The following is a 70,776-nucleotide window of genomic DNA, read 5'->3' as shown; positions in this document are numbered from 1 at the left end:
CACACAACGTTGTGTCAGGCCATGTTGGGGCGCATTGGTGGGCCTTGGCTGGACACCGGGCGGCCGTGATCCCGCGTCGCCGGCCTCGTACGTGTGACTAGCGTCCCTTCATCGTCCACCTTCAGAAGCTCTCTCCAGACGTCTGTCGCCATTCACCGCCCTCTGCCGGCCCCGTACAGGAGCGGCACTGTCCCTCCGCCATCCACGTGCTGGAGCACTGGAGCTACAAGCTATCCAAGAGCTCATGTCTGAAGTGTCAACCTTTCCAAGAGCTCATGTGTTGCATAAGCTACACTTTGTTGTCTAGCTGTTTGTTTTCTGAAACCGTGGAAGAATTCAACTAGCTTTTCTCATGTTTTGATGTGTTGCATGAAACTGTTGAAGGGGAAACAGTTTCAGTTAAGGAACTTGTTTTATGCTGGATATGGGCATGGAATTTTTCTTTGAGAAAACGAGCATAGATTTATTTGACCTGCCCATTTATGTTAGTTGGTAATTATAAAGTTAGTGGTTTTGGTTTATCATGTATACTCTTAACCATGCACTGAACCTTCTGAAAAAAAGGACAGAGCTAAAAGAACCTATTTGTGTTTTCTCAAAGTTCTTATACAGTAAGCTAGTTTAGCAGCCTTTGATGATTTTGGTGCAGCACTCATGTTCCAGGGCACTCTTCTTGTGACCATAGGTCTTGGAATGGGCAATTTCAATATGTACAACGATAGGAAATCAACAAATATTTCATGTATCATTCATTCAAGTATTCTGTGTACAATCACATTGATTCCTGTACATGTACATTGGTTTAGCCGAATCAATGCGCAATTACAAATCTGTACATCCAGCAGATCATATAACCATTGATTCAGCTACTAAGAATTGATCCAGAAAACACAGCTTCAGCCAAACTTTCCTGAAACAACATATCTATCTTCAGAAAAGACAGCTTCAGCCAATACAAGTTCAGAAAACACAGCTTAAGCCAGGAAACCAGCAGAGCTTCGTCGTCTCTTGGGGTCAGCAACGCGCGGGGGGGACATCGCCGTGGCCGGCCGGTCGCCTGGGGCCAGCGCCACCGTAGGTAGCGTCTGCTGCTGCCGCCAGCGGGTGGTTAGCGCCGTGTCGCTGCGGCTAGCCGTGCAGTCGCTTCGTGGTGCCCCAGTTGGTTGGCGTTGTGCGCTGAGGGAGCGGTGCGCCGGCGACCCAGTTGGTCGCCGTCGGTACCCTCGTCGGTTGGGATGGAATCAGACGGGGGCATTGGGGATTTGGGGATTCTTCTTTCACCCAGTTGCCCAATCGTTAGTTACCTGGCATCTAAGGAAATACGGGGGGGTTTGTGTAAAATCGCGTTTAAGTTGTTGGTGTAACTCGCAGTTCAGGTTTTCAACTGGGCCGTGAAATTCCGATCCAACGGTTCTCGACCGGAGTTTTCAGGTTTTCAACTGATGGCTGTTTTCACCTGATATTTCGTCAAAAAATTAAGCACGGTAAATGTTAGTTGTTGAAACTGATTCAGTGGATCTAATTGTTTGGTAATTGTGAGAAAAGAATAGTTTGTGTACGTTTTGTGAGGTAGTCTTAGAAACAAAATGTTGATATCTTTATAAGTACTGGTAGGTAAATGTGTGTCTTCAAATTTCATGGTCTAGCGGTGCGGACGTAATCACAATTCGTTGGATAAAATCCACAAATTAATTCACACTGATACTTTCATTTAACAAATGTGAAGTATAGATCGAGGTGATATCTTCTTTTTTTTCAAAACATTGTACAAGAAAAGAAAAAAGAAAACTCGGTGTGATCTTTTGGGCATCCTTTTTGATTGAGGAATCCAACCAAGTCACAAACCGAGGAGCTAGCCCTGGTTTAAATCTATGCCTCAAAAGGAAGAGATCATGAACAAAGGTGGCACGCCAAGAACGGAAAGACGGAGAAGTGCCGACAAAAATTATCTCATTGCGTTGCTTCCAGACGTGCCAACAAGCAAAATCAGCAACCTCAGTCAGGAAAGGATGCCCAAAAGATCGCGCCGTCCTTTGCACCACCACATCAATGGACGGCCCAGAGCACCAACCAATTTACAGGAAAGCCCAAGTCCTCGGGCTGAAAAAACAAGGCAGGTGCAGAGCGATGCGTGATGAGCCTATAAAAGTAGAGCTCGGGTTTGTCTAGCACAACCGCAGGAAAAATTCGATAGCAATTTTAAGAGCAGCGGCGTGCGTCTGTTCTGACAAGGTGCTATCGATTGGGGCTGAGGATTTTCAGTGGAGCAGTCAGATCGTCGTGCTCGGGCGGTCAGATCGGCGCAGAGACGGCTGCAGAAGGCATCACCACGGAAAGTACAGGCGCGAGCTCGGAGGAGCTGCAGGCCGATTCTGAAGAGAGCTGCATCGACTGTAGTAAGTCTTCGAGGTGACCAAGCTCAACAAAAGCCTGTTGAGATAGCGGCAATTAAAAAGAGCACGAACAGCCGAAGTCATCACCACATCCTCCACCGATAAGAAACGGTCGATGACAAACGAGATCAATCCTCCTTGAGCACACGACCATTCCATTTATCGGACCAGAAGAGCACCCAACGTCCGGAGCCAACAGTCACCGAAGCAATGGCAAGGAAAGTGTCAGCAAGCTTTAAAATATCCTTCCACCAAAAAACCCACATAACTCGCAGCATCCTCTCTTCTTCCACGCTGCGCCACCGGCTCCCACGCGAAAATCTTCGCCGCTGCTGGCCTCCGTCGCCCAATATTGTGCCAGCCCCACTTGACCTCCCTCTCTGTACCCAAACTCGCTGCCTCCTTTCTTCTCCCATGTGTGAAGGAGTATGTTTCCAGAAAAATTAATATTGCTAGCATGAGCACCAAAAAGGTTGGTTATCAATTGGGAGTCCCATTATTTGGTTCCTGGGAATCATATGTCTCTACTCGAGCTGGGTATCTAAAGAAGTTGGGCTGTATGATGAGGTGGAGCACCAAGGAGTACTCCATATGGAGCTAGTAGGGAGACCCATTTACCGCGGACTGGTTTGTTTGGGTGGACAAACGCACGCTGCAACGCAACGACCTATTTCGGCCACCATCCGCTATTCTGTGCGTCGCGACCTATTTTCTATCCAAATTTGCTTCATGTTTGGGTCGGAACAAACATCACTGTGCTTTTTCTCCCTTTGTTTCTTTGCGTACTAGACAGACCCAAACGGACGGACGCGGCACAAATGGTCCAGTTCTATCTGGCTCACAGCCCAAACGGACCAAAACAGATTCTTTTGGCCACGGATTTGGCGCCACACCACTGACCGGCCAATTCGGCAATTCCCCAGTACGGCCAGGCCAAACCTAGGTAGCTCACTGCATCAAAGATTCTTCCAGGCGCCACGCCACTGACAGGCGCCTCCACGTTCCAGGAGCAGCAAGCTTCAGGCGCCGCCGCCGTGCCGATAGAACATAGCAGGAGGTGAGGAGCAGCACTAGCAACGAGAGTTCAAAGGAGACCACGCCATCGTTGGGCAGAGCAGGACGCTTCCAATTTTGCTCACTTTGAAGCTTCAAGCCTAATCGTAAGGTGCGACTTTGGGAGAATTGACATCATTAGCTGTTGCTTTACATTGATTAATAATTATTCAGATCAACGAGTGGTTCAGACTGTGCATAAGATGTTTGTAGAGTACTTCCTTTCCTTTGTCCAAAAATAAATGTATCTATTCATTCGACAAAAAGAGTAATTAAAAAAAATTAGTCATCCCACCTAAACAAAAATCCTGGCTACACCACTGTCGACGGGTGCGGTGCTTATCGCGCGTCGGTTTGTTAGGCCGGTGGATGGGCCACTTTCAGTGCCGCTGCTCAAAGGGGTTGCATGCACGTTGACGCGCGTCCTGTGCGCTGTCCGTTGAGTGTTCTGGAGTGTGTGTGTGCGCGCATTGGCGACCAACAGGTTGGGTGTCTTCTGGGGTGTGTGCGCGCTGGTTGTTGGCTGTTGGGTTTCTTAGGTTCCGGCTCCTTCTTCTGACCGCTATTTATAGGCATGTTGCCTGCGGTGCTGTGGACCTGTGGTGTACGTGGCATCGGGGTTTTGGTTTCTTCAGCGCATTGTCTGCCTGACTGCTGGCATGTCGTCTGTTGGCTCCGCAAAGGTTGTGGGCTGTCTGTTCGCGTGCTGCCCCCAAGTTCCGACACTTTTCTTCTGCGCACATCCGCCACGCCACCGAGCAAGCCGCCAGCCCGCCATACCCCTCCAGCAAGCCACGGGGCACCATGCGTTGTCCCCGTATCCCCGCGGGTCGCCATGCGCTGCTGCTCCCGCCTCGCAGCGCAGCTTTCCCGCGCGCCTGCGACCGTGTGTCTCCCCCGTCGGCCCCTGATCCCACACGTCTCTTCTGCCGCTCCCTACTCCCCTGCCGCCGCTCACCTCCTTCATATAGGCGGCGTCCGGCTGCGACGCGAGGCATGGGATGGCCGGCTCCGACGATCGATCGAGTTCCAGAGGTCAGCGAATGGTAGAGGAAGGCCCAGCGTGGCATGGGATGGCCGGCTCCGACGATCGAGTTGCTCGATTTGGTCGAGGACGAAGTGACGGCGGCACCATGGCTTCGGGCGCCGGGCAAGCAACTTAAAGTCGGCTTCCATTTCGGCAAGGCTCAAGGACAAAGCCAAATCCATTGGTTTTTCCTACTGTCATTTTAGTAATATTCGCATGTGATAAGAAGGCGATGCATGAGGTTTTTCCTACTGTCAGTTTAGTATCCATACATCCGTATGTATACAAGCGCAAACCAAGGACATCGATCAGTGCGACATCGCACGCACGCCTCTAACAGACACGTTGCTTACTGCAGACCAGGTGAAACGACACGTCGATGGGCTGATGGGCATGCACCTGCTTGACGACTCGTTGAATAAAGTGACAATGCAATAGATTTATATTACTTCCGCGCTTCTTACTTCAGCTAAAGAGAAAAAAAACACTACCAACGCCAGCAGCTCGCCCCCTCCTAAAGTCCCCCCAAACGTCATATGGGGACGCCGGCGTCGAAAAACCCACCCAACCACCTTCCTAAATCCAAAAAAAAGCAAGCGCGGCCCATCAATTTATCCAGCGTCCCCGGTCCGTACCCAACTCCCGGGGGGCTATCGAGGGCGCTGGATGAAGCCGAAAAGCAAGGCAGGCCACTCTTGTCCGTGACACAAACCAAAAGTCCCTCCAAATTTTCGCCGGCCTCTCCCTTTTCCCTCCTGTCCCCCCGCCTCACCGTCTACTCCCGCCATTTCCTCCCTTTCTCCACAGACGCCGCTGCCACTACCGAAGAAGAATACCCCGCCTCACATCACGGCGGTCGCACCGGCGTTGAAGAAATCGAGGGTGGAGCACCGCCAGAGATGATTGCCAACACCGGGAAATTGGGAGAGGAAAGCGAAGGAGAGGGCTGCTGCCATGGCCCAGCAACTGGAGGCGGAAAGGGCCTCGACTGTGGCGCAGAGGGCCGCGAACATGGCGGCGCCTCCTCCTTCCGCCGGCCAGTACTACAGCAGGAGCCAAGGGTCACCGTCTAACATGTCGCTGGCTTCTCCCGCAATGCTCCATGATAATCATGGGAATGCGATACCGACCCTCTCGAGGTTCTCGTCGGACTACCCTGACACCGATCGTCTCGGCAGCTTCAACCCCAACACCTTCGCCACGGATCCTCTTCGTGGCTTCAACCCCAACACCTTCGTCAGGTCACCTGTGGCTATGCGTCATGGTCCGCTCTCCTACGGTGGGGCCTACGGCGAGGCTCCATCAACAGTCGGCTTCCAGTAGTTCCCCGACAGCACCAGCCATGCCGCCCCAAACCCATTCAGCGAAATGTCACAATGCAAGTCCATCGTGGCTGCATGATGAACGACGGCTCCCAGCACATCGTCTACACCTAGAATGAAGAAGAATTCGAGGCCTATGCCGGCGAGGAGGCCGGCAAGGGATGGGGAGAGGAGACCACAAGCCCACGGTGGCTGACCCGAAGGGGAAGAAGAAGGCGGCGGTTGAGGCACAGAAGAAGGTCGGCGAGGGATGGGGAGAGGAGACCACGATCCCACCGTGGCCGACCCGAAGGGGAAGAAGAAGGCGGCGGCCGAGGCGAAGAAGAAGGCCGATGGAGGAGGCCGAGGACCCAAGTGGAGTTCCAAAGAGGACGAGTGCCATGCCGGAGCTTGTAAGGTGGTGAGCATGGATCCCTTCATCGGTGTGTATAAAAAATGCTGATACGTATTGCAAGCGGGTGAAGGCGGCGTATGATGAGCGCCGTCTTGTGGATCCGGAGTTCAAGATGTTGGTCCATGATCGCAATGAGTCCGGCATGTCGGATTGTTGGGGCATGATCCAACAAGCGTGCAACAAATGGCATGGCATTCAAGAAGAGGTCCGCCGGCACCCCTAGAGTGGTAGCAACATCGCCGAACAAGTAAGTCGGCGTCCTTTTACATTTTGTGTCGCTGTGGCATACTAGATTTTCCGTCGTCTTGTAGATGGTCACCATGTTCACCGCCTACCGAGAGGACAACGACGATGTCGTCTTCAAGTTCATCCACGTCTTTGCAAGAATTGGGATGTGCAACAAGTGGACGGAGCCACGGAATGCTCTCCCCAAGTTCAAGGACGCCTACTACAACCCAAAAGCCACGGCGTCGGTGAACGGCGGCGACGATGGAGTACACATGGTGGCGAAGGACTATGAGAAGGGAGCTAGAGTACAAGAATTGTGGAGAAGTCGATGGCTAAAGGGAAAATTTCTTAGAAATAGAATCCTCAAAATTTCCTATTAAATTCCTTCGAGTCAAAGAGGAGTTTTCTTCTACACAAAACCAGCTCTCTACCTAATGGTATGTTGATAACAACTGACTCACACATGCATGCCCTAGACCCTGACTCATAGATTCTCTCGTCGAATATGGTAACTCACTCCTACATGATGAAACCGGGGCCCTTAGGCCAAAAAAAAGAGGACAACCCAAACAGGCCCACCTGACTGCTTGAGACGCCTGTCGGTGGTAGGCATCGTTAACTCGCTCAATCAGCCATCGTCGCCCCCCACCACTCCAGTGCTCCACGTGGGCGACAAGAATCCAGTACTACTTGAAGTGATAATCAATTGATGGTAAGATTTTATTGAATTGATTTAGCAAATTTGTAGCTTCGAATATATTCTAATTACTAATTGTTTCATAAAATTGTGGTTTGTAATCTTCGGAAAGAGCTAAAGTAGTTTGACAATTGTTTAGGTTGAGAAGAAATCGCCAGATGACATTGATATCGATGACATTGATACAGCAAATGTTAGAAGAAGTTTTAAGTTAACAATAATATAAATTATTTGATATGAGTATTGTTTTTTGATTCAATATATTTATCATTGTCTCGACGTTTATATCTATGGCCGACCGGATTCTCGTTTTACCACAGCCCCCAAAAATCTCAGGACAGGCCCTATCCAACGGCCACATCGACATCTTGTCTCCTTGTCGCATTAAACGACAGGCATATCTCCTGCATGTTGCAACTTCACCGACTTCTACATGCAAACGCAAATAAACATGCAGATACAGAATCAAGATTAAAGCTAACAGTTTTTGTGTCTCTTCATTTTGAGATCATGATGCTAAAGTTTCTAGTTCTACAACAAATGGTCTAGATTTGCTCAATTCATCTTCGATGTTCTGTTCATCGTTTGCAGTAGTTTGTATAGCTAGTTTAATTTATGTTCTTGCGATCATGATTTATCTACTATTTTTATTACCTAATCTCATGATAAATTGCCCATATTTTCAACGGTGTCAACGTCGTGTCTGTCTCTGCCAAGAGCGCAGCGAGACGATGCAAGGTCAAAAAGATGCGACTGCCTACTGCCTACGTCGGGGAGCGTGCCGATACGATATACTCCATCCGTCCCATATAACTTGACAAAATATCACATGTATTTAGACGTATTTTAGTATATAAATACATATCTATGTTTAGACAACTTTGACTGACGTAATATGGGATGGAAGGAGTACCGGCTGCGCGCAGAAGGGCACCGACGAGACGAAGACACAAGTCATGGCCGGGCCGAGCACCGATATTGTAGTCTCCATCGACAAGCCATGGGATGATGGCAGCGAAAATAGGTGTGTTGACGACAGCTCTGCCAGGCAGTAAGACGAGAGCTATACATGCTCTCTTGCATTTAATGATTTTTACTGCAGCCAGCCACAACATCTTTGACATATTCATCCAGCCAGCATAAACGGATTAACTAATCCAGCCATCCCATGCCAGCTAATTAGATGGTGTATAATTAGTTATAGCCCAACACACACATATATATTCATGGCTGCATCCAGGCATAGAATATGTTACTGTTCCGATCAATTGCATGCACAGATCACAGAGATTAGGCTTTGCACTGATGACTGGTGTGTTGTGTGTGTTTGTCGATTAATGATTACACATGCTGTATTGATTTGTAAAAAAATCTCATCAAACAAAAAACTTGGAACAGTAAGTATGCCCAAGAAGGAAAAGGATAGTTCCTCCAACATTAAACCAGAGAGTAATTGAGTACGCTTAATGATTATTATAACTTTGCCACTAACAGAAGGAAATATCAACATGAGAACCATAAAGAAACAATACGTACAATAGATTGTCCACTCATATGCTATTGGATACATTCAGTTTTGTTTAAAAAACAATACTAGAAACTTTTGCCCTTGCACTACAAACTCCATCCCTTCAATGTAGCTAGTTATCATGAGATGACTAGCTACGTGGGAAGATCAGTCCTGAAGGTTTTTCTTATTTTGATTGCTATGGTGACTCATATGACCACCATAGGCCTGAGGCGAGTTGAATGTAGCATTACAAAACCTGCATATGTGGCCTGACCTCATGGGTTCTTGCATGACATCACCAGCAAAACTTACATTTTGGCCATCTATTAGGGTCGCATCTTCTCTTTATTGACTTGGGAATGTAGCGAATGGACGGGTACGAACACCATAAAGATCTTCATTGTAAAGCGCCCCATGTTGTATGTGTTGTGTATATATAGTATTTGAACCAAATGGATAATGGTTTAGAGGAGAAGAAACATAGCCCAATGGTGAGGTTACCCCGGTGAATAGCCTTGTTGGGTTCTCAAATATCGGTCCATCATCCAACCCTCCAATTGTATTAAGGTGGGCATGGACAGTAGCAATGGGATCTCCTTAGAGTAGGGATGTGATTGATGGAGACTCCATGGAAAAAATCTGCATTTGCTGAGATGGGTTGATGTAGTTCTGGATTGGGGTTGTAAGAAATTCTTGCTGTGAGAATATTTCTTGATTCCTTTGAGAGCTTTCCATGATAGTTGGTTCTGATGCAAGAGATACATGACAAGTATTTTTATGGGGTAACACCGGAGTTTGTGCTGATGGAACATTTGTTTGGTGTTGTAGGTTGGGCTGATTTTTGGGTGGCATAGGTACTCCTAATACATTGGTGGTAGGTGGAGTGTTTCTCATCGAATTAGAATACGGTGGCGGCTGGAAAGTAGGGGATACAAACTCATCCAACATTGGCATGGCCATTGTGCCTCTCAGTGCTTCATGCAAGGGGGAAATATTGGACTCACTTTCACTAAACATGGCATAATTGTGGTAGAAACCATTTGGATCCATGGCTCCTAGATTGAGGATTCCTAATGGAAAGTTATCCAAAACAGATGAATCATTTGCTAGGATGATGTAAACTACTATTGATGGTTGGATTTTCCTTGGTATTAGAGCTATTTTCTCTGAAAGAATAGCGGCACTATTTATAGGGATATGAAATTATGAACATGCTTGGCCTCATGCAATCATTAATTACGACCTAATCTAGAAGATTTGACATTTATTCACTACATTCATACAATATAATAATAAATGAGTAATCAATTTGTTTAATAAATAATGTAATCTTGCATGATATCGCCATGGAAAATCCAATATTACCACTGTTTGGCATAAATGTTGGCAACCTCTTATATTTCTATGGGTTTTTTTTAAACGCTCTATGAACAAAAAGCTATTGCCCAGCATAGTATGGTGTCCCCGTACTATCTATACCCTTCATTTCCCTTCACCGCATCCAGATTGGTGCTAAATTTTTTTGCATAGCCCCCTCTGACATTGTGTTTTTTGATGTCCTGCAAGTGCACAAGGCTTGTTGAAGCACATTTTCACGAAAGTAATTATACTTGTTTTTATATTGTCCTAACAAAGAGCAGAGGCGACTGCTATTGTGACTGTCTTGGTCGCACTTGAGGTGTCACATGTATCGAGTGAATTGACTATTGTGGCATCTGCAAGAACTGTGCATGTTGAATGGAAAGCGACTGAGGATTAAAAGCGCTAGAACTTAAAGTAAAAAAGAGATTAGCAAACATAAAGTAAACCGGGGACTTAAACGGTATTTCCTATAAAGAGAAGTTGGGGCGGAGAGGTTCAGGTCATGCTAATAAGTGAATGTGCCTTTTTTGCCTTATATTGAACGTTCGGTAGGCGAGTCGCCATTGAATAGCCAAGTTCCTCCTGTCAAAATCGGTTAACTCTATTGGTCCGCCTTCCATTACCATATATCATCAATGGTCCACCCATTAAGGTGGTAAGACCGGTTCAATGCTATGGGCATTGTGGCTTCTCGTTCCCTTCTTAGGTGTTTCCCCTCGTTATCCGTATGGGGAGCCAGGAGCCTGAGGGTTACCAAACTGGACGGGAGGGGAAGCAGAAGACCCTCGTCTCACTACTGCCCGCCCTCCCCGACCACGACGCCGTAGAGCAGATCGACAACTTCGTCTAGCACGAGCTGCTTCGGTAGGATTTGGGAAAAAAATCAAGTTGGGAAGAAGAGTAAGAACCCTAGAAATTATAGGTGAGAAAGGAGATGACGGGGACAAACCTCCGGTGATAATTCCAGCCTCACGACTTGACGAGGAGCGGGGAGGTCAGGAGAGGCGGCGGCAGGACCGGCGGCAGCAGTTGGACTCGTTGGAGTCGCCACGACTTGCTGCAGACTCTTGGCGTCGCCCAAGGATTCATCGGCCGCCACGGAGTCGTCGCAGGCGCGGGTTTGACGGCTGGACGACGGGGCACCGGGGTCGAGCTTCGTTTCCTCCCCTTGCGTGAGAGCTCGGTGCGTCAACGGCTCAAGTGGAAACAACGCGACCCCCCCCCCCCCCTCCTTGTGTCTCAAAAATCAGCTCGAACGAGGTGTATTTAGGGTTTTATCTGGATTTACACTTCTCAAAATCGGATCGACAAGTTGATTGATGAGTATAAAAACTTGCCTGGTAAATTACACAGGTTTTCATGTAAAATCTCAGCCTACCGGCTACCAAACGAGGCCTTGCTACAACCTAAATCACTCCTCATGTCACGCAGAGGCAAATGATTTTAGTCTTCGCATCTATTAGAAGTAGCAGTTTGGGGAAGAAGATAGAGTAGCAGAAGGAAGGGGAATACAATGTCCTTGTTCATCGATGCCTCACCCATCGGCAGCTACCAGCTAATTAACAGTGCCTCTTCTATGTTCACGGGCCGACACTTCTCGTTTCTGGCCCATTAGCTTCGGCCTTGTGTTGAGGGCCCGTGGACCTCTGGATGCCCTGCTGCCTGCATCTCCTCTGAACAGGTATCGTAGCAGTCCCCTCCCCTTGAGAGTCTGCTTGTCCCCAAGCAGGTGCAGCAGGAAACCGACGACGCAAAGAAGCTTCAGATTCCCATGTAAGCAGCGCAGCTGGTAAACCAGTCCAAGACACTTGCACCTGACGGATGAAGGATCCCCCTTTGCGAATAGTTCTGGTGTCGACCATTGCAGCAGGCTGCACTATGAACGATTCATCAGTAATGAAATTGAAATTAAGGTCAGAGGACACCACCTGATCTGGAGGCACAAATTTCTTCAATTGCGAGACATGTAGGACAGGATGAATTTGACTGCTAGCAGGGAGTTTCAACTTGTATGCCACCTTCCCCACACGCTCCAGAATTTCATATGGCCCGAAGAATTTGAAGGACAACTTGTGATTGGAGCGTTTGGCAACAGAAATTTGTCCATACGGCTGCAGCTTCATGTACACGAGATCACCCACGGCAAATTCTCATTCAGAACGGTGTTTGTCCTCCTAATCTTTCATGCGTTGTTGAGCTCGCAAGAGATGTTGCTGCAGCAATCCTACAGTTGCTTGACGATCTTGCAACCACCCCGCCAAGTCTGTAGGTGTGGAACTCTGCAGATTGGTAACACCTAAATGACGTGGCTTGTAGCCATACAATATTTCAAAAGGAGTCTTGCCCAAAGCGGAATGAAAATTGGTATTATACCAATATTCAGCCAATGGTAACCACTGTGCCCATTTCTTTGGAGAATCATGAACAGAACATCGCAACAAGGTCGCCAAGCATTGATTCAATTTCTCTGTCTGCCCATCAGTTTGGGGGTGATTTGCAGAGCTCATATTCATCTTGGTGTCGGATAAACGGAACATCTCTTGCCAGATTTTACTTGTAAAAATGGGATCCCAGTCTGAAATAATAATTGTAGGCAAACCATAGAGGCGATAAATATTGTCCACAAACTTCTGTGCAATTGTCAAAGTAGTATAGGGATGTGAGAGGGGGATAAAATGACCATACTTGCTGAACTTATCAATAACCACAAGGATGCAGTCGAAAGAGTTAGACTTCGGCAATCCCTCGACAAAATCTAGACTTATGATGCTCCATGCTTCAGTTGGGATAGGCAAAGGGTTAAGCAAACCAAGAAGACGAATATGTTCAGACTTAGCTTGTTGACAAATGGTGCACTGCTGGACATATTGTTTGATGTGGGACTTCATACCAGGCCAAGCAAATAATGATTTGATGCGATGATAAGTGGCAGAAAATCCAAAGTGACCCCCTACTCCACTGTCATGCAGAGAAAGTAAAATAGCTTTATGTGCTTCGGTATTGTTACCTAGCCAGATGCGATCCTTGTACCTTATGAGACCCTGGTGAAGAGAATATCCTTGAGAATAGGGGCTATGAATACTGAGTTCTTGCAACAGGGAGCGAGCTTTCTCATCTGTGTTATAGCCATCTGTAATAGATTCAAGCCAACGTGGGACACAAAGAAATTGAGAATAGTTCATTTTGGGACGTCTGGCGAGAGAGAGCATCGGCCGCTGTGTTGTCTTTGCCTTTTCGATAAACCAATTTATATTGAAGACCCATTAACTTGACAAAAGCTTTCTGCTGCATTTCACTAGTGAGTTTCTGGTCAGAAAGGTGAATTAGACTTTTGTGATCAGTGATGATTGTGAATGGTGCATGCTGGAGGTAGGCTCTCCATTTGTCTACAGCGAGAAGAATGGCAAGACACTCCTTCTTGTATGTGGACATCGTCTGTGCAGTGGGTCCCAGAGCATGACTCAGATATGCCACTGGATGGCCTTTTTACATCAAGACCGCACCAATTCCACGCTTACAGGCATCCGTTTCAACCGTAAAATGGTAGTTTAAAATCGGGGAGTGCCAGCACTGGAGCATTGAGCATCAATTCTTTTAAATGGTCAAAAGCTTCCTGCTCCGTATGTGTCCATTTGAATATAGTATCTTTCTTAAGCAAATCTGAGAGGACCCGACCGACTGATCAGGCTATACCATGGAATGAACTTGCGGTAATACCCTGTCAAACCAAGGAAGCCTCGGACTTCTTTCGCATTACAAGGTGGTGGCCAATCTTGTACAGCTTGAACCTTACTGGGATCTGTAGCCACGCCTTGGGAACTTATAATATGGCCTAAGTACTCCAACTATTTTCGAGCAAAGGAGCACTTGCTACGCTTCACATACAGTTGGTGTTGTTGAAGTAGGTCAAAAACATGAGTCAGATGCTTGATATGGTCTTGAAGAGTAGCACTATACACCAAAATATCATCCATGAAGACTAGAACACATTTTCTGATTAATGGGGCAAAAATAGTGTTCATGGCAGCCTGAAAAGTAGCCGGTGCATTAGTGAGGCCGAAGGGCATAACTTTAAACTCATATAACCCTTGGTGTGTCTTGAATGCTGTTTTATGCTCATCAGGTGGAACCAGTCGGATCTGGTGATAGCCTGACCACAAATCCAACTTTGTAAACCACTGGGATCCTGCCAATTCAACAAGAAGCTCATCGAAAATGGGTATGGGATATTTGTTCTTCAATGTAATATTGTTCAGGTGACGGTAATCAACAGAAAACCGCCATGTGCCATTTTTTTTCTTCACGAGAAGCACCGGTGATGAAAAAGGGCTTGTACTTTCTTGGATAATGTCACGGCTGAGCATATCTTTGACTTGGGACTCAATCTCATTTTTTCTGAAATGGAGCATAGCGATATGGCTTCACATTGACCGACTTTGTGCCTGGTAATAACGGAATTTGGTGATCAAATTGGCGGTGTGGGGGGAGGTTTTGAGGTTCCGCAAAGACAGCAGCATTTTCAGTGAGGACATGTTGGATATCGAGTGGAAGAGGGGGCTCGACAGTGGTTGGTTCTTGTACGGCACATAGTTCCATGATATTGCAGACCTCACCCACATTTAGCATCCCTTGGAGTTGTTTGCGAGAAACAACATTACATGAAGAAGTATCATTTCTTATTCCGCGCAAGGTGATGCGTTTGCCTTCATGTCTGAACCGAAGAGTTTTCTTCCGCCAACTAATCCACATGTCGTCAATTTCTTCAAGCCAATCCATACCAAGTATGATTTCATACGATCCCAGTGGATGCACTTTCAAAGCTGTATCAAATTTGTGCCCTTGTGTATACCACTGAAATGATCGGATGTGCTTATCACAGCGCAATGTTCCACCATCAGCCACGGTAACTCAGGCTGGAGGCATGAAGAAGTAGGACATTGTAATTGCTCCACCAATTGCTGACTAATAAAGTTGCTGGAACTACCAGAATCAACCAGAACCAAAATGGTATATTTGCCCACCTGGCCTTGCAAACGCACACTCTTCTTACTCACAGCACCAGTTGCAGCATGAATAGAAAGTTTCAGAAGATTCTTTGGTATGTCTTCGGTTTCAAGAGGAGTAATGTCAGAATCTGAATCGGAATCATCACTGAGCTGCAGGGCTTCTAAAAGCTCTTCAACCACATGTAACTGAACCTGAGTAGGGCACTCGTGACCTGGTGAGTACTTCTCACCACACTTATAGCACTCTCCCTTAGCTCGGCGCTGGGCATGCAGCGAGTCAAACTTGGCCGATGTGAATCTGTTAGTAGACTTGTGCTCATCAGGACGGCCCCCAAGAATACTCGGTTGTTGAGAATGTTGCTTGAACTTGAGTCGAAGAGCATCCCGTTGAGCATATTTGTTGACCGGAACATACATATCCTCAACCAATAGGACTTCCTGCGTTTGAGCAAGAGACCAAAGCCAGATCAACCGTTCCAGGCTGTTGCAACTTAATAGCATTTTTTAATCTCAGGTTTCAACCCATCTATGAATCGATTGACAAAGAAAGTTTCGTCATAGGAATGGTTGTAGAGCAGAATTCTATGCATGCATTCTTCAAATTTCTGGGCATATTCATCGACGGATGCCGATTGTTTAAATGCAAAGAAGGAATCCATGATTTTGGTGTACTTGTTCCTATTGAACTTAGTGAACACAGCTACACATAATTGGGCCCAAGAGGCCACATTATGCAATGCTTCATAAGTCTGAAGCCATAATGCTGCATTTCCTCTAAAGTGCATTGTGGAAAAATCTACCCACAATTCAAGATCAACAAGGTACATCCGAAAATACTTTTCACATTGTTCCTTCCACCACTTTGGATTATCACTAATAAAAGTGGGAAAATCAGACTTAGGCAAGCGAGGACCAGAGCGATTATGGTGCCTAAATCGACCTCTATCATTGGCATTCCTAAAACCAAATTCATCCTCATCTTCATTATCAGATGTCATAACATGGTGGGATTCCGAGTGCTCACCCCTTACAAGGGTGTGACCAAAGGTTTGATGCACCCTGGGATCATCACCCTGGTGATGTTGTAGAAGACGGTGCCCGTTGGGCCGAGGATCACCCTCATGGTGGTGTTGCTGCGCCGTGGTCGTGGACGATGGTGAAGCCTTCTCCAAAAAAGAGACGCGCTGTTCGACCGTGGAGAGAGACGCCTTCAGATCCTTGACGGCTTGAGTCGCATCATTGGTGGCGGTGAGGACACGGTTCAGAGTGGTGTCCACCTTTTGGGCGGTGGTCTGCAGCTCCGCCTGGCCAATGGCCAGGTTTTTGATGGAAATTGTGAGATCGGAGATGTTTGCCGTGTTCGCAGCACTTGCCTTGATCGTGGAATCAAGCAGCTACCGCATCGCCGCCAGATCAGCCTTCGCCTGACCCATGCGCACCGTCAGAGTCGGGGGCTTGTCTGATCTTGCCGTCGCAGCTACTCCGAATCCACTCCTACCAAGCTGAGGTACACACAAGTGTGTTTTGTGCGGATTCGCCGAAGTGATTCCCCACCTTTCGCCTGGGTTTCACGGAATGGATCAAGAGGATTGGAGAGCGACTGACGAACGGGAATTTTCTTCTTCTTCTTCTTCTTCTTCTTCTTCTTCTTTTATAATAATTTTCTGGTGGCTGGATCGTAACCTGCTCTAATAACCAATTGCTACAACCTAAATCACTCCTCGCGTCACGCACAGGCAAAATGATTTGAGTCTTCGCATCTGCTCCCTCTGTCCTGAAAAGATTGGCACAGCCTCATTCACAACACATCTTTACAATTAAGTCCTCAGTTTTTAGAATACTACATTCACACTAGGCTATCTCAAATTACACGGATCCGATTTCCTCGATGCCGTCGCCTGCCGACGAGCTCCGCCCGGCATCTCCTGCAACCATGCATCTCGGCCTCTGCCGCACGCTCCTCCGCCTTCCCGCATCTCAGGCAGAGTTCTGCCTCTGCGGGCCCTGGTCCCGCTGCATCCGACGATCTAGAGGTGGCTGGTGACCTGCTCGGTGCTCTCCTTCCCGGCCTCCTCCCATACCAGTGGCCACAGATAAACAAGAAAAGAGGCTCAAGAACAAGGGCAAATCAAGGAGAAGGAAAGAAACAAGAGAGAAGAGAAAACAGAGAGGACTTACCGACGGCGACCTTGAGGTGGGTGGGCCAGTTGGCGGCTTCCCTTGGGATGTACTGCAGCAACTTCTCGCCGTCACCGGATCCGGCCTCTCGCCCCCCCCCCCCCCCCGCCCCCCGAATCCCGCGTCCCCGCCACCGGATCCGGCCTCTCGCCCCCCGGATCCCGCGTCCCCGCCACCGGATCCGGCCTCTCGTCTCCCGGATCACGCTTCCCGCCACCAGATCCGGCCTCTCGTCCCCTGGATCCGGCCTTCTTGGACCAAAGAAGCCACCTCTGAGTCGGAAGGGAGGGGAAGCTGGAGCGTCGTGGAGGGGGAGCTGGAGGGAGAGGAGGTGGAGGAAACCGGGGAGGAGAGCAGAGCACGACAGAGGAGAGGGGAAGAAGACGAGAGGGAGTTGTCGTGAAGACGAGAGGGAGGTGGAGGAGATGAAAAAAAAGAAGAGTTGCTGGTATTTGAAGAGATGGAGTGGGGGTTGATTGAAAGAAAAGGTGGGGGTGTTTTTGCAAAATAACTGATGCGGCGATCTTTTCGAGACCGAGGGAGTATTAGAAGTAGTAGTTTGGGGAAGAAGATAGAGCAGCAAAAGGAAGGGGAATACAATGTCCTTGTTCATCGATGCCTCACCCAGCAGCAGCTACCAGCTTTTTAAAAAGAAATTATCCGTAACTTTCTTCAAAGTCGAAACAGTGCTTCGGATCATAGACACAAGAAATTACAAAGTAACTCCTATTACTAGAGATCACAATGAAATATCTCAAAAACATATTCTCCGTGGTATCAATCAAAGTAACTCCTATTACTAGAGATTACAATGAAATATCTCAAAAATATATTCTCCATGGTATGAATTTTTGCAACACTAATTAACAAATGCCTCTTCTATGTTCACGGGCAGACACTTCTCGTTTCTGGCCCATTAGCTTCGGCCTTGTGTTGACGGCCCGTGGACCTCCGGATGCCCTGCTGCCTGCATCTCCTCTGAACAGGTATCGTAGCAGGCCTAAATGGAGTACGCTTCCGAATCTGATTTGCGTAAACGAGTTCTCTTTCCCCTTCTTGTTCCTTCGTCCCCAGTCGCCCTCTAGGTTGTAGCCTAATTGGAACGTGGAAGATTTCGAGAGGTTTTAGCCGGCCGGCGACCGGGTTCGGATCGCCATGAGCGAGGTATTCGAGGGCTACGAGCGCCAGTACTGCGAGATCTCGGCCTCCCTCTCCCGCAAATGCACCGCCGCCTCCTCCCTCTTAGGAGGTATGTTGTGTCCCATGAATCTTCTCCCGATCTTTGTTTCCTAGATCTTTCTCGCCTCGAATTGTTTGATCTTCTTCTGCTTTTTGGTTGTATCGTATGCAGAGAAGCTGAAGCAGAAGGCGTCGGAGATCAAATCCGGCATCGATGGCGCTGAGGCACTGGTAACCCTTCTTCTTTATAACCAATTAAATAATATGTTATCAATCCAAACAAATTTTCCAAGGAATTCGATTGATTTATGGTATACCAAGGGGTTGTGTTTTTTAACCCATCACCGAAATAATTAAATTTTGCAGGATTAGGTTATAGTGTAAATCAAACGAACACTATGTTCTTTATCGTTTTTAAATTAGGACATCGCGCAAACAAATTGCTCTCATCTAGGATGAGTTAACTGTATGGATCGATAAGAGTTTTATGTTGAGAATGCCTCGACGTGGTTTTCCTTTTGTAGATAAGGAAGATGGACCTTGAAGCAAGAAACCTCCAACCGAGCGTGAGGGCCGGGCTCCTGGCGAAACTGAGGGAGTACAAGTCAGACCTTAACAACCTGAAGGGAACGTTAAAGAGAATCACTACTGGCAATGCTCAACAAGGGACAAGAGAGGAATTGCTAGAGTCAGGAATGGCAGATACTTTGGTGGTATGATCTTTATTCTGAATTCATGGATGGTTTCTAATCTAGAGGTGAATCATGTTTTGGTTAACAATGTGATGCATTCATGCATCTATTTTCTTAACCCGCATTTTACTGGCTATGTATGTCAGAAATGGTAAACATTAATACCTGTTTGATTAAAAGTAGCCCCAGAATAAGAATACCTGTCCAACAATCTGTAAATCAATCTACAGCTGAACCAAGCAGGTTTGTGGAAGAAAAAAACATGGATGTCTCTCTTTTTTTATCCAACAATTTGGATGCACTGATGTAGTCTCTTATTTGTAATTTTCCCCACGTCGCTAGAATTCTGAATACATTTTTTCAATGTGTAATAGTGAGTCTGAATAATGAGGTACTCCCTCCGATCCATATTAATTGTCTCAAATTTGCCCAAATATGAATGTATCTATCTTTAAAAAGCGTCTAGATACATGTAATATTTCGACAAGTAATTCTGGCTGGAGGGAGTACAAATTGTCCAATGCTGCTCGGATATTGATATTGGTAGCATAATATGTATCGATATATGTCATTCTGTTGAAGGATGCAAATGTCAATATTTTGGCAAGTTAAAGAAATGTTGTTTCGCGCAGACAATAAAAAACATTGTTTCCAGTCCATCTGTGATGAATCTCTAGTGAATGTTTTTTTTTTCTTCGTATGCTCATCCTATAGTATATGATGTCCATATGATTCTCTGTGATATTCTTATAAAAGGCTGAGAAGATAGAATCCAATCAAGTAAATATCACCTTGCGACATTTATATTTTGGTCAAGTCTGAGGTTACTGAACTCACATGTGCCTCTTTAGTTCTTAATCTTACATTTAGTTACAACATCTTGTCCTTCAGCTTTCGTAATGACTAACTTTCTATCCCATTAAAGTCCAGTGATTTATTTGGATATTAAATCTTGCAGGTATCTGCTGATCAAAGGTCAAGATTGCTCAGGACAACAGAAAAGCAAAACCAGACAACTGATCGGATCAGAGATAGCCACAGTACCATGTTGGAGACCGAAGATCTTGGAGTCTCCATCTTGCATGACCTACATCAGCAGCGCCAATCTCTCTTACGTGCTAATGATACGGTAACTATTTAGTTGATTCTCCCTGTTTTGGCCGATTGGTTTGTAATTTGGTACTCCCTCCGTTCCATAATTCTTGTCGAAATATTACATGTATCTAGACACTTCTTAGGAATAGATACATCTATTTTTGGGCAAATTTGAGACAAGAATTATGGAACGGAGGAATACTATCTTTCATAAAATATTTGTACGCTCCAATATTATGCATATTGTATGCAATTTGCTAGAAGGAAATCATGATGAAATCATTAATCATGTGTTGTCTCTCTACCTTAAATGTTTTTATGCTAGATGTAAAGTGATATCCTTTGCAGTAAAATTATCTAGTCACTGAATCTCGAAAAACATAGATAACATCCTGATGCTTTACCTAGGTTGTCTTTGCACTTTATTTTCAATGCACTATGTTTTCCTTGTGCCTCAGCGGACCTAACTTAGTAGTATGGACCAGAATGTACAGTGTGCAAATTTAGGAGATCATATAATTTTTAAACTGGTAGAACTTGTTCTTCAATACCAACTGTGAAGGTAAGTTTAAATGCATAAAAGCAATATGATGGTGGCATAGCCCATATTCTATTAACCATATCCAGAGAGTTAAATATAGCCGCCATTACAACTGAGTTATTATGTTCTACTTTATATATGGCCTTTTTTACGTGCATGTTTTCGCTTTCTAACCTATTACTAAAAATTATGTCTTTCCACTACAGTTGCACAGCGTGGACGACAACATTAGCAAGAGCAGAAGGATCATGGGGGCCATGGTAAGGAGGATGGATAGGAACAAGTGGATCATCGGTTTGATCGTAACCCTCCTTGTCTTGGCGATCCTAGTCATCCTGTATTTTAAGTTTGTGCACTGAAGGATTTCCACAGCATCCGACATCAGCTTTCTACACCAATCAGAACTGACGAAGGCAGTTTATAGTGTGTTTCATGCCATTTGTTTGTTGGTTTCAAGGAACAGTTTCTTGTGCTTGTTTTTGTTATGATGAATGTCTTGATTATGAAAAATATGTTGAGACCGTTTGACAGCTTTGTAGATAAAACAGATTGTGTATGACAGACAGAATAATTGAGCATTTTGGATTTTGAATCGGAAGTTTTGTAATTAAGTTGAAGATCTAGAGGCCAACTAAAGAAAATTGAGTTATCTTGTTGAACTATATTTTTCACACACAAATTGGGAAACTGAAATCATTTTCTTAAAAGTTACTAGCATGTAACTCTCATTTGTTTGCTTGAATTTACACTCCTAAAAATGCCCAGTTTTCAGAAGTTGTAGTGAAAAAAACTGGGTTTTGTGTTGACATGTCAGGCATGCAAAATGTCAACGTCAAACTCTGTAATAATGATGCTTAAAAGGAAAATAGAAAAAAATAATTTTTGTTATAGCCCTTGCGGCTGCTGAAGCCGCTATTGGACTATCCATTCTTTCTTCCATCCATCATAATAGGAAATCAACTCATATCAATCAATCTAATTTCTTGAATAATTAGACATAGAATACTCTAAACAAAGGAGTACATATAATAATAATCTCTAATATGTAAGATGAATAGAAATCGAATACGATTTTCTTATTATTATTTGAGAATACCTTTTTTTAGTAGGTTATTGCATAATATTCTTTTTTACTTAAATGAATTTTTCTAATTCATTGATATTGCAATTTGAATATTGCAATAATTTATATTGAAAAGACGGTAGCCAATTTATTGGCGAATTCTAAATTCGTATAATTATGATTGTTGAAGTCCAAAATTTAACAGACTCAGGCGATGGTGGCGTCTGAGAGGTGTGCTCCTTCCTCCATCCGAAGCTCAGGTGAGCCCTCAGATATTGGGATCGAAATATGGCAATGCGCTTCCCCTTGGGACATCGTTTTCTGTAGTTACGGTTGGCTTAAGGGACCTGTTGTAATTGCAGTACAGGTTGGAGTTCTTGTCAGACTCCGGTTACCCGGTCCTATATAATCAGGGACAGCCACATGATATAACCATGACAACATAATAGCAATATGCTCGTAGGGAGAGCCGGCGGCTTGTGGCGACGTTCAGGGTGGCCGGTGTTGCGGTATTATGTGGGAAGGAACGTCCGTAGTCATGCCCTGGAGATGTAGGCTTCGGCCGAACCTCATTAACAAATATCGTGTCTCGGTGTATTCGTTGGTAAGGTGAATGAGTTGTGTCGACGATATAGGTGACGAGGGTGCAACACGGATTTATGCGTAGAGTTTGTGAGGCTGCGGTAGATGTATTTGGAATTTAAGTCAAAGGTTCTAATTGTGTGTGGCAAAACGGACCAGCGGAAAGGGCGAAAGGTGGCAGACGAGAAGAATTACCTGCAGAAAGAAGCTACAGAAAACAAGGAAAAAGCAGCTTGGAACTTTCTTTTTTTGAAAGTTAGCGGGAGAGTTGCTAAGATTCCATTGAAAAAGAAGGGGCCGATGGCCAACTTACATGACTGTTATATGCGAATTGATCGTAAATCTATGATCTTTGCATTGATTGTGACAAGGAAGAAAAAATTCATGTTTCCAACTATGATTATGTTTATATAAGAAATAAAGACCTTCGTTCTATGTTATAACACAAAATATATATGGTTAACATGATAACAGCAATGAGCAATTTTCGAACTATACCATATCATATATACAAACAGCCGTGTTCCGGACAATAGCAATACCATCTCTTGTATATAAAAAACTACACCATCTCATATATTTGTACCTACTGGCATCTTGGCAGAAAACAATGGAAGAAAAATTAAAAAGAGAGAGAAGGAAGACAGAAGAAGGAAAGCTGAGGACAGGGTCGGCCGGCTCGGGCATAGAAGGAGGCATCGGGGCTGGCCGCTGGAACAGGAGCACCGCAGGAGGGGAGAGTTGCCGGAGGGAGTTGGCAGCCAGAAGAGTTAGCCGGAGAGGATGCCCCACTAGGCCTCGCCCAGGGCCCAGGCCGACTGGAGCCCGCAGGCCGCCTGGCCCTTGTCGGCATCCCTGAGGGATTAGGCTCCAGACCTATTGCCTGAACCGGTTCGTGAAATAGTGGGAATTAATTCTCATGTGTTAATGCGAAGAGAATGAGTGGAGATCAGGGAAATCAAAGGGAGATCAACCGGCGAGCAGTGGCGTTCAACCTTCTGTTCCTGTACATGCGCCGACTGGGGTCTAATCGGCCTCGGGGATGCCGACAAGGCCAGTCGGCCTGAGCGAGGCCGAGTGGGCCTAATCGGTTTGGGCCAGGGCGACTGGAGCTAATCGGCCTCGCCGAGGGAGTATTATTTTTATTTATTTTTAAACACGTCACTACTACAAAACGGTCTATATGCAACGTCACATCAGTAACGGGTTCGGCGCGACTGTTACTGATGAAGAACATCAGTGTCGGTCGCGGCCCCGACCGTTACTGATGAACCGAGCGGGCACCGCCTGTCTCCGGCCAGCGACACATCAGTGGTGGTCGCAGGAACCGACCGCCACTGATGTACACTCATAGCTCGCGAGTAACATCAGTGGCAGTCGGTTATGGGGCGACCGCCACTAATGAACCATGCATCAGTAACGGTCTGCCCGGCTCCACTGTTACTGATGTGTACACGATTATCATTAACGGTCGTGAGAACCTCGACCGACACTGATGTTCGTCGCGTTTTAAATACGCTGGATGGAGCCGCAGCTGGTCGCACCACGCGTCGTAACGGACCAGCTGCGGCCCCTTCCTCTCCGGCGACGGCGAGGTGTTGCCCGCCCGCGCCATGGCGGCCGGCGGGCCCCCCAGGTAGCCCCTCCTCCCTCCCCCTTCCTCCTCCCTCCCCTCCGCGCCAGCGGCGCCGCCTCTATGGCCGGCGAGCGGCCATGGCCGGCGAGCTCCATTTTTGGAGCTCCGGCGGCCGGCGAGCTCCGATCTTCGAGCTGTAAGGTTCCCTCTCCCTCCCGATGTCTCTCTCCCCCCCCGATCTCTCTCGTGGGCCTCCAATTTCTCTCCGAATTTCCCCAATTTCAAATTTCTGAGCTCCGCGGCCGCCCGGAGCTTCCCTCTCGCTTGCGAGCTCTCTCTCCCTCCCGATCTTTCTCGCCGGCCTCCAATTTCTCTCTGAATGTCTCTAATTTCAAATTTTTAGTTAGCTCCGGTTAATTTAGCACCTTAATCTCCTTGTCAATGATTAGGCTAACTATTTTGCATTTTTGTTTTCTTGTGTATTGTGTTGTAGATCGAAGGACCGTTCTTGGATGTACGCTAAGAAAAGAATCAATGCTCGATGGATAACCGAATGGACGATCTTTTTTGGAGTCGCGAAAGGTGATATGGAACGAAAAGGACTTTTGATGATGCGTTGCCCATGTCGCAAATGTGGAAACACATGCATGATGAAGCCTGAAGATGTTCAGATGCACGTGCTGGCATCGGGTTTTGTGGATGGTTATTCTCACTGGACTTGTCACGGGGAGGATGCGGTTGATGTCGGTAGCGGTAGCAAAGATGATGATGTCTTGCGGTATGATCTGACGAATGATTCCGAGGAAGAAACAAGGGTCAATGAGGAGGCTATTATGGAAGGTGAAGGATCTCCACGTGATAGGATTGCCGAAATGCTAGATGACCCGTACCTACGGGAGCAGCTGGAGGACTCAGAAGATGAGGCAGAGTCTGCTCAGTTCCAAAAATTGTTGGAGGACGCAAACACACCCTTGTATGATGGAGCTGGCGAAGAAAACAACGTGCTCGAAGTGACCCTGGAACTTTTGAGGCTAAAGGCAGCATCATGTTGGTCAAACAAGGGCTTCACGGGCTTGTTGAGTTACCTTGCTTCGGTTTTTCTACAGCCAAACAAGTTACCCAAGAGCACATACGAGGCGAAGAAGATTACATGCCCGCTCGGATTGGATTGCGTGAAACATCATTCATGTCCAAACGACTGCATGGTATACATTGGAGAGTACGAGAACCATGAGAGCTGCCACATATGCGGTGCATCGAGATACAAGAAGAAAAACGCCAGAGTTGGCGAAGATGATGGGGAAGAAGTGATGAAGGACAGGCCGGCAAAGACTGTCTGGTATCTTACGGCAGGTGGCCGAGTTGAACGTTGGATGCAGAACGTTAAGGACACGAGGTATCTCGTCCATCACGATCCGATGCAGGCTGCATTCGATCCTGACGGGCACTACCGTGTGGAGGAACCTGGGGTCCTAAGACATCCTGCCGATGGGACTCAGTGGAGGAACTTCGACACGGCGTTTTCGAATTTCAGGGCAGAGCCCAGAAACCTGAGGCTCGGTCTCAGCACTGACGGGATAAATCTGCCTGCGCGTCCTCAGAACACCGAGCGACCAGCAGTGGGCAAACCCTAGCTTCGGCGAAGCCCTGCCTGATTTTTCCGACCCCGCGCCACCGTCGTCTCCCTCCTCCGGCCCGAAGCCCCAACCCCGACCCTGACGCCGCTGTCGTCTCCCTCCTCCAGCCCGCCGCCCCGACCCCGACCCCGCCGCCGCCTGTTAAAAAATTTACGGTAAGGGTTCACGTGCATTTAGTTGTTTTCGGCGTTAATTATGACACTCCTGATCCATATAGACTCACGTCCTGTCTTATATGATAACTGGAAAATGCCCACAAATGGGAGGAGAGCAAGAGGTAGAAACCTCCGACAACTCCGTGCAGAGCAAGAGGTGGGAGTCGGCTGTGACCGCCGGCTTGCAAAAGGTGGAGCACACGGGCCGTGTTCTAGGAGAAGGCGAAGGGGCCTGCTGGGATGATTATTTCCCGCCTGCTCCGAAGCGAAGCAGGGTCCAGAAAAAACTCCCCGCTTCTTCTGAGATAATAGAACAAGCTAAGGCGGAGGCGCGAGAGCAGGCATCTATCGTGTCTCAAGAGGTGTCGCAGGAATATGCAGTGCAAGCCGTCCATCATTTGGTGTCGGTATTGGCCAAAGACCACCCCGCCCTTGGCGCCATACTCGGGGGAGGAGTGGAAGGTTTGAGGAACCTCCTTCCTCCTCTTCTTCCTCTTCCTCCACGAAAGAGCACCCCGCTGAAGAGCAGCGCCGCCTCCGACACACGTATGGAGGACGAAGACACCTACACCCCAGGTTACAGCCCGGCTCCTAGCATGGACAACCCCCCCGCTAGCCAACCTTCCCCAAGTGAGGGCAGCCGGGATAACGATCCGGGTCCGAGCGACAACATCCTTGGAAGCAAGCTTTTCAAACTCTTTTTCACTCCTTACCTTCATGAATAAAGATCTGACAAGCCTGGGAAGCCTGTACGTGCCATTGGCCGCCTGATGCCCAAACAATCACCGCCACTGGTGCATGGCATTCGCATGAACGACGCACAAGTGAGTGTGATGGTGGACTCCGTCGTCGATGACCATCGGGATTATGCTATCCCGCTACCTCCGGAGGAAGGCGTGGATATCTTAGGCGGTTGTCCATACTACCGAATTATGTGGCCTAGGAGCTTGGTATCTCTCTACAACCAGCGCCGGCCCTCTATGACTCCATCTCCCTCCGCCCAGAAAGGTATTTCTCATTCGCCGCTCGGCCTTTCACCTAGGATACTTCCTCCTGTCGATGCCGGCGGAGATGAAGAGCGGGCAATGTCAATGCCTGCACAGCTTAAAGATAGCCAGACCACAGGGTCGGCACAGGCTGGAAGCGTCCCTCTCACCTTCTCTCTCTTGGGTGCCGTTGAGTCCATGGGTGGCCGCAAGATCGATGACAAGTACAAGGCAGAGGAGTAGAAGGCATGGGACAGTAAGAGGAGGCATAAAAAGAGAGGGCGCGGCGGCAAGACCATCAAGGAGTCCTCCAATGTCACTCAAGATGAGATGCACCATGTGCCTGACATAACTAGAGTCTGGGAGGACAATAGGCCTGACATTCTCATCAAGAACCCATATCAAAGCCAGAGATTCAAAGACGGATCCTATTTCGTGGCTAGGGAGTTTGACCGGGTGCTTCTTTACTATCCTGAAAGACCGATGGTCACCGGGTGCTTCTTTACTTTCCTGCGTGCCGTGTCCAGAGAGATGCAAGAGCTTCATCAGTTCTACATGCAAGCATCAACTGGTTCTGAACAGCATGCCCAACAGATCAATGTTAGAATTCCAAAAGACTATGGCTTCTTTGACCAAGAAATCGGGAACATTCAGGAACGTCCTATCACCTTTGGTGTGGAGTTCAACGAACTGTTCCACCTCTTCAACCGCCAAAAGCTTGATATCAACCTCTTAAGGCTGTGGTCTGCCTACCAAATAAGAGAACTACGGCGATTGGAGGAAAAAAATAGCCATTCTAGACCCCGCGTTGTTCAACTACGGTGACATCGGTCTTGAGCCAGAAAAGGATGCCTCAAAAACCATGGCATCTAAATACTTGGTGGCATGTCTCGAGAAATACGCGTACGACGACTTCATCCTCTTCTTACTTAATTTGGAGTAAGTTCAATTTTATATATGGAACCGTTTGTTTTTTCTAATTCAGTCTATCTTATACACCCTTAGATACTAAAGTTTGTTTCTTTTGAAAACAGAGACCATTGGGTGACAATACTCATTTGTTTGCCTTGGTCCGCGGTGTACTACTTCGATTCACTACTTCCGAAGAAGGGTGTTCGAGGTAGGTTCTGGAAACTCATTAAATCACTCGTTAACATTGCTTGGAAAGTGGCAACCAAGGGAAAACTAGCTGGTAAAGGCTATAAAGACGAGCCTCACCACAACCACAGGTTCCCTTGCCAGCAACAGCCGCCCGGCAGTGTGTTCTGTGGCTACTACTGCTGTCACATCCTTATGGAGAATGCCAGCATGTTCAAGCCTGAGTGGAAAGGGTCAATCGCGGCGATGGAAGAGTACTGGCGGCGCCGAATGACAATGGGACACCGACCTAAATGGGTCGTCTATAACATTCAAAGGGAGTTCGCCCATCTCATAAACAATGAGGTCATCAAGCCTAGTGGGGACTTCTTCGAACGCGTGGAACAAGTCGTGTTTAGGGTTCACCCACGACAATAGATTCATTTGTATTCTTTATATGCTTCCATTAAATTTTGACACTTTGTAATTATGCTTCTATGGAATTTTGACACTTTGTAATCAATGTCGTGAAGTGAGATACATTTATATTCTTTATATGCTTTATATGATGCGGCTTATATACATTTGTATGCTTTAAATGATGTGATGTGATGTGATGCGGCTTTATATGTATTTTTCTGTGATGAGATACATTTTTCTGTGATGAGATACATTCTGTATATAATTTGTTGTGCTGTATATAATTTGTTGTGTATTTCCTATGTATTTACTGTGTTTTTAATTATTATTTTAAATACTGAAAATGTATCAGTGTCGGTCTCTCGACCGACACTGATGCGACAACGAGACCGTTACTGATGATATATACATCAATAACGGTTAGTGCGACCGTTACTGATGATGGGTATCATCAGTAACACGAAGTTAGTAACGGCGGCCCCGACTGTTACGGATATGATTTTTCAACCATTACTGATAACCGTTTCTGTAGAAGTGCGTATTCTTCAATAATGATTAAATAATTCATATTATTTTTAAAAAAAATAGCAAAAGCAGAAACTGTGAGAAATACCTCTGGTTAGTTTTTTTTTGTTTTTCGAAAACAAAAGCAGAAAAGCATCCTAACCAAACACAAAACCCTAACCAAACACAAGAGCCGTCGCGAAAGCAACCTGACTTGGTCCTCCCATCGCTCACGGGTAATGTTACGGGTCATGCACACACAGGAAATCTCGCTATAAAAACGAGTACATAGTACATACTGCGTGAACTACACCAGCCAGTTGTATGGCAAAAATAAAAAGCACCCGTGCTAAAGCTTTCTCCACCAAATGACTTGATGACGCTTTGAGAATCACACGACTAATTTTTTTTAAATAATACGATTTTTTTAATCATTTTTAAAACTAATTCGTGTTTTCAAAAAATTTAAAAAATAATACGGCCTCAGCCTGGGCGAGGCCGATTGGGCCCAGTCGGCCTGGCCCAAGCCGATTAGGTCCAGTCGGCCTCGCCCAGGCCGACTGCAAGCCGCCCGTCTCGCCCGCCCCCCCCCCCCCCCCCCCCCCGGCGCCAGTCGGCCGAGGCCCATTTTTGTCTCGAATCCTTGCGGTTTTTTGAACTTAAAGACTTGACAACTTGGATAAAGAGTAACATATATCGAGAAATTGCTGGACAATTTCTGTGTCGATTCTTTGCGGTTTTTTGAACTGAAAGACTTGATATTTGGATAAATTAACATACATCGATAGTGTGCTAGTTACGGAACCAAGGCACGAGTAAATTAACATACATTGGTAATACCGCAATTGGATATAATTAAAGATAGCAAATACATAAAAACACAAGCACTACTGAGTCCACTTAGGCCATTTTCCGCTCGTATCGCCACGTTCTTCTGCAGCCTTTGCCACGGCGGCCCTTTCTCTTTGCCTCTCCCTTTCTGCCTCACGAGCATCCTTGCGCCTTCGTTCCTCCTCTTGCATCTCAAGCGCTTTCTCCCTGTTTTTCCTTAGTGCTTCGTCAATCCAACGACGTTGTTCCTCCCTATGCTCTTTCATCTCTCTCTCTTGCTCCTCTTTCTCCTAGGCTGCAGCTTTTTCCGCACGCTCCTCCACGTGGAAACGCTGCCATGCATTTCGGGACCTTGTTTTGATCTCTTCCACCGCCCAATCCGGCATCTCTGTGTTAATCCAACGATACCACATACATAGGGGCGGAGGAGACTACAAAAAAGCCTACTGTTACAAATCTGATATGACACAAAAAACATGTTTTAGAACACCTAAATGTGCTTACCGGAGGCTTTTCGTACGGCGAAACCGGGACAGGTTGTTCATACTCATAGTTCGCGCACATGAAAAACCTCATGCCCAGCTTATCTGAAAAATCTGTCACCTCCTTCACCTTGCATAGATTGCCGCAGCAACACCTGAGATGTTCCACCCCCCGAGGCAACATCGCATCTTTCATCCTCCTCGGCCTCTCGCCCTGGTCTGAGCAAGGCAAACTCATTTGGGGACACTGAAATATTGGAAAAAAGAGTAGTGGGAAGGATGCTTAGATGACTACCGGGGATGAGGTATTTATAGGCTCTCAAACTCATTCTCCCGCCACCGTTTCCCTCCTCTTTTTCCCGCCTGGTTTTCCCGCCTCCTTTTCGCGCCACCGTTTCCCGCCTCCTTTTCCCGCCATCGTTTCCTGCCTCGTTTTTGCGCCACCGTTTACCGCCTCCTTTTCTTGCCTCCTTTTACCGCCACCGTTTCCCGTTTATTTTAAGTTGTCAGTTTTAATTTCAATCTTTATATTGCATATGTATTTAAGTCTTGCCGTTATTTATATGCAAATGTAACTTGAATAAGAATGCGAAAATTAGTAACATGTCTCTCTCATACATAGGTAGAAATATGTCTCATACATAGGACCTACATCCAAATATCAGGCACGACGTCTGGGACGGCGTTCCGGGGGTGCCTGTGGCGTGGTCCAGCCATACCTATGAGGTGGCACTACGTTGCGCTGAGGAATCACGGACCCATCCTCATGATACTGTGTATCCTCCAGTGTGGGGTCTGGTGGCGGAGTATTGAACATCCAACTGTGTTGGACAGAATAGTCCTCTCCTTGAGCGTGATCCTGCTCACTACCCCACGAGGGTTCGGACAACGATGACTGATGCCCGTAGGCTCCTGCATGTGTGAAAGTACTTAGCATTACAATTGCGTAGCAGTCATGGTAACGAACACAATAGATAGAAATATACATACCCTGTGGCTGGGTCTGTGGACGAAACTCGAAGTTCATCCTGGGACTCTGCTGGTGCTGCCACGACGAACCTCCAGCCTCAAAATAGGGCTGCTGCTGGTGCCACGCCGAACCTCCAGCCTCAAAAGAGGGCTGCTGCTGGTGCCAATAGTCGAAAGAAGACTGCGGCTGGTGCCACGACGAACCTCCGGCCTGCTCAGGAGGAGGTCGCCTGGGCGTCGACTGCTCTGGTAGACGTGGACGCGGGTGGTGTCGGGGGTGCGGTGCTTCCTGCTGACGTGGCCGCTGCTGGTGCGTGGAGTGACGAGGGGGCCGTATGGATGCCTGGTGGTGAACGACGTCGGAAGTGCGGGTGCACGTGATAGCCGCGTAAACAGAGTGTAGCTTCTCCTCCATTCGTCTAAGCCAGGACTGGTGCGGCTCCCGTGGTAGTAGAAGTGGACCGGTCGAAAGCGAACGTCCATACGCAGCGAACTCTGTTGGGGAACGCGGTACGCTACGCTAGCCGATTCCACGAACAGTTCGTCCATGCGCCGCAGGTGCAGCGCCTCCGAGGTATCCACACGTACAGGGAGAAACTCCGTGCGGCGGACTGCTAGATCCGATCGCAAGGCTTTGGGCGTGGAGGTGTGACGGCCGAGTCTAACTCGCGTCTGGATTGGTGTAACCCTAGACGGTGTGGTCTCCTCCACTTATATAGACGTCCCTAGTGGGCTCAACACTTGAGGCCCGTTAGGAGTCTAAGCCCGATACGAGTTAGATCCGATCCAACTCGGTTCCCACCCCTTAAGCGTGTGACCCTTCAGGTTCGCGGTCAGTCGAACACGACTACAAGCTCAGACTGCGGGCCCGAGTAACACCTTACTCGTCCACTGGCACCGACTCAAGTCGATAGTTGGTAGCGGCGCCTAGCAGCACATGCCAACTCCCGAGTAACCACAAGGTATATTGACGAACCAAACAATGTGTCATATGCAACATTCCTTTTGCCTCACGATATGTGTGTCGAGCTCAAGGCGAGTGCTTGTCATCCTTGTGGATAGCTCGAGTCTCTTCTCGTTCCTGTGATACAGATTTCCAAACGGGTTAACACTTAACCCAAGTCGCATGGCCATGCTTTCCGAATCTGATCACTCGAGAGGGCCCAAAGATATCTCTCCGAACAGGAGGGGCAAATCCCATCTTGATCAACCATGACTCACAGCATGCTTTTCAGCAAACCCGAAAGCTACCTTTATAACCACCCAGTTACGGAGTAGCGTTTGGCAACCCCTAAGTAGGCCGATTCACATCCCAAGCTCATGCGATGACCTCAGGTCTAGGACTGACATATACATCGTACTTGAGACTAACAAATGACAATCATCTTGTTGTGTCTCAGTGCGGGTCTGTCCGACTCAACAATCTCATTGTCGAGTCCATGCTATCAGTCGGCAATACCTTGCCCTATGACTTGTGAAACATAGTCATCATACTGATTCACATTGCTAGTCTAGATTATGTGTCCGCATAACCTCAATGATTAGGGACCATTAGAACAACATCATAGAATACATAGTCTCACAAACAAATCACGTATTTATTGATACATATCAGTGATGATGTTCAAGGACAATAACAATAACTCATGAATACAAAGGAAATAACATCATCACATGATTGCCTCTAGGACATATCTCCAACAAACTCGGCCTGTAAATCCTGTGTCAACTGAGCCTGCAATTGGCACGAAGAGTATTACATATATATGACAAAGTACGTAACAAACACATGCATTATGTTAAGAGAAGATACTTACCGCGTGCTGTCTAGAGCCTGAAGTAGACTGGCTAGGATACATATCTTGCAAACTCGGATCGGCTATCTCCTCGGGGTGAGAGTGCTGAATGATGGTCAATCGAGTAGCTATCATGTACCTCTGCAAATATCCGTTGAATAGATCGAGATCAAAGGCCGCCAATGGCCAAACCCGTGTCGTCGCAGTCTCCCACTCTGTGACGTACGACTGAACCCTCTGCAGCCACTGAGTCTGGGTCCTGGTACTTCCATTCCTGGTAAACCTGAGATCGCAATAGAAAGTTGAACAATAAATTCTGGACAATTCTGGACGACAATCATAAATTGGAGAACTGCAGATACCTGTGGACGACCTGTGGAAGTGGATCCTCCGTCGGTGGAGGAACGACCAATTGGCGTGCCCCAAACTGCCTCATGACCCTCTGCTGGGCCATCTCCTCCACGCAGACGTCGAAGATGATCTTTGATTTTGTCATCCAGTAAGCGTAATCTCTCGTGCAGACCGTGGACATCCCGCCAAGGTATCTATCCTCGATGGCGTAATGTGTGTACGGCTCCCAGACAACCGCCTCAAAGTGCAACACGTCGAACTGCTCGTTGAATGATGGGTGGCAATTCCTGACCTAATCATGTGCAAAGCGTCTCTGTTAAAAAAAGAATTTAGCTTCATTCATGGTTTATGTAAACTAATGTATGAATTTCACATTCGACATACCTTGCTACGTGTCCAAATTGTCGCGAAAGTAGGCAGGTCGATGTGTTCTAAGTCAAACAACTCCTGCTCAGGGTTAGGGTGATCACCCGTAACGTCTGGTCGGTCGATAGAAAACCTCTCCCATGACCAGAGCTGCAACAATAAGGACATCCAAGCAGGGCTGACTTGGGCGACACAAGCTGGCAAGCGTTGCACATACCTCGGTACGTAGACGCTAAGACGGCCGAACCCCAACTCCTCTGTGTGATGTCGTCACCACAAGTTGCATTCGCGATCTCCATTGCAATAGGGATGTAGCGTGCGCTAATGGTGGTGACGTGGTTCTCGGTGAACATCACCTTCCCGAGAAGCCACATTATATATGCCTCAAGGCTCCGAGTGATCTGAGGCTCAGTCATTTGGGTCTCTGGATACCCAAACTTCTGAATCTGCATGCAACAAAAACCAAGTGTTAGTAAACCCATGCAAGTATATGAGTTAGATATATTAACTTAAAACACATCGATCTAACCTGGTAATTGAGCAACCAATCTAGCTTAAGTCCGTGAGCCTCCGAGGTGAGTGGCCCAGCTCCGGCAAGAATACCTTGAAAACGTAGGGCACAAATTAACACATAGTTCCACATAGAGTACAAACAAATTAAAACACAGGGCACGAATTAACACCTACCTTGAAAACGTAGTGCCATACCCTCCTGCCAATCAGCTGGTGCCTGCAACGGTCCTATGGGATCACCCACCAATGGTAGTCCCAGCAGCATCGACACATCCTGGAGAGTAGGAGCCATCTCTCCCCAGCGAAAGTGAAACGTGTGTGTCTCGGGCCTCCATCTGTCCACTAAGCAGCTCAGCAGTGAGTGGTCAATTTGTACCCGTGTAGAGTTGAAGCCTCGTCGCTCGCCTTCTACCATTTCCACACGAGTTGCCTCAACAAGTCGTGCGAAAGGTAAAAGGCCAGCGCACTTCAAACTGCATAAATAAAGTGGACATGCAAGGGATGAATAAATAAAATGTAAATGCAAGGGATTATTGAATGAAATGTACATGCAAGGGGTGAATAAATAAAATGGACATGCAAGGGATGATTGAATAAATACCGCTGAATCCAGGCAGGGTGTATCATCCAATTTTCCTTAGGAGTGCACGTGACAAGGGGCTCGACACTCCCAGGATGCGCCACCAATCGAGCAGCCCGATGCTTACTCTCAATCTCTGGAGATAGCAACTATACTCTCTCCATTTTGTGCCTGCAACATTTATAAACATAGTTAGACATACAAATTAAAGTTAAGCATAGTTAAACCGAGAGTACATATTAAAACATAGTTGAACAAAGCGTAAAAATTAACACATAGTTCCACACATAGTACAAATTAAAACATAGGGCACAAATTAACACTTAGTTTCACGGAGTACAAAATAAAACTTAGTTCCACATAGAGTACAAATTAACACATAGTTTCACGGAGTACAAATTAACACATAGTTCCACACATTGTACAAATTAAAACATAGGGTACAAATTAACACATAGTTTCACATATGCATGATAAGCCCAGTTTCTTCCTCTCCCTTGTCGTCCACGTCTGCCTCTTCCACGGGCAGTAGCTCTACCAGTACCGAAAGTTGGACAATAAGTGTCCCTGTGGCCAAAATGGTTGCATAGAAAACATTGTCGTGACGGTCCTCCGGCTTCAGATTCATCCATATCATTTCGGATGTGCTTGGACGGGCGTCTGCCTGTGCCTGTCCGCAGTAGCCCGGGGTCAGGGATGTACCGCCTTTCACCAGGGGTTACCTTGTTGAAATGGCCCATTGCACGAAACCCTAGCATCTCACCCGTTCATGTGCTAAGCACAGACTCTTTCAGGTAAAAGGGAGACACAAATGAGATTGCGTCCATCCCTAGCTGCCCACAAGCAGCAAGTACATGTGAGCAAGGAACGCGAAGCAACTTTGGTTTGTTGCAGGTGCACTCACACGTTGGTCGCACTTCATTTCCAATCTTCACCTCCTGTGTCCTCAATTCATTTCCAACGCCGAACTTGTCAGTTGGCAAGCGCACCTCAAACATGTGTTCTTGATTACCGATGGCGACGACAGTATGCGACCTAGCTTTTTCCATCCTCTCATCCATGTATTTCATAATCTTTTCACAGTACGGTGTATTTGGGTTGTTAATGATATGCATTTCAGCTCTCTGGCGTCTTTCTCTGAAATACTTCACCGTGCCATGGAAAATACCCTCGACGATGGCTGTAAGTGGTAAAGCCCTATTTCCCCTCAGGACAAAGTTGTATGTCTCTGCCAAGTTAGTAGTCATGACGCTGTACCTAGCGCCATGTGTGTCGTGCAGCAAAGACCATCGCTCCAGAGGCTCGTGCTCTATCCACTGCTGGAAGTTTTTAATCTGCCTCCCCACCCTTCTCCTAGTGCCGGGTGGGTCAAACCCTGGCAAGTCACAAAGCCCAACAGGTTCTTCCTCAGATGGTCCTGTTCCAACTGCTGTCTGTGCAGCCACTGCTGCTACATGTGCTGCTACCGCCGCGTTTCGTGCCGCTGTCCTCTCCCTAACATGTTTCTTCGTGAACTCATCAAGATAACCACGTATCCTAGTGTACTTCCATTGTTGGTTCTGTTTGCAGAGTTTCTTGAATAGATTCATAAGTGACTTGTTCCTGAACTGCGAGAAGAAGTTGGCCCCCAAATGCCGCATGCACCAACGACTCTGCATGTCCTGCCATGGAGTCTGTTCATCAGGCCCAGGGTTTGTCAGTGTCCTTATCGCACTGAGTATGCCTGCATGTCTGTCATGAAGGATGCACACATTCGGCTTATCATGCACAATTGCTCTCTTGAGCTGCCTGAAAAACCATAACCAACTTTCAGTGTTCTCACCCTCCACGAAAGCAAATGCGAGCGGAACGATTTGATTGTTGCCGTCTTGACCAATGGCGGTCAAGATCTGCCCCCTTTATTTGCCAGTCAGAAAAGTGCCATCTACGCATAACACCGGTCGACAATGATGGAAAGCTTGGACGCATACACCGAAAGTGAAGAACAGTCATTGCAGCACCCTCACAGTTGGATACTCTGGGTGCACGAAGTGTTGGATGTAGACATAGGTGCCTGGATTAGGGCCTTGCAGTGTATGGAGGAGGCGGACAACAGAGTCGTACGAGTCGAAAAACGAACCAAATCTTTCCTCAAGAGCCCTCTGCTTAGCCCTCCAAGCCTTGCCATACGAAATGTTGTACTTAAACCTTACCCTGACCTTATGCATGATGGCCTTCACTTCCATTGCTTTGCTCTCCACTATCTCCGTGTAAAGCAACCGAGCAAGAAGCGTCGACGAGAGGTTACGATGGTCTTGAGGGATACTGGGAATGACACATGTGTGCAACACCAAGTCACTCACAACCCAATCTGTGTCATACTTAGGAACATAGCCATGCACCCTCCCGGGACAATCTATTTGTTCGCACTCCATTGTCAGATATTTTTGTGAAGAGACTGTTGTTTTGAAAACCCTTTGCGTGGACATTGCCCAAGCAACTATGGCATCCTGCAGATGTTTCTTGTCAGGAAATCTGGCACCCTTCGCAATGTTGTTCTGATGATATTGCCATGCAGAGTCATGCCCATCGTTCACGGTCATAGCTGAAGAGAAGTGCTGATTCCATGATGCAGGAATCGGCACCTCCTCTTCGTCCGACTCATGAGACTCATCGTCATAAGAACTACGACCATCTGTATCTTCATCCTCCATCTCGTTCTGCAAGTGACCATCTTCTTCGTCCGCATCTGCCTCGCCAGTGTACTCATCCTCTCCTACTGCCCCGGAGCTCTGGCCTGATTCATAACCACCACCTCCAGCATTCGACACAGAGTTTGCATTGGACAAGTCATAACTTGATTCACCCTCGCCTTCAGCTCGATTGGTCTCATGAGCGACAACCTGGATTAAGGCCACAGGTGTAGTTCCCCTTTTCTCGCAACTTTCTAACCAGTGCACCCACTTTGATGTCCGGTCTATCGGCCTCAAAACCCAGAAAATATTTGAACTTGACCTGGTCCACAATGCTTGCACACGGACGGTGTATGTTTCAGGATTGACCGCTAAACATCTTACCAACCATTCATGCAGCTGACTAAACGTCCATGTTTGAGGGGCCGTTAGATCCAACTCCACATACTTAAACTGACTCAGATCAGCTCCGTGCTCGGTTGTTAAGACATTACCGGAACCGTAGTAAAAAACAAACTTCACTACACCGGACATCTCTGATGCCTAAAAAAATGTTTAGACGCGTCAATTAGTAAGCAGTACGGCATATAAAAAATATTAATACGCGTCAAATACTAAGCAGTACGGCATATTAAAAATATTAATACGCGTCAAATACTAACCAGTACGGCATATAAAAAATAGTAATACGCGTCAAATACTAACCAGTACGGCATATTAAAAATATTAATACGTGTCAAATACTAACCAGTACGGCATATTAAAAATATTAATACGCGTCAAATACTAACCAGTACGGCATATTAAAAATATTAATACGCGTCAAATACTAACCAATACGGCATATAAAAAATATTAATTCGCGTCAAATACTAACCAGTACGGCATATAAAAAATATTATGACGCGTCAAATACTTAGCAGTACGGCATATTAAAAATGTTTAGACGCGTCAAATACTAAGCAGTACGGCATATTAAAAATATTAGTACGCGTTAAATAATCACAAGTACGGCATATTAAAAATGTTTAGACGCGTCAAATACTAAGCAGTACGGCGTATTAAAAATATTAATACGCGTCAAATACTAAGCAGTACGGCATATTAAAAATATTAATACGCGTCAAATACTAAGCAGTACGGCATCAAAAAAAAAATTATATCAAACATATTACTCCTGGCCATAATATTTAGATGCATCAAATACTAAACAGTACGACATTAACAGTTGTCCAAAATAATGAGCACTACCAAACGCTAAAACATACTTCTATATATACGTACACACATATCCTCATAAACATATACATTATAGGATAAATACGTGAGAGATTAGGATTTACTCTTGAAGCGTGCGAACTCCAACCTCGAGCAGCCTCACGGTCACCGGATGAGCACCACCACCACCTCCAAACTCTTCCAAACCACCACCATTGCCCAAACTTAGGAACACGAAATTAGTTCAAAATGTTCAATGAAAAGAGTAGATCAAGGTGTCATTGGGTGCTAAATAGCAAGGGGGTGCAGCTTTGTGGGTTAAACGGGAACAAATCTCACTAATTTTGACTAGAAATTGGGGGCATTTTTGAGGAGGAAGAAGAGAACAACAAGAAGAGAAGGAAAGGGCGAGCTGGGCTAGTCTGCATAATGGCCACGCCAAGGAAGCTGGCCAGAGAAGAGATCGATGAGAGCACGTGAATTTCTGTCTCCCAGGGCCGAATCCTGGCCGGGGATCGAGGACTCTGGTTTGAATTCGTGGTGGGCCACTCCTGGCTCGGTTTCTGAGAAAATGTGAATACATGCCAACGAGAACTGATTTCGTGCCCAGTATGCGGTATTTCGTACACCATCAGTAGCGTTGAGGCCCCAAAATGTCCATTTATTCGCCGAGTTAATGCGTACTGTTGTTGGGCCATTGGATCACCTGGGAAATGGTGGATTGCGGCAAGAACGCCAGGAACGCGATTCCTGGCGCCGCGTCATGGGCTGGCACTTGTACCACCGATGTTGGACAGGGGTGCGTTCTGAACAGTGATTGGTTCATGGGCGATGAGTGAGTTCGACATGTGCCATTCGTACAGGGGTTGTTAATATCGTGGGCCATTTCGAATGGGACATGGGCCCTTCGGAATGTCATGGGTCATTTCGAAAGAAACTTGGACGTCGTTCGTTTCTTCGGCTTATGACGCTCTGTGATCGGTCCTGAGGTTATTGGGACCGTGGTAGATGTACGCAGTAAATCGGCATCTTGGCTGACGATTCCGGCCCGGCGGCGAGGGGCACAAGCTCCGACAACTTCTAGTGTTTTATATCCGACTTCCGGCGGGGCAGATTAGGCACTAGGCAGCGTGATGTCGGGGGAAGAGACGGACGGCGTTAGCAGCTGCACGCCTGAATGGCACGAATCTCTGTTTATCCCAAAGTTTCTTTGATTTGGTTTATCAGTCAGCAGTTCGCGGAAGCGCATTCCTGTTTAACTTGTGTCTTCATAACATATGGACGCTGGATTTGTTTTATGTCCCCCACCGCCGTTAGCGCGGGTGGTGTGGAGCTTTTGATGAAGGGGATGCAAGAGAGAGGTGGGTGAGGGATGCGACATCGATAGGATGCCCCCGATGAGTACCGTGGCCGGGGAGTGTAATGGAAGCAGTGCGTCAGAATGCGCCCGCTTCTCCAACGGCGGGGCTGCTCGTCCGGTGAATGCGCGAGACGATAACCAGGTGCCTGGGTGGACGCAGAGGTGGCTTCTCTTGCATCTGCTTGGATCTATCATTGCCAACCGAAATTTTGCACTAACAATTCGTCTGGCGCCTTTTGTTTTCTTCGCCAGGGCTCGGATAGGGAACACATCTGTGCAACACCTGTGCCAAAAAGGCGAATTTATGCTCTTGGGGTCAGGCCAACCGCCAACGCGCCGACCAGACACAAAATAGCCCATGAAGCTTTCGCGAAGACATGGGCCGGTTATCCGTTGGGAAGCATGACTAGGGCGCCTGACCGGCCAGGTTTCTATCGTGAAGCATCTCCAATGACATCCCTAAAACTATTCCAAATGTTTTATTTGGGGAATATGAATATTTTGCCTTAAAAATTATCTTCTAATGGCATCCTCTAAACAAACAAAATTGCATGTTTGTCCGGACACATCCCCCAAACTTGCCTCAAATTTGGGGGAGGTTTGGGGTGTCCAAACATTGTCCGGTGCTCTTTTTTGTCCGCCTCGGTCCCACAGCAAGAGATGGAAAAAGAAGAGAAAAAAGTGAAAAGGAGAGGAGAAAGAATAAAGAGAAGGAAAAACTAGTTTGGGACAGAAATTTGGGGATGTGGTTGGGTGATGAGGGTGGACATGAGGAGCACATATGTCCATTTACTCCCCCAAATGATCAAAAAAGAAACATTTTGGAACAAAATTTGAGAGATCCCATTAGACTTGCTCTAAGGATGGTGGGCTGCACGGGAGCTCGGACTGAACAATTGGGCTAGGTGACCGTTGCCGGACCAGTGAATACAGAATGAATACGAGCTGGGACGGACAAATACATGCACGTTGGCTGGATCTCGAAGCGTATCTCGCGCCCGGGATAGCGCGATGCCAGTAGCTCGAGACCTGATCGGCATTTTCGTCGATGAGATAGCTAAAAACCTCCCACTGGACTTCAAGAAAGATCTCGCAAAGGCTCCTAAGGCGGTGGAATTTGTGAGGCATCGACATAATATTCATGCACATTTTCCAACAGTTTTATGGTATATAGTGCATGAGACACTCATTAGGGCAACTAATATGGGTAAGATTAGTGGTTTTATTCCATGATATGCCATACACTTGGCACTAAATGCTCCCGGTGGCATAAAACACGATCCAACCCTAACTTTAATTCACACGTGCATTGTTGCGGGATCATGGTCTTCTCACTCTCCAACGGTCATAGCATGTACTCTCACCATTTCACAAAACATCTCATATAAATTTGTACACTCTAACCAAGGCAACTCTATCTTTTAGTTCCTAACCATTCATATTGGATTAATATTAAATAAGTGTGAGCAATTATTGACTGGATGCGGGAGCCACGAGAGAAATGAGCTATATTAAGAAATAAATGAGAAAAAAAATATAATGTGTTTTGTGAATTGTAGGGAGCATGTACTAAGTAGCTTGTGCAGCTCCAAGCCGAGGGATCACCAAACTACACACCAAAAACGTACCCCGTTCAATTTTCACAGGTGCCAGGGTCAACTGCATACAACTCCACCAACCATACATTGTCAAGGAAACATAGCTCACAGCAATCAGGCAAAAGAAACAACACTAACAAACTAACAACAACGAAATTACTGCATCCACAACAAGAATGCGAGCCAGACACTGCTATACAGAAGAGTGCAGTACCGCCAGCAAGTAGCGGAGAGGGTAAGAGAACTGGGCTGGAGAGTGCTTCTAATGCCATGCCCTGGTGGATCTGAGATATAGGAGATCACCCCCTTCGAGCTGACAACAGTTATGACTATGTGACTGGATACGAAGTTAACCATCTTCCGCTCTCGGTGCCTGTTGAGAAACGGCAAAACAAGCATAAGAACTAGTAAACATCAAGACGTTTTAGCTTCACGTAAACGAACGAGGGCATATGCAAGGTGATCCAGTTAGGATTGAAGTACACAAAGGAAAACACGCAAGAGATCATTAAAGAAATTAGTACTGCTAGGATGCACTGATTAAATGCACCAAGCAAAGGAATTATCAGATTGTGATTTCACCTATAACCTTTAGTACACATTTTCTAGAATTTGTATAAGTGCCGATTTAACATTTCAATCAGAATGGTAAAAGAGTTAGTGGCGAGTGTTGGGACACACCATACAATGCTGGTGTCAACTTAACTTCAATACAATTCTTGCCATATAGCGATAGATGCACCAATATTTTCGTGTCACACTCCAATGTGACAGCCACAAATGATGCAAGTAAGCAGTGAACTAATTTCAAATCTCTTAGGTCTAGCGATATACAAGATGGAAATTATTCAATAAGTCACTACCAGGTTCCAAAACATTTTCCTGAAAAAATGGCAATGTGGGTGAGAACCATATTACCAGTGACAAAGTCAGTGGCATATACAGACATGCCCAGAAAGTTAGCACACAGGAGAATTATTCTAAAGGTTTTCAGAACAATTTAAATGCAGTTTTCAATGCTAAACGAGAATAACTATGTGGTGATCTACTTCACTCATAAAAACGTTTTGTCCATGAATAGACGAAATCATTTGAAACATGATAATTTACCTTGTTTGTATTTGGTTTTCTTGAATGTGGTGCGCCTGTTTCTTTTGGCTTCAAGATCTGGAAAGAACACATTAAGCTCTCATCTATGCTCAACAGAGCACCCGCATTATCAAATTCTCCACAGTAGTTTGGAGCTGAGAAGATCGTGACTAATCTCCTTTCCGCAAAGAACTCGTATCCATCCTCTACCACCTGAGGGCATTCATCTTTCAATTGCTATACAACTGTCAAGATAAAGAAGATAAATTATAGGTAGAGCGACTTCTTCCTACCTGATGTGCTCGGCATATAAGGTCAAGATCATTCTTCTCCAAAAACTCTACAAGCTTATCTGCACCGAAAGTGCAAGCAACACCTCTATCACTCTCCCCCCACCCTTGTGTGTCAGCACTAGGATCAGACCAAAGCAAATCACACAGAAGACCGTAGTCAGGAATTTCAATAGGCCTCTCGATATCCTTTATTTGATCTAAGCTATTCAATTCAGGTGAGAGGCCACCATGCATGCAGAATATCTTGTCATCAATAAGTGCTGCCATAGGCAAGCAGTTGAAGCAATCACAGAATATCTTCCACAGACGAACATTGAATCTCCTCTTGCATTCATCATAGAAACCATAAACTCTGTTAATTTTTGCATCTTCGTGGTTTCCCCTTAACAGGAAAACCTTATCAGGGTACTTCACTTTATATGCCAGAAGCAGACATATGGTTTCCAAACTTTGTTTGCCTCTATCCACGTAGTCTCCAAGGAAAAGATAAGTTGAAGCTGGAGGATAGCCACCTAAATCGAACAGCCTCAGAAGATCAACAAACTGACCGTGGATATCACCTGCATGCCAAATTGGGATGTTCAATAAGGCTAGATTCTGAAACATAACAAAAGGCTGTAATATCATCCCAGGTGACAGGTCCAAACATTTAGACATGGCCAAGGAGACAAGAAGGTGTTCACTAAATTCAATGAAGAGTTCAACCACATACGTGCATATAGAATTCTTGATCACCCCCACAAAATATTCTTGCTTAAAAGAATTTCAAAACAGGCATTGCGGAATACATCAGAAATTCAGAATTAAACAGCTCAGTACACAATTAGGTCTACTTGCTAAAGAAGGAAAATGACTTTTTACAATGAGATGCTATTGGTTGTCAGCGAGCCATATCATCCAACGTGACTTCTTTTTTCATCATGTACCGAAATGACTTAGCACAATCATAATGATGATGCAATACAGCATCATCGCTGCTTTTAAATCCCAGCTCAAAGCAAGAGCGCAAGGGAGGCCCTACAAGCACAACGTCATCCTGTTCGCCAGTAACGACAATCACCTAAGATACCAGATGGATGCAACACGCTGAAGCCAATACTTTACCAACTACAGCAAAACCTTGTTCAAGCAGCCTACAGACTTGTTTGTATATTTCACTTTTATTAGTCTTTATTGCATCAATTGGGATAACCATGCCAGATTTTTATGAAGGAATCCAGAGACTAGGCTCCTGTTGGGACAAACTCCCTTTCTAAGAGAAAAGAAGAACAAAATATAACTCTTACGGTAGTAACATCACCAGTAGCTACATATGCAAAACTTTGGTACAACCTCGCAGAAAATAAACTTACACGACAAATTAAGTTAATACTCCCTCTGATAGCACAAAATCACCTTCCTGCCAGTAACTTCTTCTTTTTCTCGAACGTGCCTGGAAGCACATCTTTTGTATTAAGAAAAGGCGCTACGATAGCACAACGACGAGGATTACAAGATTTACAATATGAGCATTGCACCCGCCAACGCGAGGCCAGGAAAAGAACTGGTAAAGGAAAAAAGAAGACGCTACCGTCCTCACCAAACGAATAGGTGAGGAGGCGCCACCAACTTCAGACCGCAATAAGAAAGGACTTGGCTTGTCCAGCCTCCAGCCATGAATGGTGAGCAAGCGGGAGACAGAGCTTCAAGGCCGCATCATGACCAATGCCGGACGTCTCCGTAGCATGACTACAACTCCCAGGCTCTCCGGGTCAACATACCCCACATATGCACCTAGGAGGAGTCGGCAAGTGGATGGCAGGACCTGGCTAGACCTGAAGATGGAGCCATCCAGGAAGCGCCGGCGACGGCATACATTGTGCCCCAGATGCCCACGCCCTGAGCAGCGGCCAACCTATGAGACCAGAAAGGCCAGCATGTCCATCTGCCACATCAGGGGCTCTATGGGCAAAGGCCGCGCCTCCAAAGAGGGAATGACGTTGTGGCTCCACCGCCTGGTCCGGCAAACCGGGCATAGGGTTTGCCTCCGTGCTCGAGGAAGGCTCGGTCAGGGCCATGACAATGCCTCTGAGGAGGAACCGGAACCCGCAGGCATTGCCGTCGTTCTCGGCCATCGCCAAGCAGGGATTTCACCTAGGCACTTGGCCGCTAACCCACTGAAGACCACTGGAGCAAGGGCAGACCCGAGACTGATATTCTAAGAGTATTCACTAGACCCAAAATGTACTAAATCAGCGATACTTATTATGGATCGGAGTACCAGCGATCCATAACAGGTATGCTAAGAGTATTCACTAGACCCAAAAATGTATCAAGAAAAATGTATCCCCAGATAGTACCAAAGAAACACAGAATAATCAGTAGTGATTTTGCAACCAATCTGCAAGCTGAACCGTCACCGAAACATACATAATCACAGCATACACCAACGTTAATGAAGATCAACAGGCTTTGCAGATTTGCCCTGCAGATGGTCAATCAATCAAACAATGCACACAAAACAGCTGTTATCTGCACATAAAGTTAGCAATGACACTAGAAAAGTCCATATGATAATATATTTTGCTGAGATCAGTGATCACAACCAAAAAACTTGAGTACCTACTTCCAAGACTAACAAGGAAAGCACCAGGTCAACCTAGCATTAATATGCACACAAACAGCACTTACCCCCCAAAGTGAAAATAACTCCACAATTCAATGACGATGTTCCAGTTCCATACCTAGTATTAATGTGCACAAAATCGCTGTTCATCCTCCCAAACATGTTTTAAAACGGGAACACAGATGTACCTATATAACAAAGGCCCTACCCATTCCGGCCATTGACGACCGTACAAGAACATAAGCCAAGATTCCCAGGTGACAAATTGGGCATTTCAACTCCTTGAATTGCACACAATTATTCTTAAATTAATAAAAAAACTTGTACCGCGTCCTCAAAATTAAGCCTGAATGATCCGTACGCAGCAAAAAAAATACCAAAACCAAATTAAACACAACCGCGGGTCTCGGAGTCGGGCACGCAACCACGAGGGGCACGCACGGAATCGAACCATACGAAATGCGTGCCTCCCTTATAGGGGAGTTGATTGAGGAGGGGCGATGCTCACCACAGATCTTGACGGGCGCGTGGATGCGCAGGAGGTTGGGCTGCGAGAGGAGGACCCTCTTGGCCTCGACGCAGAGCTGGCGGATCTCCGCCTCCGAGAGCTGCACCTGGCGACCCCCGCGGCCTCCCTCGACTAGCCGCCGCACCACCTCGTCCAACGCCGCCCCGTCCATGGCCCCCATTGACGCCCGTGTCATCATCATCTTGTTCTTTCTTCCCCTGAGGTCCCTCGACGGCGACGGAGACGGAAAAGGAGGAATAGAAATGGAGGGTGGCGTGGGGATTATTGGATAATGGCGTGGGCCAAAGTGATCGAAAGCGCGTCAAGGAAGATCCACTGTCGGACCCAGGACAGACGGCTGGATGTTTCTTTGGCTCCGTCCATGTGGCTTGGTTTGGTCGTTTCGGCAGCAAAATTCCGTCAATTCGTTATGTTCAAGGAAAGCGGCCGCTCTGATCTGGTCTCCGGCCCTGACCGATGTACCGTAGGTAGTTTTGCCGTGCCTTTTTTCATTTTTTGAGCGTGTCGTATTTCCAACGATGAATAAAGACGAGGGGCAGCGCTAGGAGTCGGTCGCGCCATATATTTTTATCTGATCTCATCTGATCCGTCGTTTTCTCAACCGGTATCATTGCAACTTTTGGTTTTTTCAAAAATATCTTATAAAATTACAACATTTTAGGAATGCTCATGTATCAAAATCATGTCTATGTAACAATATAAAACATAAAAAATAACATTTAGACAAAATGGATGCAGCAACAGAAAATGCATGTGCATCATCAAAACAACCCCTGATGACAACACACTTGGAAAATGCCACAACATGATATCGGATCAGTTCTTTTTAGCTTCCTGAACCGGCTTCTCCGAAAAACTGCCCTCCCCGGCTTTCTGGAGAAGCCGCCACCTAAATTTGATTACACTACCAAACTAGCTTGGCCTAAAATATAGTTTGAATGCCTAGTTAAATCTGATATGCAGCTTCTGCAGGAAGCTAGGTGAGGGCAGTTTTTAGGAGAAGCCGGTTCTAGAAGCCGAAAAAAACGCAGCCATCCTTTTCTATGCAGCAAACGACATTAGGACTTGTACGTGTCAAAACAACGTACGCAACAACAAAAAATTCATATTCACTAACCTTTCACTATCACACGTTTGATGTGTGGTCTTCGCCAACTTAGCCTCACCGACAAGGGATAGGATCATTAGAGCCCTATTAGACTCAGATCTGGTGACACCGAATCCATTCTCCATATCCTAAATTTTCCGAAGCGCGGAGGCATGAATTCGAGCTTCACCATGAGGTCAATCGTTTAGCAGAAGATGGGAAGTAGAGGAGCAAGAGGTGGAGGCTCTGAAAAAAGAGGAGCATGCGCTCAAGTAGTGAGCCATGGGGGGATGGGTGGCAGGTGCTCAGCTAGAGAAGAAAATGGCATAAAAAGAACAAAGGATGATGCCATGTGGGATGACTAGAGGGCCCAACCGATCGACGAGTCAGTAGGGGAAAATCATGAATCATTTGATTAGTTCGATTGGACAGAACCATTTGCCTAAGATGAAATTTGTGTTGCGCTCTCTCTCTCTCTCTCCCTCTCCCCCCTCTCTCTCTCTTATTTATTTTAGATCTTGCAATGAGATCAGGTGTGCACAATTGGGAGGCTTTCCACTACTTTATATAGTTGGCCTGTAGGGTAGTGTTGTGATAAGGATCTAATTCGAGTTGGCTTGCACAATAGGAAAGACCCTCTTTTAGGGTCGATTTCCTAACACTCCCCTTGGACACTTATTACTTATATGTCCAAGTCCCAATAGAACTCTCAAAACCCTCCCATGGGAAAAATGGATAAAGGATCCTTAGCATAAGATGTATGTGCTGAATTGCCTCATTAAAACCTTGTGTTGAGAAACTTTGGTAAAACTCAAGTTATTTCTAAGGGATGCTTCATGGTCAAATCGGCATACAAGCTATTTTGCCAGAACCCGAATTGACTGAAGAGTTTAGAGGATGGGTACGGGTAGTGGTGATCCCACATGGAGTATGATTTGGACAAATCAATGCCCATTGTCCGTGAATGGTTCTTGTTTTTCAACTTGGTGAAACGGTTCTTATGACGCCTTCTCTTGTTTTCCATAACAACTTGCCTCACCAGTGGAGCATTTGATATTGATCCAAACTACCCGACGCATGGGAGGATGTACTAGGACAAGGGCCATCTGTTTATTAGGTACAATTTGGGGAAGCGATATGGTGGATATTGTAGATGGAGGACCTAAGGGTGAAACTTCTCTCATGCCATCTGTTTATTAGGTGCAAGTTGGTGAATGCGATATGGTGTGAATTATAGATGGAGGAGCTGAAGGTGAAAACTTCTCACATGTGTGGGGTGCATGAAACAAAGCGAATGTTGGGCCAAGAAACATTGGTGTAAGGATGGTACCGGAATTGTTGAAAATCAACATACAATGTGGATTGGAGTGTTTTGGCAAATAGTGCAAAAAGGTGGTCGGGGCTTCATTGTTTGAGACTCTAGGGGTGTGGGCGCAGGATCTATACAACACGTCGAGGATGCACTCCATACAGAAGTTTAAGCTTGCTTGAAAGGAGTCTAATATATGTGGAGAGAATTCCATATATGCCATCCATAAATTGCCCAAATGCTCAAATAGCATTTAAAATTTTCGTCTTTCAAATATAACACTCAAATTTTAAGCCGTTACCAAATCAACAAATAACGTCAGTTGACAATCAAGTGGTCGATGAAAAGACAATTTTGCCCCAAGCACCTTTAACATGGTCAGCAACAACTATTCCTTATGTTTCTATATAATTTTCGTCATAAGCTTAAGTTTGAAATAAATTTCAGTAAAAAAATAGCAAAGAATAATTTCTGTCCGAAAACAAAAAAAATCAGCATCATATTCCTTATTTAGCTTAACATCGCAAACTCCACAATACAAATTCTAGATGAATAATATACGGGATTCATTATAATTCACTTGCTATCGTTGTATTAAGATCCAATGGTTAACATGTCGATTGATCTCTAACCAACAAACGGGTGACTTATCAATAGCAAAACCGATAATTTAAATCTTTCACGAATTTAGTAGTAGTTGTTTTAAGGAGGTTGAAGCTGATTATCTACCTTCGTCACCATGGCCTGCTGGTCTGCTAACCAGGCAGTTTAACGGAAGCTCGGTTCCGTCTAAAAGAAAACACGGCTGATTGCACACGTGGTTTCGTGCGTCGGAGGCGGAGTGCTCGAGAAGTCGAGATGGCAGGCAGCAGCTAATAATCGAACCGCTCCAATCCAAACACCTCTGGTCCGTCGGCCTCATCGATCATTCTCTTTCAGCCAACAACATCAACCAAACCACAAACCAGAATGACATGTTGTTGTTGTTGTTCGATCTGTCCCGTCGTGGAATCAATCAATCAGTCGGCAGCACACCTCACCCAGACGCCCTTTTGACCAACCACTCTGCACTAACCAAAACGCCCCACCACCATCTCTTTCACAAGTGACGAACTAATCGATCCCCTGGCAGCAAAGGCGCCCCCGGAGCCCGCCGCCTCCGCAGCCATGCCCTCCTCGTCCTCCGGCTCCCACGGCCAGGAGGCGCGGTCCCGCGAACCGCTCTTCTCCGTCGACCTCGCCGCCGCCGCGTGCCGCCTCCTCGCGTTCCTCCGCTCGGCGCCGGCCCACGGGGGCGCCGTGGGGCCACCGTCCGTGCGGAGGTACGAGGAGCTTTGGATGCCGCTCGCGGCGGAGGAGGCCATGCTGGTGCCGCCGCCCGACGTGCAGCTCGTCTGGCTCTGCCACTGCTTCCACCATGTGAGCCTGCTTGTCTCGTCACCTTTCGTTCGTTTTACTGCTTTGCATCTCGGGGTAGTTTCACAAAAGGCAAGCTCACGTTGCTTAATGAGTGCACATAGTTAATTCTAGGCAAGCTTAAGTTCTCCTTGTTCCTTACTGAATGCCTGTTGATAGTTGTGATACTGACAGAGTTTGTCAGCTTATTGTGGACATAAAGCAATTACAGTAGTAGTTCAAACATTCGACAATTAATGCTCTGCTCACAGTACAAATTGCCTTGCTTATTCTGTACAAAATTAATGTTTGGAAATAGATCGCTTGGCATGACTTCACTGTTCCACAAAATCACTCCACTTTCAGATTTAGTTATGTTTTAGCCTTTGAAAAATTCTCACAGAGTGTACGGTCAAGTTTAATCTTCTGTCCCCAGGAGAGCTATGCCGCGTATTGCACATCAAGATTCGGACGCCTCATCAATCGTCCGTTAATTCTTGATGCTGACAATGAGGAGTATGCTTCCGACCGTTGCAGGGATGTCTGGGCTGCACGCTATCCGTTGGAGCCGTTTGACCTATACAATAATGATTTTGATGGAAACAAATTGAATGGCATTGACAAAAACAATGCGAATGGCGAAATTGTCAAATTAATTCGAGCATACGCTAGCCTAGCAGCCCGCTTTGCATCGCCCTTCATCTCCGAAGGTGTGTACCATGTTGCTGCGAAACGACGGTACGTGCGTTTCCTTGACCTCGTTAATAAGCGTGTGTGCACAACCAGAGAAGACACGCGGCTGGTGCCTAGCTTTGACATATTGCTGATGTGGCTTGCTCACCAGGTATGCATAGAAAGACATCCCAATCCTTTTAAGCAAACCAATGTGGCTTGGATGTATTAAATTCATGCAAATGTTTTTCATCCATTGCAGAGTTTTCCTGTAAGCTATTCAAGGGACATGACAGCAATGGGTATCAGGGACAATGTTGCGAAAATGGTGGTGGGTTATGGGGAGGTGGTGAGTGAGGAAGTTGTGGAGAAGACAAGGGTATTGTGGGAGGAGACGTATAATGAGCCATATGACATGGCTGGTTCAGATGTTGACACAGCGAAGCAGGCGTTCTATTGGCAGGCTGCAGCAACAGAAGAGGATGTCAACCGGCTGTACAAGGGGTTGCAACCTAGGTTTCTTATGGAGGTATTTCCGGGGATATTTGAATCATATTTAACTTACGGACTCCCTCCCGTCCTAAATACTTGCACTAAAACCACGACAAGTATTTAGGAACGGAGGGAGTACATGATAGTCTACTTTATGACTAATCAGTAAAAGGTATTTTCTACTTGGCAGTTTTTTCATAAAAAAAAAACATCTTCTTGACACTTCCATGGGCCTAGGATCGGCAAAGAATCACAACTTGTGGATCTGCCAGGCATAATTTCCACAAGCCATCACACCATGGCATCATGTCAATAAATCAATAGCATGTTGCACATAGTGAGCACTTCAAGTTAAGGTTAAAGATTTCCTATATTGATGTATCAAGTATTGAGAGTAGTTGGTAGGCCTGTTAAAAAAACTAAATAAAAAATAATCACGGTCATCATATTTTGTGCAATCTATAGTGCTTTTATGTTGATATACTTCAGGCATATTTAAATTATCCTATCACAAGAGTCCGCCAATATAACTTGCAAGTTCAATTTTTGTGTGCTTCTGTTCTGTTCTTGAGAGAAAAATAAGATAGTGTTCTGAACCATTGCTGTGTTCTTGAGCTTTTTTGCACCTAGTCGTCACTGATTTAGTCTTTAGAGAACAAAATTCGGTACAGACACCTTTTTGTATTTTTCATTTGAAGTCCTTCTAAAAAATAATACAGGAAAAGTTGGCGCCAACTTCAGTTCATGCTCCCACTGAATATTCAGAATTAGAGAATTGGCCCATGATGTACTTGCATATTAATGTAAATTAAGTTTATCATCTAAACCAAACCAATTGTGTGATATGCTAGGAAAAGCTCACAGTTACGTCTTTTTTTAAAAAAAAAATTAGGTATATACCTACTTTATATGTTGGCAAGATGATACTGTTGATTCTTGATAGCAGGTATTGGTGTTCCTGAAAGGAGAATCCAACAGCGAACATATTGACAACGAATTCCTACGTCTGCGAACACAGAGGGGTCACAGATCATTAAAGCTTAACAAACCAATGTCCAGTTTATCTTGCAAAACCTGGCAGAAAACCTGGCATCTGTACTGTGAATTTGCAACCCGGGCCCTCACAATTGAGTTCAGGCGCAGCACGAGTGGGTGCTTTAGGAACAGCAAGCTCCTCAAGAACGTATCGTTCTCATGGAATGATATGCTGCATGAGGAATCACTCGTTCTTACAGAGGGGATCGATGTCAGCATGAGGGTAATGGTGTCAATTACCCCTCCAATTCAAGCACCTTACTTGTTGAAGTGCGTGCCTGACAGAGTCACTGATGATGGTGGGGCCATGGTTTCTGATGTCATATTGCGCATGAGAAATTACCGTCCGCAAGAAGGGCGGTGGTTGACCCGGACAGTGCTTGATTACGGTGGGAAAGAATGTTTTGTCATTCGGATTAGGTACTGTTCAGGAGAAAGTACTAGTACATAGCTTCTGTATTTAGTTGAATTTGAGAATCTACAGCTAATGATTGCCTTGCTAGAGAGTGTTCTCTTCTGCTCTTTGGGAAACGTTTTTAAAAGGTGATCGGATGAACATTCTAAGAAAGTGAGCCATGCAGTCCAAAGTTGAACCTTGTTGTTAATGGTCACACTATTAAGCTTAATCTAAGGGGGGAGGACATTTACTTTGTACTCAATATAATTTTGCTGAAGTCTGTTGCAACTTGTGTAGAATAGGCAGAGGAATTTGGCGGAGAGGACCTGAAACTCCTGTGGCAGTGAAATGGGAGGACAGGAGCATTGAGGTTCGAGAAGGCACATGGTCCTACATTGCAAGTGCAACATCTGTTGGTTATGCTCCTGGTAACTTCAGTATGAACAACATTTGGTTTATATGAATATCATATCTTATGTTGGGAGGAGTTGCCTATATGTTTCCTTTGTGGTACAGAGAAGGTAGTCGGTACAGCAATACCATCAAAAGATCAACAAGAGAATAAGGTGGTTTGGAGCTTTTCAACAGGAGATGTACTGACGGTGCAGTTCGGAGATGACCTCAACTTTATGCTACAAAACAAGAACTCATATGAAGAGGTATGGTCCATAAGATGCTTTCTCTCAGTGCATTTTATCTTGTATTGGAGGTAGCATCTTGCAGTAAAATATCTTTTCTTTGGTGTTCATTGCTGAAAGATCTGGCGGTATGATGATGTTTTAGTAAACGAGAAGCCAGACAAAAAGAGTGCAAAATTCATCCTTATTGCTTTAAGAAATGCAACATGATGGTTGTTGTCTGCATGTAGACCAATAAATGTTAACTTAGCAACATAATTTGTACACATGTTACCTAACACAGACATGCTTTACTTAAATGTAGAGTAGTGAAGTGCTTGTTCATATGACCTGATTTTTCATCTAGAATGCTAAATTTTTTAACTGTGAAGATTATTTGGTATTCCCTCCGATCCATAATAAGTGATGGGGATTTAGTACAAAGTTAGTACAACATAGGGTAGTTGCATAAGACATGTAAGCTTGATATGCTTCTTTCGGTTTTTTGGATTTCTAGAGGATTTTTACAAGATTTTAAACCTTAGGAATTTTCCCTATGTGTAGCATTTGTTTCACAGGAATAGATATGCTAGATTCCTAAGGATTGTACCCAAACTGACCTAATTCCAAAGGATTCTTACCATTAGGTGAGACCTCATGAAAAATTCCTAAGGATTGAAGTGTGAATGACATCCCAATCTTCTACTTTTCCTATTCCTATGTTTTCAAAATCATGTAAACCGAATAAGCCTGCTGCATCTCGGGGTTACTTGATTATTACTGTTCCACAACTTTTAACACCTTCTAACTGCACTGCAATAAGCTACATTACCAGGCAAGGCTGCTTGTAGGGAGGAGATTGAGCTACAGCATAAACAAGGATATCACATCAAATAACCGCAGTGAGGAGGAGCAATACCTCACCTTAGTTCGTACATCACCAGATCATCCTGATGGCAAAGCAACCATGCTCCTAAACTGGAAATTACTTGCAGTGGAGTTCTTACCAGAAGAGGATGCAGTTTTTGTGCTTCTTTTATGCATGTCAATTGCACGGACAATGACAGAGATCAGAAGGGAAGATGTGGCTGGGCTTCTGGTGCGACGAAGAATACGTGAAGGACGGGTAGGTCAGAGGGACTGGGGTTCGGTGATGCTTCCGAACTCACCTTCCCTTGACCCTCATTTGCAGCCTTGGTATCGGAACGCAGCAAGTGTTTTGAGCTCTACAGAGACAGTGCCTAACGGAGTGGTGCCTATCAGGTACTCACCTGCTGACGGCAAGGATGAGCTGTACAGGCAAGCTCTTATACCTTGAAACTGAATCCCTGATGGAGATAATTCCTGTGATATACAGGACAGCCTGATTATGGTTGTGATATATGGTTTATAACAACAGAAGAAGATTTACATGTAGTCTCAAAGTGACTAAATTTGTTGTCCAGATGGTTTGTAGATAGATTAATTGCTTATATTCAGTGCATTGTAATTCTAATGAATATGATGAATCATGGTTTTTCACATTGAGTGCGACGGAAGTTCGGATGCAGGACAACCAAAACTTGTGCCCCCCGATTCATAATAAGTGTCGCTGGTTTAGTACAACTTTGGTATTCCCTCCGACCCATATTACTTGTCTCAAATTTGCTCAAATATGGATGTATCTATATTTAAAAGGTGTCTAGATACATGTAATATTTCGATAAGTAATTTTGGCCGGAGGGAGTACGTCCTTTTAACTCATGCTGAATGCCCAGCACTCATGTGGTACATAAGTCAAAATTCACGTAATATAAGTATAACGCAGTTTGCTCTGAGAAGACAAGACCATCAGATGTAGCATTGGAACCATTCTATGAGCGACTGTGCCTTGTCTCACCCAGTCTTCATTGCCTCTATTGCCTTTTGTATCTCCAAGGTCATTGCCGAGTCTACGCTTCCCGAAGATATCTTCCTGTGCGCCTTCTGCAGGTGGAGCTTGAGTGAGCTGCTGCTGAGCCCAGCGTTCTTGCCACAGATGGGGCACACCTTCATTGAAGGCCTCTTCTGCTGCCATTCCATGGAGTTTCTCCCGTGCAGCTTCTTGTCAAGATCCAGCAAGACTTTAGCAAAGCCATCATTCGGGTGCGCACGTCGGTGCGCCTTCTTCAGCATGTTCCATGCTTCTAGAAGAGTGCGGTTTCTAGAACCAACACGGAACATATTAAGTTGATGAGCCCAGCAGAGTAGTAAAATGAAATGTGAGGCTTTCACCCCAAATAAAATGAAATGTCATTCTTATAAACATGGGGATACTTTTTTCTGCAAGTATATCATTAACAGACCCCCCAAGTCACATTTCAAAGATAATCTGGTTCGTTTCTTGCCCATTTAGGATATATAAAACCTCACTGGTAAGTGAAAATGCTGTAGCTATTTTGACAAAAAGCATCACACAGTAAATTTTTCTACGATCTTACTTTCTCAGCATCAGGTAAGCAAGAACAACAGTTGCACTCCGACTTTTTCCTTCAAAACAGTGCACTAGGACTTTGCCGTGCAAGTGCTCAACAAAATCAATGAAATCAGAGGCATCTTGGAAGACATCACTGATGTCCGCATTCTCATCATCATTTATCTACAGAAAAGAAACATGAATTGTTAGAAGGAAAGCAAAACAGAAATCCCCTATACTGGCTAAGGCGGAGCTTCAACCTTTTCTAAGATGTACTTTACAGAGAAATTTTGAAACAATCTATCCATCAAGTTGTTTCACAATTTTTGTAGTGTGTACTTACTGAAAAATTTCGGTAGTCAAAAAGGCAAGGTTTTTGAGATTCGGACTGTCCAATTTCATTTGCACACAAGCACAATACATGAGTGATGCCAAGGTGCTGCAGTGTGTATGTTGACCGTGCAGCTAGAGCACCACCAATATACATGTAATCTGTGATCTGAGAAGGACGTTCAGTGCTTGCAGCATCTGAAATCAGTGATATCCTCTCAAGAAGGTGCTCAAGACGAACCTGAAAACAGAATTGCCTGTTATCCTCAGTTGCTACAATTGAAGTTGCTCCACACTAGACAGGCTGCGTATTACCTTCAACTCATAAGCATCAACAGCAACGCTATTATCTATCCCTTCAAAGAAACCTGTATTAAAACTGTTGTCTTGACACAATTTCACAACATCAGTTCTAAGCATGTCATTCCACTGTTCTATTTCTTTGCTTAGTTCACTGTCTACCTGCAAACATAGTATTGCATGAGTACAATGAGGTGATAAACTTTATAAATGATGGAGAGCACCATCATACCAGTCGCATGAACAAATGGTTGCCAATATACATGTATCTGAAACTAAATTATAATCTACTCTGTAGCATTATGTGAAATCATTTATAGATAGCTATTTTTATGCTATATTCAAGTCCAACCTTTTGAAATCTATTACTCCCTCCGACCCATATTACTTGTCTCAAATTTGCCCAAATATGGATGTATCTATGTTTAAAAAGCGTCTAGATATTTCGACAAGTAATATGGGTCGGAGGGAGTATATATTTTCAGAAATCATTTATAGAAATACTTCCAGGAACAAAATTATTGGAGGATTAAAGAGTTAAAAACAGATAGAAGGACACTAGGCGCTCATGTACGATCTTTTTTATCCACACTTCACCTTGGTATACTTGTTAAATTCTCTGAGCTTCATTGTCAACCTCAGACCACGGGAAGCGTCACCATTTGCTTTGAAATTTTTAATCATGAAGCTCTCACGACAGGCAGGAGATGATAAGTCAAAACTATCCCGGGACAGTGATAAGGTACGGGAAGGCCTACGCATATGCCGTGGAACTTCAGCACCATTCGAATCAGTATGTGCCTCTACTAAACATGATGGTGAATCAGAAGGACCTGCATCTGCCTTGTCAGACTCATTCAGACCTTTATACATAAGATTGAAGAAAATTTTCAATAGAGCATCCAGCTTCTGATAAAGTGTGAGGAGGAAAATGTGAAACCTTTGAAGGTCCCTCAGAGCACTGCGAAAACCTTCTCGGAAGGAATTAACTATTGCTACCATATCATTCTCAGACAGAGGAGAATGATAGTTACAGTCAGATGACATGTCAAATTCTTCAGGTCCACGGACACCAAGTTTTCCAAAGGACACCTCGAACAGGAGGTTGGAAGAATAGTACCAGTTGTTTAGTGTTAGTTCCACCAGCCTTGGATAGCTCTCTTGATCTTTTGCCCGTTTACCGGCAGGCGGTCTGCGTGGTACAACTGAATCAATGGCTATAATACGAAAGCTGGAAATCTCAGGCTCGCTAGGATCATAAGAGTCCCCCAACACAAGATCTGAGATATCTGAACCGGTACTGCCACTTATCGAAACAGATCTTCTCTGCTTCTGTTTCTGAGGGCTTCTGATGATCTCTGGCTTGTAACGGATTATGGCAGAATCATGAGCATCATCCAATGAATCAAGGTTTGCATAAGCTTCCTTGTCAGTAACAAGTAAATTGTCATAGTTTCCACGCCAACCAAGGGGCCTACACTTCAGCCTATCTTCATTTCTCAGCACAAGGTCCAGAATCAAGATCCTACCTAAGGCTTCAGCAGTTTTTTCAGCAAACTCCCGTGAATTAAATGGTGTTCTGCTCTCTAGTAGAGGGGAGCCATGTACATAACTGCAAAACAGCATTGAAATTTCTTTCACGTTAAGCAGGTACCATTATGTCAGGTACATTACTTATAACTTGGGAGTAATACTTCATCAGGAATAGGCATCGGCTCAGTTCAAGAGCTTCTTGCATCTCACTGCAAATCATCTCCTGAAGTTCATCACCTATAGCTATTGCTGCACACCGAGCATTCTCAACTGCATCCTTGATTTGTTGCCATTCACACGAGGAGCTGTGAATCACTCTGCCCTGCATTGGTCAAGAGAGCTGACAATGGGATATTTATTAGTTGGCCTGAATGCCTGCTATAGCAAAGTGAGTATTTACTTGAGGGGTCCTCACGCCAAGCCATTTACCAAGCTCATACCCGAACCGTTCTGACTGTGTGGCCATTCTTGATGATGCTATCTTGATGACTGCAGCTGCTTCCTTGGAAGAAAGTCCATCCTTTTCAGATATTCTGAATAATGCAATGAATACAACTCCTCCAGAATTTACAGTCACCTAAGGATAACCATAAAGGTTATTATAATTGAATTAGATCCATGGCTAATAAACTTTTTTTTGTATGAAGAGAATTACTCGTGAGAGATGTTGCCGATAGGTTTTTGCAGAGACCATGTGAGCTGTAGACTAATTGACACAATACTTATGGGGGATGACTACATTGCAATAAGCAAAAAAAAAGGGTGCACATCATGTAACCAACACTGACTACTGATACAAAGCTCAGGTATACAAAGAAGACTAGAAAAGTGAACTATCTAGGAAAATGAACAAGCCTACCAGCTATTACCAAAAATTCATCAACAATAGGGAAGATGTTTTACACAAACCTCAAAACTTCTGCTAGTATCATCCTCAGTGGGCTCCATACTTGTGTTGCTATGTTTTGTATGGTGCAATGAAGAAAGAGAGCTCCAGCTAAAGTTACTTGACTCAATGTCCATCATAGAAACCCTCCCAAGCCTGTCCCATAGACTTGTTTTTGGCAGCTGATCACATGGGTCAGAGTCGATTACATCACTATCAGAGTCTCCAACTTCTAGTCCATCAGAACTGCAATATAGAAAGTGCAACAGTATATCAGTGGGCAAATAATATAACCATTGTTGACAAACTTGTCAAATGCAGGAATAAGATCATGCCATCGTTATTTATTCTGGTAACCATCTAATAAAACTACAAACTATAGTAATGATGCAACTGATAATTTAATGCAAGTTTGTTAGTTGTATGGTCAGATGTAGTCTACTATACCTAAACCACATTAATTTAACATGATTGTTCACTTGATTTTTGGTGCGTGTTCCAATGTAAGTGTTCATATTTTTCCACTTGGTATATTTGTATTCTTTTTTTTCCCAAAAATACACAGCAGAGATGTGCATCTTTCAACTAATAGAAGAAGAACCACAACAAAAAGTTGGGCGACAGCAATAATGCACCAACCAAATTCAGATTATAATGTCAGGTAACACGGGAAACTCCAGATTGATACAGAACTGAAAATGAACACTAAGACTGGTGACAAGGAGTGCGGGACGTTAGTATTTGAGCAGAAAAAATGCTACGCACAAAATAGAAACCAAAAGCCACATTTAATTAAAAGGGCGAGAGTAGCAAATATCTTCAACAGGACCTCATAAAACCTTCTATCACAGAAAAATGGACTCCTTTTCCTTGAAATCCAAATTACAATAGAAAAATGTAGTGAGATATTCACTTCAGGCACAAGAGAAATTGGTGTCTCCTAACCATGCTTTTGTGCTGTTGTGGTGATCATATTTGACCGAACATTAGAATGGAAGTATCTATTATATACCTATATATGAGTGACGAATATCTCTACTACTATTAAAAATACAAGTCGCGGGGATCCAAAAGATCTCTGTCTTCCAACCGGCTAAATCCACTGTCCCACGTTGCTTAAATGATGTATATGATGTCCATCATGTTAGTTACCCACCAATGCCACCGGTATTCGCAGCCACCCTTACCCCATTAATTATGGAACAAAATTAATTACAAATGAATTCCATTAGTTTCACATTGCGAATAATTTAGAAAGCTCCGATCAATTATTAGAACCGTCAATTCATTACAAATCAATTTCACTAATTTTAAATTACACCAATCATTTGGACAACTTCTCCCACGAATGTTTTTTCGTATATTAGTGGACACATGCATTCCACATACATGGTTATGTTTAAAAGAGCAAGTACATTCCAAGAGGGGCAGAAATTCATCGCACCACATGTACTACTCCCTCCGATCCATAATAAGCGTATGGGATTTAGTACAAAGTTAATAAATCCCCGACACTTATTATGGATCAGAGGTAGAGGTGCAACATGGTGACCCTCAGGGTACCCTTTGCCCCTCCTTAGTTCAACCAAATGAACTAAAATTTCAAAATAAGGGTACCCTGAGGGTCACAATTTTGCAGCTCTAATCAGAGGGAGTACTTTAAGAAACACACCTTAATTTGTAATTTGACTCCTTCGGAAATTATGGTCTGACTTGTTTTTATGAATATACTTATACAGTAAAAGTAACAACTCTGCCATAAACCAGCAGCAAAGCGCAGTTGTTTTAAATATTCCATTGTTTAACAGTTTCAATATAATATTCTAAATGCAACATTTATTTGTTTGCAAGAGTTACTAGCCTGTGCAGATGCACGGGTTGAATGATGACTAGTGACAATAATTGTGTATTCGGGATCCTTAGAGGCCTGCATTCTACTTCTACCCTTGCAATGAAATGAAGCACAAGGCTCATGTGTATTCTCGAGAAAAAACACACAAATGCAAATTAGAATGGAAGAAGTCAAGTGCAGGTGCAGTAACCAGATGAAATCATGCTTTGGAACAAAACCAAAATATGGAAGCTAAACAGCAAAGATGAACTATACTTGACAATTTTCTCTAATCAAATGTATGTATTAAGTTCGTTTTATGATAAGAAACAAAATAAAGTCTATGACATATATCCAGTCCGAGTGTATGCATGGCTGATTACTAGAGCTGCAAATTTTTGACCCTCAGGGTACCCTTGACCCTTCTTAGTTCAACCAAATGAACTAAAATTTTAAAATGACACAACTTTTTAAAAAACTAGTGCATTTGTTTGAACTAAGGAGGGCAGTGGGTACCCTGAGGGTCAAAAATTTGCAGCCCTACTGATTACTTGTTAGTACTCCTACTTAACGGGCGACTGGTCATAGCAAATACAATTTGGTTAACCTGAATAGCAGATACAACAAGACATTCAGGAGAATGTTGATCTTGCAGTTGTTGTATTAGGAGTCGATTTTAGAATAAAGAAGGATTCAGCAACAACTTACCTAAGTAGGGGATTAGATTTAGAGACAATGGGAATTGTACATACAATGCAGAACAAAGACTTTAAAACTTAAAAGTAATAGAAGTAGATCCGAGGAACCTAAGAAGACAATTGGTACCTGATTGTTGATTCGATAGCCAAAATGCCCGGCTTCTGCTGCGGCCCCCGGGATGACGAGGAGAACTTCCCGGTGCGCTTCCTCATCGATGCCAACCATTCCTCGAACCCACCCTGTGAGAATTGAGATCAAGCTGGTACCTTTTCCCCCCCAAAGGACACAGAACGAGAAACATTTTTGGTTGGAGATTAAAATTTGACGCACTTACGAAAGAGGAAGAGCGGGAGAATGATCCCGATTCTATGCTTCCCTCTTCCATTCCAATTCCGGTGTTGAAAAATCTGGCCAAATGGGTGTCTGAAAATCGAGTGCTTCAAGAAATCCAGTGGAGTTCGGTCGGGTCGCGAATTAGAGAGTTTTTTTAATAGAAATTTGTGGGTGAAGAAGGGGAACGAGAAGAAAGGTCGGGCATTCGGGGGTGGAGCATTCTGAGAAAAAGATGAAAACAATAGCATTACTGCGGGATAAGAAGTGTGAGTTTAGTTTTGTGAAAAAATAGCCATGTCAAAATATTAGTGGTACACGGTAATTCGGTACCGAATTATATTAGTTCGGCTGCACTTTTTCGTGCGAAAGTAGAAGCAACCCACTATTTGGTTCTTTTGAAAGTTGTTGTTCAGAGCATATCAACCTATGCAATGTTGGTCTTTAAACTCTCCAAAAAGATTTGCAAGGAGGTAACAGATTCGATGTCACAATTTTAGTGGGGTGATAACGATGACCACAAAAAAATTCACTGGATGGCAGGAAGGAAGATGTGTGTGCCAAAATTTAAAGGTGGTATAGGATTTCGGGATCTCCACCATTTTAACTTAGCCTTGCTAGCTAAGCAGTGCTGGCGACTAATTGCAAATGAAGATTCAGTTTGTAGTCATGTGTTGAGAGCAAAGTATTTTCCAGATGGGAATATCCTTGATGTTCCCTTGAAGAAAGAATCATCTTATACTTGGCAATGTATCTGGGCAGGCATTCAAACGTTCAAGAAGGGTTGTATCTGGCGAGTCGGGACAGGTGAGATGATTACAAATCCTTGGGTTCCGAGCAGCCCTACTAGAAAGATTATAACACGAAGAGGAAATACGATTCTTACAAAGGTCAGCGACCTAATCAACCCTGCTACAGGACAGTGGGATCCAGAGATCATCAATGATATTTTCTGGCCCATTGATGCCCAGCGAATTTTACAGATCCCGATCGCGAGAGGGGGTGTGGAAGATTTTGTGTCATGGCATTTTAATAAATCAGGCATCTTCTCAGTCCGGTCAGCGTACCATGTAGAATGGGAACACATCAGCACGGCGAAAAATTGTATCGAGATCATGGGACTGGTGCAGTCCAAATACATCCAATATGGAAGAAATTATGGAAGTTAAGGCTCCCTGGCAAGGTGAAGATTTTTAATTGGAAGGGCCTCTACAATACTGTTCCTTGCTTAGCCACTTTGGCTAACCGGCACATTCCAGTTTGTGCTCAGTGCCCGGTATGTCCAAATGAAGTAGAAGACTTGAGACATGTGTTGTTTACTTGCACGAGAGCACGAGCAGTATGGCAAGCGTTGGAGTTACAGACGTGATTGATCAAAGTCTTCATATAGACCGGGCTGGATCAGCAGTACTTGAAGATCTGCTTGGCGGCAAGCGCTCTAGTGAGTGTTATCTGGACCCGGTTTTGTTAGGTGAGCTAATGGCTGTGGCTTGCTGGTACATTTGGTGGGAAAGACGACAAGCACGGAAGGGGGAATCGATCCAGACCCCTCCTCGCACAGCAATGGCGATTCAAGCACTTGGCATGAATTATGTGCGAGCTAACTCGAAGCCTACTGGAATCAACCCGCAAGGGTGGCAGCGACCACCAGAAGGGATGCAAAAACTGAATGCTGATGCTTCTTATCTTGAGGACCTGGAAGAGGGATCGGCAGGGGCTGTTATTCGAGATGCTAATGGTGCTTTTGTGGGTGCTACAAACAGCGTGATTCTGGTGGTATATGATGCTACCATGGCTGAAGCTTTGGCCTTGCAACGTGGTATCCTGTTCGCTCAAAGCTTAGGCTGCTCGAACTTGCTTATAAATTCGGATTGCAGTGAAGTGGTTCAGGAAATGACAAGTGGCAATTGGCCCCACGTCGGCGGCAGCGGCAATTTATATCGATTGTTTGGAGAGACTGAAGGGGTTTGGGAAAGTCATCATCGAGCATTTTCCTAGAGAAGCTAATAGAGTTGCTCATGAGCTAGCTAGAGTCGCTAGGGTCGATCCACGGAGTGTTTGTTGGACGATCCTCCTAGTTTTGTTTTACCTTTACACATTGATGATGTGACTCTTCTTTAATCCTTAATAAAGCTAGCCATGATGGCCTTTCCCTAAAAAAAACCACTACTTGATTTTTCTAAACATGCAAGTTTGCCACATCATCACATAATTAATTTGTTCACACATATTTATTGGAAAACTCGTACTTTTGCACATCCATGGATGTTGCTTCCATCAAGTTATCCCCATTGTTCTTAAGGCTAGAGGTTGGGAGGGAACAAAGTTGTGTCATTTCTGTTCTAGGTTAGAAACGATGGACCAGCTGTTTTCCCATTGCTCGCTGGCGAAATACATTTGGCGTGTCATCTGTTGCAGCTTTGATTTGGCTGACATCCCTTGTTCAGACCAGGATCTGTTGGATAGATGGTTGTTTCAGTTTCCTAGATCTCATAGAAATGTAGCTCTGGTTGGTTTAGCAGCTGTGTTGTGGACTATTTGGAAGACTAGGAACGATGCTTGCTTTCGTTTCATACTTCCACATGACCCAACTTCTGTAGTTTTTAAGATTTGTACTTTGATTGACCAATGGGCTGGTTTGCAGAAAGTCATCGTGCGGGATCTGCTACTCAGATGCACTCGAAGGCTGTGGCAAGTCACGGCTGGTTCCTTCAGGCGTTCTAACGGCTGGGCACCAGTGACTCTCAGGCTGACGGCATGATTTACTAGCATTTGCAATTGCTGGCCATCTTCGTTCAGAACTGGGATGCTTTGCTGTTGTTGCCTCCAGGGAAATCTTGACTGAGTAGTATTTGAAGTTGGCTGCGAGTTTGTATGACTGTGAATTGTAGTTGATGTGGCTTGAGCTGCATTGTCTGAATTTTGTCTCATGTTTTAAGTACTATTTATGTAAGATTCTATGATTTCCTTTAATGAAATCGGAGGGAGGCCTCTTTTCGTAAAAAAAAATCAAGTTATCCCCACTAAGTGAAGAATGTACAATTTTATTATATGTTTTCAATTTTGAATACTCTTTATGTTAACTAAAAATTTCCGCAACAACGTGAGGGACACCATCTAGTTATATTAGTACGGAAACGTCCGATCCATTGGATGAGTGAGCCACGCACCCGGCTCTTCCAACCAGGCAAGTTTTTTTGACCGGTCGCCGCCGTTCTGCGAATCGCCGCATTGCCCACCTCCAACCTCCAGGTCCACGTGTTCTGCGTTGCCGCCCTCCTCCTCCTCGCAGCCTTCCTCCTTCTCCTCCTTGCAGGGTAGTCCAACGCACCTGGAGTGGAATTTCTCTCATGGAGGTCGAAAACGGGAGGAGGAGGAAGACGACACGGTAGTTGGGCCAGGAGACTTGATCAGCTAATTCAGGGACCATATGGGGAGGTGTGGCCTTCGTGGGCCGTGGCATAGGAAAAACAAACAAATACTAGTTGCTTACTATTTGATTATTAAAAGATGCTTGCTCTAAAAAAACTTGGATTAAAAGTTGCTTTGCCATGCATATCATTAGGCAGATTTTTGAGAATGTAAAGTTCCTAAACATGCATAGTTAGTTGCTAAAGAAAATGTTGCGAAAATATAAGACAATTGCTAGCTTCAATACAAAAATTGCCAACATAAAAGAAAATATTGCCACACATCAGCAAAAGTTGCGACCAGACACACCAAAAGCGATGGAGTACGTGGAAGTTGCTATACTGGAGCAAACCAACGATATTGATATGAGAACCAAAGTTGCAGGCATGGGAGCCAAAATGCTAGTATGCAAGCCAAAGTTGTTAGTACACGAGTCAAAGTTGCCAGCAGAGAGGGCAAAGTTGCCAGCACATTAGCGGGAATTGCCACCGGGAACACCCAAGTTGTTTGTGATTGAGTGAAAATTACTAGAATGGAGCAAAAACTGCTACTGAGTTGCAGCAAAGTTGTTAGCATGAAAGCCAAAGTTTGGTATTTTAGAGAAGAGCAAAAACTGCTACCGGGTTGGAGCAAAAGTTGTTAGTATGAACGACAAAGTTGTTATTATGTGATCAAAGTTGTCAATATTGGAGAAAATTTTGCTAGTATGAGAGTCAAATTTATCTACCATGGAGTGGAAGTTGCTATAGTGGAGTAAAAACTAATGTTGGTATCTGAACCAAAGTTTCTAGAATGAGAGCCAAAGTTGCCAGTAATGTATCCGAAGTTGCTAGTGTCGGATCCAAAGTTGTTAGTATATGAGTCAAAAAGTTGCTAGTATAACATCCAAAGTTGTTAGTATATGAGTCAAAAAGTTGCCAGTATGACATCCAAAGTTGCTAGTGTATGAGCCAAAAAGTTTCCAGTATAAGAGCCAAAATTGTCATCTTAAAAGAAGTTGTCACCTGACACACTAAAGTTGTTTTTGTAAAATATTGATCAAAATAGATCTAGTTTTGAAGATCTCGTCGCGAAAGAGATAACAGTGAAAACGGATCATAATTTCGAGTCTCGCTTTGAAAGTTACGACATCTGAAAAAAAAATCAGAACCAAATGCACTTACGTACCTGCTGTACTACATGCAACGTATTCTATTGTAAGGAAAAAAAAGAAAAACAGTAGCGAACAAGCACGTGAACAGACATGCCCACCTGCATCGCTCGGGCAAACTCCTGGCCAGCTCACCTGCGTGCGCTCAGTCGGCTTATTGGGCCATCGGCCACTACCTAGACGCGTAAAAGAAAAATACTCGGTACTGTGAACAAACAAGGAAGGGTGTCGGTCGGTCCGATGGGCGAAGATCATGGCTAAAGATATTAACACTGATGGCGTATTATTGTGTTCTGTTTTAACGCTTCATCTCTTCGCCGAAAGGGAAGTGTCGTGCAAATCAAAATAGGCGGCCGAATCCGACTAGGATTTTCTCGTGTCAACTGCCAAGAGCAAAATTTGCTTATTACATATAGAGAAAAGTCTATTTTCAACCCTAAACTTGTAGACAAAGTCTGAATTAGATCTTAACCTTTGAATCCCTGAATTTCAGACCCTGACCTTACTGATCCTGGTCAATTAAGCCCCCTAATCAACAAAAATGGTGTTTGGCGGACATATTTTGTTGACGTAACACCGGGATTGCTGGTTAAGATGGAAGGATCCAAATGATGCTCTCGTATGTCCTATTTTTCTAATTTCGATATTTTTAACTATGTTTAGAATATACTCCCTCCGTCCAACAATACTTCATGAATATGTGACTAATGTGATCAAAATCATAACTATAAACAAATATCCTTGAGTAGGAATATAATGGATATGAATCTATATCATATAATTATATATTGATAGAGTAATTTGTGGTCAAAGCATTGGTCAAAGGAAAGCTAATACGCCCCCTATTATTGGACGGAGGTAGTAACTAACGAGAATAACCGTTACTAATTTTCTTAGAGCGTCTTCTGATATATTTTTAATTATGTTGCCTAAGGTCTTCTGATATATTTTGATATTTTCGTCTCATCAACTTAGTATTCTGCACATGAATATCGTGGATCCGAAAGTATATCAAAAGACCCGCAAAGCGAACCTATGATTGACTCGAGAAATGGTAATATAAATAACATCGTTGATGTAAAAAATAAATAAATAAGTGAGAACTTATCTTGGAACCGACTCATTCAGCTTATTTGGAAATCCTAGCCCTAAGTCAAGGAAACCAGTCTACCAAACATGATTTTCGGGGTTGAAGGTTTTAATTGGCCAGGATCGGTAAGATCGGGTCTGAAATTTAAGGATTCAAATGTTAAGGTTGGTTTCAAACTTCCTCTATAAGATCAAGGTCGAAAATAAATTTTTCTCTAGCATATCCTCCACGCACTACACGTCTGCCCATCAGAAGTTTCAGAACAGGGTCAACAGACTAATTTAAACCTATGTGCCCTCGTGCTCGCGTGTCCGCGCCTTGCTGCCACACGTGAGACGTGACCAGGTCCTCTCCTCTTCTCCATCGCTTGCTTTGCTTGACTTCCTCCACACACAAACCTAACACGCCAGCGGCCACTAACCATGGAGATCTCCGCCGCCACGGCCACCGCCGGCTCCTCCCGGCCGCCGTCCAAGCCGCTACTCCTCCGTCCCCTCGCTTCCTCCACGCCCGCCACCTCGTCCACCACAACCACCACCACCACCACCATCCGCCGCCGCGTCCCCACGTCCGCTTCCGCAACCGTCCGCCGCCGCGCGCGCACCCGTCCCCCCCGCACCCGCCGCTCCAAGACCCTCTCCGACGGGGGCGGCTCTTTCTCCGGAGACGACGGAGACGGCTCCTTCGGACCCGGCAGCGGCGGGGGCAGCGGGGGTGGTGGCGGCGGCTGGAACTACGGGTTCGGCTCCGGATCCGGACAGGACTGGGGCTCGTCGGACCCCGACGTCCCCGCGCCCAGGCGATCGGCTGCGGAGATGGCGCTCGGGGTGGTCTACGAACTCATGTGCCTGATCGCGCTCTCCAACTGCACCCAGTTCGCCGTGCGGAGGCTCGCTGGCCTGTTCGCCGCACGCGTCGCGGCGATGCGCTTCGTCCCCACCGTCTGCTGAGGTTCCCCGCCTCTGGTCTCGTGACTTGGATCGGTTCCTCTACCTGAAATCTGCTCCTGTATATATGTGCGTACCTGTGGATTTAGGGGTTGGGATCTTTGTTTCTTGGTGATTGCTTCTGGCGATCCGTGGAAACAACAACAAATTCGTCGAATTGAAATGGAACAACATATGGATAAGACCTTCTACTCTCGTTTATTGGACTAGCATTGATTGCTCGGTGCAAATTACATTGAAAAGTACTCCACGTTCATCCTTTGTTTGCTGTAATCCACATTCTGGCTGCTACTCCCTCTGATCCTAAATTCTTGACTCAAATTTGGCAAAATATGAATTTATTTATTCTTAAAAAGCGTCTAGATACATGTAATATTTCAACAACAATTTAGAATCAGAGGGAGTACTATTTATGCATGGTTAAAATGTCACAGAAGGAGAAAGCAACTGTTTAGTACTCCCTCTGATCCGAGGGAGTAGCAAACATGGTACCATTCCAAAACAATAAACCAAGAATTATATTGGTGCACTTGGACTCGCATAATTGTCTTTTCTTTTCTAGTGGCAGAGTTGACGATCTAGATGGACAATTATTGTAAATTTGTGATTGCCAGGCTCCAGCACAGTGTTTGCTACTCTTGAGTTTGTTACTTCCAGGATACACAATCTTGTTGCTAATACGTACCCCCGTGGTCCCATAAGGATGATATTACTGTTTGGGTTATACTTTTGTATGAGTTATTCTTTGTGATATTAATTGGTATATGGGTTATTGTGGTATGGTACCGTCGAGTAATGTCCTTCCTTCTTTCGAACATATTGATACAGGATCCTGGTTTGGGGTAAAAAATATGTCGATGGGCTAGCTTCTTAGTGGAGTAACAATGCTCATTAGTTTTTTTGTTTTTTACAGCAACAGTGCTCATTAGTTGATGTATGTAGTAATGATGGAAAGAAAGGAATGGAGATAAACATGAAATGCAAGTTTTCTTTATGTGGTGATGTTCTTTTAACTCGCTAAATGGCAACTTCTAATTTTGGAGATAATTAGCAGTGTTAATGTAAGGTCTTCTGTTTTTCTGGTATTATGTAGATATCCTTGCAAACAATGTGATACTGACCACTAAGGTAGGCCTGAGCTGGTTAGAGTTCACGAAGCTTAGTTTTTTTTAGAGTACTAGATAGTATGCTGTTTGGCTTTAATGGCAGACCTGCTAAATGCGAATTGAGTTCATATATTACCCATAGGTCCTGTTGTTGATAATCAGAAAGATCAGTTCATAGTTGTACCGTTTGGTGTTTCAAGGGGATTTGGTAGTATTTCTGCAAAGAGTTGCTCCATTTTTAACCATCTAAACTTTCTAGTATTTGCGAGCATGGGCTATTCCTTTTGTATCTACATCTTTTCACTGTAGTACCACCATATAAGAAAAATTCGAAATGTATATTTTTATATAATATACTTTGGTTCATGTGTAAATAGCCACATGTCTGTGGACCTAGCCATCCCACAGATCTATTTTTTTCTTACTTTCTAATGGTGGTTCAAATTGTGTGATGGGTATGATCTAATTATTTATTCAGAGTATTGTATACAAAAAATATGCAGTTATTTCTGTATTATCCGACACTAAAAGGAGTTGTTTTGTTATTTGAGATTTTAATCTATATTTGGTAGTAGCTAAAAAGAAGACAGTTGAACCTCCGCACAGCAAGAAATGTATTGTTCATGATAGTGCTGGTACCACATCTCACATCTGTAACTGCATTCTTTCTTATCTGTATCCACTGTGTATGTGAAACTAGAGGACCTGTGGCGAGCCATATCCACCCAGATCAATTTGCACCTCTGTTTTCGTAGTCTTGAACGTCAACATCAGTTCTTTCTTTTTTGTGTCGTGGCATTATTTATGTGCTCTCTTTTAGTGTAGAAAAGAGAAGCGTTAGATGAGCAGAACGCTATCCTGATGTAAGAAAGCAATGCCCTACTATAAATTTGTAGAACTGTGATTACAGATTGTAGTTGATTCCATACCATGGCATTTTTTCCCGATATTTTTTCATACCTACAAACTTGGTACGGAGTAAAAGAATTCAGGGAACGCTCCCTACCCTAGCATCAGATTGGCTACACAGAACGCTGCTGAGGCCTGAGCCTTGTCTGAATCAACATTTAATTTACACATCCTTAGCATATCAAGAAATGATCTGCACGCGTACCATTACCTATTACAAGATCAAAATGACTTATGGACCTACCTATCGTGTCATCATGTTTTCTCATAAAAGCATTCATAACCAGATTGTATTCCAGCTAATAAACGGGGCGTGCCAAATTATCAGCAATTACCACTTTAACCAAAAAAGAAAAACATGCATATCCGGTCAGGCGCTCACGATTCTCTCACTACCCACCCGACTTTATATATAGGCAATGCAGACAAAAACCTAGTTAGTTTGCTCTTCGCCGTATCAAGCCAAACGAATCCGTCGCGAGCCATGGCTTCCAGGATCATTGCAGCTGCTGTGTTTGCCTTGGTGCTGACTCTCGTTTTGCCTTCCGGTAAGCACAAGCTGATTCTAAAATAAACAACATTTGCATGTATGCTTCCAAGTCTTATGTGTGTTAGTATTATGTTAACCTTTTGGGTTATTCTGACACATTTTAATTAACCCATCCTCGCATATTTTGTCCGATTTTCTCTATAATTAACTTGGAAATCTTGTATGACTGAACACAAGCAGAGGTGGCAGGGAAATTATGCCAGACGTACAAGATCCCAGATCCGAACTGTCCAAGCGTGGACGCGTGTGTTGCCAAGTGCACTTTCCTGCACTTCCATGGCGGGATCTGCACAGATTCTGCCGATGGTCAGCTGGTCTGCCTCTGCACCGTCTGCAA

At 45.0% G+C, this 70,776-nt stretch overlaps 5 protein-coding genes across 8 annotated transcripts; 3 read left to right on the top strand and 2 right to left on the bottom strand.

Annotated features, from left to right (window-relative positions):
• Positions 1 to 18,190: 18,190 nt before the first annotated feature.
• LOC100830104 (vesicle transport v-SNARE 13) lies at positions 18,191 to 21,294 on the top strand. The gene is made up of 5 exons (XM_003567619.4): positions 18,191 to 18,419; positions 18,522 to 18,580; positions 18,874 to 19,062; positions 20,000 to 20,170; positions 20,884 to 21,294. Exons 1-5 carry the CDS (start codon positions 18,326 to 18,328, stop codon positions 21,034 to 21,036), a joined length of 666 nt encoding a protein of 221 aa, XP_003567667.1. The 5' UTR covers positions 18,191 to 18,325; the 3' UTR covers positions 21,037 to 21,294.
• A 20,016-nt stretch (positions 21,295 to 41,310) lies between these two features.
• On the bottom strand, positions 41,311 to 46,181 carry LOC100829796 (serine/threonine-protein phosphatase PP1). Its single transcript, XM_003567618.4, has 4 exons — positions 45,909 to 46,181; positions 42,796 to 43,355; positions 42,524 to 42,715; positions 41,311 to 41,786 (listed from the first exon to the last, which is right to left on the bottom strand). Exons 1-4 carry the CDS (start codon positions 46,108 to 46,110, stop codon positions 41,763 to 41,765), a joined length of 978 nt encoding a protein of 325 aa, XP_003567666.1. The 5' UTR covers positions 46,111 to 46,181; the 3' UTR covers positions 41,311 to 41,762.
• Positions 46,182 to 49,273: 3,092 nt separating this feature from the next.
• LOC100845677 (glycine-rich domain-containing protein 2) lies at positions 49,274 to 54,460 on the top strand. Of its 3 annotated transcripts, none has more exons than XM_014899137.2 (7): positions 49,307 to 49,744; positions 50,157 to 50,564; positions 50,655 to 50,921; positions 51,828 to 52,339; positions 52,614 to 52,744; positions 52,833 to 52,975; positions 53,769 to 54,460. In XM_014899137.2, exons 1-7 carry the CDS (start codon positions 49,493 to 49,495, stop codon positions 54,249 to 54,251), a joined length of 2,196 nt encoding a protein of 731 aa, XP_014754623.1. In that variant the 5' UTR covers positions 49,307 to 49,492; the 3' UTR covers positions 54,252 to 54,460. The 3 variants fall into 3 exon arrangements, 2 of the variants coding, with proteins under 2 accessions (XP_014754623.1, XP_010230863.1); XM_010232561.3 differs by having other exon boundaries at positions 49,316 to 49,744; positions 51,831 to 52,339; XR_730329.3 differs by lacking the exon at positions 53,769 to 54,460 and having other exon boundaries at positions 49,274 to 49,744; positions 51,831 to 52,339; positions 52,619 to 52,744; positions 52,833 to 52,867.
• Positions 54,461 to 54,478: 18 nt separating this feature from the next.
• On the bottom strand, positions 54,479 to 61,531 carry LOC100845377 (dual specificity protein phosphatase PHS1). Of its 2 annotated transcripts, none has more exons than XM_014899136.2 (10): positions 61,277 to 61,531; positions 61,073 to 61,185; positions 58,440 to 58,662; positions 57,931 to 58,107; positions 57,692 to 57,852; positions 56,595 to 57,609; positions 56,013 to 56,159; positions 55,711 to 55,938; positions 55,393 to 55,550; positions 54,479 to 55,115 (listed from the first exon to the last, which is right to left on the bottom strand). In XM_014899136.2, the coding sequence occupies exons 2-10, from the start codon at positions 61,156 to 61,158 to the stop codon at positions 54,809 to 54,811; spliced, it is 2,502 nt and encodes an 833-aa protein (XP_014754622.1). In that variant the 5' UTR covers positions 61,159 to 61,185; positions 61,277 to 61,531; the 3' UTR covers positions 54,479 to 54,808. The 2 variants fall into 2 exon arrangements, with proteins under 2 accessions (XP_014754622.1, XP_003565743.1); XM_003565695.4 differs by having other exon boundaries at positions 61,281 to 61,530.
• A 5,693-nt stretch (positions 61,532 to 67,224) lies between these two features.
• LOC100828592 (glycine, alanine and asparagine-rich protein) lies at positions 67,225 to 68,137 on the top strand. The gene has a single exon (XM_010232560.3). The coding sequence runs from the start codon at positions 67,350 to 67,352 to the stop codon at positions 67,875 to 67,877; it is 528 nt and encodes a 175-aa protein (XP_010230862.1). The 5' UTR covers positions 67,225 to 67,349; the 3' UTR covers positions 67,878 to 68,137.
• Positions 68,138 to 70,776: the final 2,639 nt, after the last annotated feature.

Source organism: Brachypodium distachyon, chromosome 2 (genome assembly GCF_000005505.3).
Source record: "Brachypodium distachyon strain Bd21 chromosome 2, Brachypodium_distachyon_v3.0, whole genome shotgun sequence".
Classification (NCBI taxonomy): domain Eukaryota; kingdom Viridiplantae; phylum Streptophyta; class Magnoliopsida; order Poales; family Poaceae; genus Brachypodium; species Brachypodium distachyon.
This window is presented reverse-complemented; position numbering and strand designations above follow the sequence as displayed.

Coding starts and splice junctions, on each gene's coding strand:
- LOC100830104 (XM_003567619.4), top strand. CDS start 18,326: ATGAGCGAGGTATTCGAGGGCTACGAGCGCCAGTACTGCGAGATCTCG. Junction 18,420..18,521: donor CGCCTCCTCCCTCTTAGGAG/GTATGTTGTGTC, acceptor TATCGTATGCAG/AGAAGCTGAAGCAGAAGGCG. Junction 18,581..18,873: donor TCGATGGCGCTGAGGCACTG/GTAACCCTTCTT, acceptor TTCCTTTTGTAG/ATAAGGAAGATGGACCTTGA.
- LOC100829796 (XM_003567618.4), bottom strand. CDS start 46,110: ATGATGATGACACGGGCGTCAATGGGGGCCATGGACGGGGCGGCGTTG. Junction 43,356..45,908: donor CGCGCCCGTCAAGATCTGTG/GTGAGCATCGCC, acceptor TTTGGCATGCAG/GTGATATCCACGGTCAGTTT. Junction 41,787..42,523: donor GAAAACCAAATACAAACAAG/GTAAATTATCAT, acceptor GTTTCTCAACAG/GCACCGAGAGCGGAAGATGG.
- LOC100845677 (XM_014899137.2), top strand. CDS start 49,493: ATGCCCTCCTCGTCCTCCGGCTCCCACGGCCAGGAGGCGCGGTCCCGC. Junction 49,745..50,156: donor TCTGCCACTGCTTCCACCAT/GTGAGCCTGCTT, acceptor TTCTGTCCCCAG/GAGAGCTATGCCGCGTATTG. Junction 52,340..52,613: donor TGTTTTGTCATTCGGATTAG/GTACTGTTCAGG, acceptor CAACTTGTGTAG/AATAGGCAGAGGAATTTGGC.
- LOC100845377 (XM_003565695.4), bottom strand. CDS start 61,331: ATGGAAGAGGGAAGCATAGAATCGGGATCATTCTCCCGCTCTTCCTCT. Junction 58,108..58,439: donor ATACTAGCAGAAGTTTTGAG/GTTTGTGTAAAA, acceptor GGTTATCCTTAG/GTGACTGTAAATTCTGGAGG. Junction 57,853..57,930: donor TTGGCGTGAGGACCCCTCAA/GTAAATACTCAC, acceptor TGACCAATGCAG/GGCAGAGTGATTCACAGCTC.
- LOC100828592 (XM_010232560.3), top strand. CDS start 67,350: ATGGAGATCTCCGCCGCCACGGCCACCGCCGGCTCCTCCCGGCCGCCG.